We start from the raw sequence: 72,089 nt of genomic DNA on the forward strand, positions 1-72,089 counted from the left end.
AAAATATGTGACATGATATGGCCATCATCATCTTGCTTCTTTGATCTCCATCTCCAAAGTACTGTCATGATCTATATCGTCACCGGCATGACACCATGATCTCCATCATCTTGATCTATATCAATGTGTCGTCACGTGGTCGTCTCGCCAACTATTGCTCTTGCAACTATTGCTATCGCATAGCGATAAAGTAAAGCAATTATTTGGCGCTTGCATCTTATGCAATAAAGAGACAACCATAAGGCTTTTGCCAGTTGCCGATAACTTCAACAAAACATGATCATCTCATACAACAACTTATATCTCATCACGTTTTGACCATATCACATCACAACATGCCCTGCAAAAACAAGTTAGACGTCCTCTACTATGTTGTTGCATGTTTTACGTGGCTGCTACGGGCTTAAGTAAGAACCAATCTCACCTACGCATCAAAACCACAACGATAGTTTGTCAAATAGACTCCGTTTTAACCTTCGCAAGGACCGGGCGTAGCCACACTCGGTTCAACTAAAGTTGGAGAGACAGTCACCCGCTAGCCACCTTTGTGCAAAGCACGTCGGGAGAACCGGTCTCGCGTAAGCGTACGCGTAATGTCGGTCCGGGCCGCTTCATCCAACAATACCGCCGAACCAAAGTATGACATGCTGGTAGGCAGTATGACTTATATCGCCCACAACTCACTTGTGTTCTACTCGTGCAAATAACATCAAACCATAAAACCTGGCTCTGATACCACTGTTGGGTAACTGTTGGGTAACGTAGTAATTTCAAAATTTTCCTACGCACACGCAAGATCATGGTGATGCATAGCAACGAGAGGGAGTGTTGTCTACGTACCCACGCAGACCGACTGCGGAAGCGTTGACACAACGTAGAGGAAGTAGTCGTACGTCTTCCCGATCCGACCGATCCAAGCACCGTTACTCCGGCACCTCCGAGTTCTTAGCACACGTACAGCTCGATGACGATCCCCGGGCTCCGATCCAGCAAAGCTTCGGGGAGGAGTTCCGTCAGCACCACGGCGTGGTGACGATCTTGATGTTCTACCGTCGCAGGGCTTCGCCTAAGCACCGCTATGATATGACCGAGGTGGAATATGGTGGAAGGGGGCACCGCACACGGCTAAGGAACGATCACGAGGATCAACTTGTGTGTCTATGGGGTGCCCCTTGCCCATATATAAAGGATGGAGGAGGAGGAGGCCGGCCAAGGGCGGCCAGGATGTGGAGTCCTACTAGGACTCCAAGTCCTAGTAGGAGTCCACCAAGAGGGGAGGAAGGGAGAAGGAAGTGGAGGAGTAGGAAAGGTGGCCGGCCCCCTTTTCCCTAGTCCAATTCGGACTAGAGGGGAGGGGGGCGCAGCAGCCTTTTTCCTCTTCCCACTAAAGCCCATCAAGGCCCATTACTTCTCCCGTAACTACCCGGTACTCCGAAAAATACCCGAATCACTACCCGAATCACTCGGAACCTTTCCGATGTCCGAATATAGTCGTCCAATATATCGATCTTTACGTCTCGACCATTTCGAGACTCCTCGTCATGTCCCCGATCTCATCCGGGACTCTGAACTCCTTCGGTACATCAAAACTCATAATATAACTGTCATCGAAATCTTAAGCGTGCGGACCCTACGGTTCGAGAACAATGTAGACATGACTGAGACACGTCTCCAGTCAATAACCAATAGCGGGACCTGGATGCCCATATTGGCTCCTACATATTCTACGAAGATCTTTATCGGTCAGACCGCATAACAACATACGTTGTTCCCTTTGTCATCGGTATGTTACTTACCCGAGATTCGATCGTCGGTATCCAATACCTAGTTCAATCTTGTTACCAGCAAGTCTCTTTACTCGTTCCATAATACATCATCCCGCAACTAACTCATTAGTTGCAATGCTTGCAAGGCTTAAGTGATGTGCATTACCGAGAGGGCCCAGAGATACCTCTCCGACAATCGGAGTGACAAATCCTAATCTCGAAATACGCCAACCCAACATGTACCTTTGGAGACACCTGTAGAGCACCTTTATAATCACCCAGTTACGTTGTGACGTTTGGTAGCACACAAAGTGTTCCTCCGGCAAACGGGAGTTGCATAATCTCATAGTCATAGGAACATGTATAAGTCATGAAGAAAGCAATAGCAACATACTAAACGATCGGGTGCTAAGCTAATGGAATGGGTCATGTCAATCAGATCATTCACCTAATGATGTGATCCCGTTAATCAAATAACAACTCTTTGTCCATGGTTAGGAAACATAACCATCTTTGATTAACGAGCTAGTCAAGTAGAGGCATACTAGTGACACTCTGTTTGTCTATGTATTCACACATGTATTATGTTTCTGGTTAATACAATTCTAGCATGAATAATAAACATTTATCATGAAATAAGGAAATAAATAATAACTTTATTATTGCCTCTAGGGCATATTTCCTTCACGCCGGGACCCTTTCCAAAGATTACGTAGTGTAAATCATTGACCATAACAAGTACGTGATCACCGGTACGCATGGCGGGCTTCTTCCGGTGATCTGCCTCGCCTTTGAAATGCTTGCCTTTCTTTCGACATTGATGGTTGGTCGGAAGAAATCGACGATGGCCCAGCTACACATTCTTCCTGCATTTTTCCAGGTATATACTTTTAGTGTCATCTAAACAGTGCGTGCATGCGTGGTATCCTTTGTTTGTCTGTCCTGAAAGGTTACTGAGAGCGGGCCAATCGTTGATGGTCATGAACAGCAACGCCTTAAGGTTAAATTCCTCCTGTCTGTGCTCATCCCACATACGTACACTGTTTCCATTCCACAGTTGTAAAAGTTCTTCAACTAATGGCCTTAGGTACACATCAATGTCGTTGCCGGGTTGCTTAGGGCCTTGGATGAGAACTGGCATCATAATGAACTTCCGCTTCATGCACATCCAAGGAGGAAGGTTATACATACATAGAGTCACGAGCCAGGTGCTATGATTGCTGCTCTGCTCCCCGAAAGGATTAATGCCATCCGTGCTTAAAGCAAATCATACATTCCTTGGGTCCTTTGCAAACTCATCCCAGTACTTTCTCTCGATTTTTCTCCACTGCGACCCGTCAGCGGGTGCTCTCAACTTCCCATCTTTCTTTCGGTTCTCACTGTGCCATCGCATCAACTTGGCATGCTCTTCGTTTCTGAACAGACGTTTCAACCGTGGTATTATAGGAGCATACCACATCACCTTCGCAGGAACCCTCTCCCTGGGGGGGCTCGCCGTCAACATCACCAGGGTCATCTCGTCTGATCTTATACCGCAATGCACCGCATACCGGGCATGCGTTCAGATCCTTGTATGCACCGCGGTAGAGGATGCAGTCATTAGGGCATGCATGTATCTTCTCCACCTCCAATCCTAGAGGGCATATGACCTTCTTTGCTGCGTATGTACTATCGGGCAATTCGTTATCCTTTGAAAGCTTCTTCTTCAATATTTCCAGTAGCTTCTCAAATCCTTTGTCAGCCACAGCATTCTCTACCTTCCACTGCAGCAATTCCAGTACGGTACCGAGCTTTGTGTTGCCATCTTCGCAATTGGGGTATAACCCTTTTTTGTGATCCTCTAACATGCGATCGAACTTCAGCTTCTCCTTTTGACTTTCGCATTGCGTCCTTGCATCGACAATGACCCGGCGGAGATCATCATCATCGGGCACATCGTCTGGTTCCTCTTGGTTTTCAGCAGCTTCACCCGTTGCAGCATTATTGGGCACATCGCCTGGTTCCTCTTGATCTTCACCAGCTCCCCCCGTTGCAGCATCACCGTATTCAGGGGGCACATAGTTGTCATCATACTCTTCTTCTTCGCCGTCTTCCATCATAACCCCTATTTCTCCGTGCCTCGTCCAAACATTATAGTGTGGCATCAAACCCTTGTAAAGCAGGTGGGAATGAAGGATTTTCCGGTTAGAGTAAGACCTTGTATTCCCACATTCAGTGCATGGACAACACATAAAACCATTCTGCTTGTTTGCCTCAGCCGCATCGAGAAACTCATGCACGCCCTTAATGTACTCGCAGGTGTGTCTGTCACCGTACATCCATTGCCGGTTCATCTGCGTGCATTATATATAATTAAGTGTCCAAATTAATAGAAATTCATCATCACATTAAAACCAAAATGTGTACATAGTTCTCATCTAACAACATATAGCTCTCCAGAGCATCGAACTAATTAAATCATACATTGAAACTATGTAAAACATTTCAATGCGAAAACAAATGCGATCATAATCGCAACCAAGGTAACAATTGATCCAACGGCATAATGATACCAAGCCTCGGTATGAATGGCATATTTTCTAATCTTTCTAATCTTCAAGCGCATTGCATCCATCTTGATCTTGTGATCATCGACGACATCCGCAACATGCAACTCCAATATCATCTTCTCCTCCTCAATTTTTTTATTTTTTCCTTCAACAAATTGTTTTCTTCTTCAACTAAATTTAACCTCTCGACAATAGGGTCGGTTGGCATTTTTGATTCACATACATCCTACATAAATAAAATCTATGTCACGTTGGTCGGCATAATTTTCATAAACAATAAATGAACCAATAGTTATAAAGATAATATATATACCACATCCGAATCATAGACAGGACGAGGGCCGACGGGGGCGGATACCAAAACCATCGCACTATATAAGATGCAATAATAAAAGTAAGAAAATAATACAAGTATCTATGTAAACATACAAGTAAGAATATTTTTCCTTTCAGAAAGAAGATAAGAACAAGAGGCTCACCACGGTGGTGCCGGCGATGAGCTCGGCGCGGGTGATCGACGGCGGTGAAGACGGGGACGGGGTGTGACGGACCGCTAAACCTAGACAAATATTATGGAAAATGGAGTTTGGAGGTCGACCTTGGAGAGGGGAAAGCTTAAGTAGTGTGGCTCGGGCATTCCATCGAACACCTTGTGTGCATAGGAGGTGAGCTAGAGCACCACCAAGCCCTCTCCCCCTCGGCCAGAGAAAAACAGAGTACTGGGGTGCTCTACTCGCGAGCGAGGGGTATATATAGGCACCTCATTGGTCTCGGTTGGTGACATGAACCGGGACTAAAGGGGAGCCTTTGGTCCCAGTTCAAGCCACCAACCGGGACCAATGATGGTGGGCCAGGAGCGAGGCCCATTGGTCCTGGTTCATCCCACCAACCGGGACCAAAAGGTCCAGATGAACCGGGACCAATGGCCCACGTGTCCCGACCGGCCTCCTGGGCTCACGAACCGGGACCAATGCCCCCATTGGTCCCGGTTCTGGACTGAACCCGGACTAATGGGCTGACCCAGCCTGGACCAAAGCCCTGTTTTCTACTAGTGAGGGCTGGTGTGTGGGCGTTTGCCATCTCGCCCACACACCCGCCTCCTCTCCCACACCCAAGCTGCCAGTTGCCATGCGTTTTGCAGTGTACATGGCAACTGCCCTAGTATGATTGCAAGCAGATGGCAACTCTCTCTTTTTTTACCCGAACATGTCAGTTGCCATATGTTAGTGTACATGGCAACTGCCCTAGTATATTTTGCAGTGTACATGGCAACTGCCCTAGTATGATTGCAAGCAGATGGCAACTCTCTTTTTTTTACCCGAATATGTCAGTTGCCATATGTTTTGCATGGTACATGGCAAACTGCCCTAGCGTGCACGTAAGCAGATGGCAACTCTTTCTTTTTAAATGACAACTGCCCTAGCGTGCTTGTGAGCACATGGCAACTCTCTTTTACCCGAGCATGGCAACTGCAGTAGACCAGACCACACATGGCAACATCTGTAGTTGTCCAAAAAATGGCAATCTGGAACTTTGATCTGAGATGGCAACTGCAGTTGAGCAAACATGACAACTGTAGTTGTCCGACATGGCAACCGTAGTTCAGCCACATGGCAACTGCACTTAAACGAACATGGACGAGGGTCCAGCCCATGGCAACTGCGGGGCGCGCGTGTCACGTGGGGCGTGCGGGACCACGAGGTACGAGGCCTGATGTACCACGCGTGTGGGCGTTATTTATTTCACCCACACGCACGCGTGCAAGAGGGACCGGGAAGGAAAAAAGAGGCGTGTGGAGTTTAGAGGAATTTCATAGGAATTCTAGATGATAGGATTCTTATAGGATTTTTTTCCTTTAGAGCCCTTTGGTTCATAGGAATGGATTCCTATTCCTACATAGGATTGGTTCCTATCCTCCACATTTCATAGGAAAATAAAAAAGAGTCTAGACTCAATGGAAAAATTCTTTTGGTGTCAACCAAATGACATCTTGTTTCCTATTCCTACTCATAGGATTTGAGATACATGTCATCTCATTTCCTACAAGATTCCTATTCCTATGATAATCCTATCCTATGAACCAAAAGAGGCCTAATTGTTTTGCCCACACACAGACGTGTGGGCTAGTCCTCTTAAGCATCACACAGAACGTGTGGGCAGATTCCTTAACGCCCACACGTGTAACAGTTATCAGCGTCCTTTAGATATTAGCATCCACAAAATATATATTTTAACTAGGGATTAGTACGCGTAGTCAGTGAGGAGTGAATTACCAATTCACAACAGTTATCGCAACAACTAGGCAGCGTTACAAAACAAGTAACTTTTTCTTCGAATATAGGAGCAGAGCTCCAAGTTTAATTTCTCAATAAAACTGAAACAAACATGGAGTTCCCAAAGTTCCAGCGGGCACAACAATACTAGTACTAGCTACTTTTGAAAACAAACAACCATACAGTAGCCTCACTAAGAAAATATAGAAACCAGAAATTAACTTGACTGTGGATCTAGTTGCATCAATCTTAAAAGCATAATTAATCACATTCCGCATAATTAATCACATTCCGAACATATCTAACCATACTAGTACAATGTAAGAAATAGGTGATTTAGGGTCTGCTCTTCACTACAGACCATACACATCTTACTTCCTACCCAACCTTTCTTAATAGACTGTCCTTAGTTGAAATGCTATATCAAAGAACCAGCCACATAAAAACTCTGATTTTTTGAAGGCACTTCAACAAGCCACTGTTTTTTTTATAGACGTCTTACCTGGGCTAATTTCAGGGTTAAATACTTAGCCAGATCTGTTGAGAATCCATCTAAACCTATCCTCCTCCTTCGACAGACCCACACTGTCACGCATCATCATTCCATATCCAAATATCCTTCCAAAACCTAGTTTTGAGACAATACCCCACTATTCTTCTACAAACCTATAACAACATCTCACACTTTCAGGTCTCCATGAAGGAAATGGGATTGAGCAGCCTTAAACTGAACTTGTGCTGGATTAGCCAGCCTAACATATATTCCAAGAATTAAACTCTGCAGCAGTTCCTTCTCATTTTCTAACTTCCATGTCCATTTTACTTAACAAAACAACATTCTTAACCTCAAGATCCACTACTACAAACCCACTTGATCCAAAGGCTAGCCAGTTGACTCCAGTTGACTAAGTGGTGTTTCTGTCTCCCTTGATCAGCATGCCATAATAATCTCTTCCTAAAAATATGTATTCTCTTACAAGGCCCTTTAGGCAACTCGAACATTGACATCACATAAAAAGACCCATTGCTCATGTGATTCCTCAATAAGATCAATTTTTCCCCATAAGAAAGAATTTCACTTGAAACAACTAAGCTTTTTTTATTAAAAAAAAGTAACTGATTGAACTAGAAAGATATATAATCTAGAGCTCCTGTAAAACTGACAATATCAGAGAACCAAAATTCCATTCTACCTGATCACACGGCTAAGCACATAGTTATCGAATCAACCGAGCATTACAACAAACACCACTAGGATGTAACCTGATTACATCACCTCAGGCACATCGCCTCAGGAACAGAGGACCCCTGAAAGGCTCAGAAGAAGCAGTTGCAGTCGAAGGTGCAGAGAGCGGCGCCGCCGGCGTAGGCCTTGCCGAATGCAAGCTCATCGGCGGAGTATATGGTGAGCCCGTCATTCGTGCGCCGCCGCGGCCGCTTCTCCTTCCAGCGACTGTGGAACCATGCTTCCAACCACATTACAGAACCATGGGGTTTGTCCACAAACATGTACGTAGTACCTAAAAGGGGATTCTTATTTCAGAGTTTGGGTTTGCCAATGAAGCTAACGTAACACTATGAAACACTCTTGATGGTAATAATATTGATATACCAGATCATAAGTATTTTATAGGGCTCAGTTGGCGTATCAGGACCAGATCAACCCAACTCCAGTCAGTATATAAATGTAAGCAAGTTTTTGATGCTCCGGCAAATGACGAGTGAGCTACCAATTCTCGACGCTTATCACAGAAACTAGGCAGCGTCGTGAAACAAGTAGCCTTGTTTCGGACAATAGGAGTAGAGCTCCCAATTTCCTTTCTTGTTTCGGACAATAGGAGTAGAGCTCCCAATTCCCTTTCCCAATGAAAATGAAACACGGAGATCTGTCAAGTTCTGAAAGTACCAGCGACCACAACAACCTTATACATAACAAAAGCAACTGCTATAGCTACTTTGGGAACGAAAACAGCCATACAGTAACCCTCACGACAAATACAGAAACCAATATTCTGAACTATGTATGGTTTCCAAACAAGACCATCAGCCGGTAATGTGAAGATATAAACTGCAAAAGAAGTTAGAAATATACTTTTTACATATTTATTGATGTATTTAGGCATGGTGAATGTAATCTGTTCACATCAGAATGGTATATTTATTTCTTGTACCAAATCTTATTGTATCATCATATTTTTCCAAAACTGTTCTAATTGGCGTACTTATATCTATTAGGACATCAATTTCCAGAGATAACACTAAAAACCATTTTTAGAATATATTTTCATTATCTGTGTGTATTCTTATTTTAAAAAATGAAGGGTAAAGGAGTAAGATGAGGTACCTAACATTGAAGATGACACTTATGCACACCTAGTGCCATCTGTACATTTTTCTGAAGGCATTGACGCATTAGATTGTGTAGCGCTGGGAGCAGATGTAAACAACAAATGGCTATCAATAACATCGAATACACAAACATGTGGTTGCTAGCGAGAATAGTGTCTGCATGCTTTATATTTCAGTTTACTCTCCATGTATTCTCCCTCAACCCCTCTTCCAACATCCACTTTCCTCATGAGCTAATCCTTTATCTCAACCTAGAAACATAGTGAGACAAGCAGAAATGAACCAATAGGGCTGGGATGCATAGGGACATCTTCTACATCATGCTCCCTTGCGAGCACATCGTCGGGCATTTGGAAAACCCAATGGTCTTGCCCAACTCCAATCCAAGACACTGTGATTGCATATGTCTAGCTTAGGGAGGCACGATCATCGCAGCAGTGCTTGCCCATGACCAGGTTAAGTGGTGGAACATTTGTTGTCGGTGCTTCTCCTTCGCTGTTGACACATGCTGTCACAGATGCTCCCTCCCTTCGTGGCTGTATGGCACTTGTTCAGCAGTAGGATAATGTAATTTTGTCTTTTGGGATGTGTTATGGCAGGGTTCAAAACAAGTGGCAAAACACTGGAGGCACCTTTAATTTGCACATTCATAAACACTGGTCCGGAAAGGATTGGGTTTCTCCACAAACATGCAGTATTAAAGTGGACATTACTGTTTCATTCAGGCATTTAGATAATGTCTAGCTATGAAACACTCTTAATGGCAAAATATTGGTATACAGAGCATATGTATTTTAGCTAGGACTCAGGAGGCGTAGGCAGTGAGGTGTGAGTTACTAACTCACAACAGTTATCACAACTAGGCAACGTTACAAAACAAGTGCTCCCAGCTGCCATACAACTAGGAGTAGTTGTTTTGTTCGACTATAGGAGCAGAGCTCCCAGTTTAATTTCTCAATGGAACTGAAGCATGGGAGTCCGAAAGTAACAGCGGCCACAATAATACTAGCTACTTTTGGAAACAATCATACAGTAACCTCACTACGAAATTATAGAAACCAGAAATGAACCTCGATATTCTGCAGCTTCAGATGGTTTCCAAACAAGACCATCAGCTGTCAATGCGAAGATATAAGCCGCAACTTGCAGCAGCCGCTTTGCCCCTTGGCGCTGCCTGTCGCGCAAACCTGCTCTCCAAAGTCCAACCCAGCATGATAACCAGTGAGCCATCTGCACAATTGGATCAGAAAGAAAGATACTTCTAAAACAAGCGTTCCTGTTTTTCCACAAGGACCAAAGCAGGGCTATGATCCCTACCTGCCACTAAGTTACACATCTTACCATTAAAACACGCTACCCACCTACGGAGTTAAAGAACTGTGGGTCTAGTTGCATCTTTCTTCAGAGCATAATTAATCACATTCCAAACATATCTAGCCATACTAGTATACGATATAAGAAAAAGGTGATCTAGGGTCTCCTCTTCGCTACAGACCATACACATCACTGTCCTAGTTGAAATGCTATATCAAAGAACCAGCAAAATAAAAACTCTGGTTTTCAAAAGCACTTCAACAAGCCACAGTTTTTTATATGGACATCTTAGCTTGGCTAATTTCAGGGGCAAATACTTAGCCAGATCTGCTGAGCATCCATCTACACCTATCCTCCTCCTTCGACAGACCCACACTATCACACATCATCCCATATCCAAATATCCTTCCAAAACCTAGTTTTGAGACAACACCCGACTATTTTTCTACAAACCTATAACAACGTCTCCCACTTCCAGGTTTCCATGAAGGAAATGAGATTGAGCAGCCTTAAACTGAACTTGTGCTAGATTGGCCTGCCTAACATATTATTTCCAAGAATTAAACTCTGCAACAGTTCCTTCTCATTTTCTAACTTCCATGTCCATTTACTTAACAAAAAACAACATTCTTAACCTCAAGATCCACTACTCCAAACTCACTTGATCCAAAGGCAGTTGACCAAGTGGTGTTTCTATCTCCCCTGATCATCACCCCACAATAATCTCTTCCTAAAAATATATATTTTCTTACAAGGCCCTTTAGGCAACTCGAATATATATTAAAAATCCACATTGCTCATGCAATACCTCAACAAGATCAAATTTCCCCCATAAGAAAGAATTTTACTCGAATCAGGTAGGCTTTTTGAAAAAGAAATGTTGAAACAAGTAACATTTCATCCGATCACACGTCAGATCGGATGAACCAAAATTCATCCGATAAGAAATATACCTCAACAAGAGGTCTATTTGCTCTTGCAAAACTGACAATATCAGAGAACCAAAATTCCATTTCATCCGATCACACGTCTAATAAGCACATAGTTATCGAATCAACCGAGGATTACAACAAACACCACTGCGGACTTATGCCGATTACATCACCTCAGGCAGGGAGGACCCCTGAAAGGCTCAGAAGCAGCAGTCACAGTCGAAGGGGCAGAGAGCCGTGCCGCCGGCGTCGGCCTTGCCGAACCCGAGCTCGTCGGCGGAGTATATGGTGAGGCCGTCGTTGGTGCGCCGCCGCGGCCGCTTCTCCTCGACCTCATCATCGTGGCCGGGCTCCCAGCCTTTGCCCCCAGTCTCCTTCTTGCTCTTCTTCTTGCCAGCCCCCTCGGCCTTGCCCTTCTTGGGCTTCTTGTCCCCCTCGGACTCCTCCTCCTCCTCCTCCTGCAGCTTGCGCTTCTTGGTGGCCTCGAAGATCTCGTCGATCTCGTTGCTCTCCTTCTGCTTCTTCGTCTTCTTGGCAGAGACCTCCTTGCCCACCTTCTGCTCCTTCGGCTTCTTGGCAGAGACCTCCTTCTGCTTCTTCGGCTTCGGCTTCTTGGCCGCCCCCGCCACCGCCGTCTCTCGCTCCTCGACGGGTTTCTGGGGTTTGGGCTTCTTGGCGTCGATAGAGGGGTTGGGGGCGGAGAGCTTCTTCTTCTTTTGGGACTTGGTGGCCATTGGAGGATGTGGCGTGGGGGATTCGATGCCTCTGCCGCCGCAGAGGAGGAGATTGAAGGCCGGAGCCGATGAGGTTCTTGGGGTGGCGGCGGCACGGGGAGAAGGGTTTGCGCAAACGGCGAGCGGATACAGGAGACCAGGGGAAGAAGAAGGTGGGTCGAGCAAGACCTCAGGCTTTGCGTCGTTCACACATCGCCTTAGTAAGGCCCGTCTAGCACTAAAAAAAATAGTAAGGCCCGTCTAGCACTAAAAAAAATAGTAAGGCCCGTCTGGATTAATGACCCCTAAAAAAGGAAGCCAGAATAATTTTTTTTGAGTGCTCTTTCTTAAAAAAAAAAGCAACAGGCCCGTGCCTCTTCTTTCTTCTCCCAAAAGGGCTGGAAACTACTCCCTCCGTCTCATAATGTAAAACGTTTTTCAACACTACACTATTAAATATCACGGAACCTTAAAAACACATTCATAGATAAAATTACATCAAAAAATTTGAAGGTGCGCCGTGAGCATAGCTCAAAATGCCCCATGTTTCCTCCCCAAAAGAAAGGCAGAAGTGTCCGTGTCTTGCAACCAATTCAAATTCAAAATGGACTAATACATATTCACAAACTTGAAAAAAAGTTTGGTATATATCAAAAAGAATATCCAAAGAGTGTTAAGATGACGTGAGAAGGGATGTGGCTTGTCCAAAGAGACGGGGTCTTTTTTGCATATGGGGGTGGCTGAGACCTTTTTGCAAACATGCCACACACCATCATCACCGTTCATGCAGGAACTAAGGGTCTGTTTGGTTCCAATAAGTCAAACCAGTGACTTATAAGTTACGTCTGTTTGGTTGTCACCTGACCACACCTTCTCACCTTGTTTTTTTATGTAAAGATGGTGGGACCCACACAAAAGAGGGTGACTTATAAGTTTTAAGTTGGGGTGAAGCAACTTATGACTTATAAGTTGGGGTGACTTATAAGTTGGGTCTGTTTGGCAAAATAAGTCACTTTTTTCACTTTTCGACTTATAAGTTGGTGACTTATTTGGAACCAAACAGGCCCTAAGGCCGGTTTCACATTCAATTCTGTGTTAAATTCGGCAAAGATTCATAAGAACCCTTCGTAAAGAAATATAAGAGCGTTTAGATCTCTACTTTAGTGATCTAAACACTCTTATATTTCTTTATAGAGGGAGTACGAAACTACTAGTACAATTCACATGAAACATCTAAAATATTTGAAATTTCATGTCAGGTGGCCATACAGTAAACAGCTAGAGAAGGAAGTTCCCAGGAAAGCCAAATCAGCCCCCCTATATCACTCCAGAGACTTTGAGACATGACAAGCAGATAGTTCCCCATTATTCATACAGGATGAGAGACATCATTATCATTTCAGAAGTTACAGCACATCTGACCAACGGATAGTTCTCAGATAAATCATATCACACAACACATATGTACAGTTGACACAATGAGTTTGTATTTACAATTTGCGGACCGTTGCGTGTGATCATGATGCCACCATTCACTGGCACTTGGCACCTCACAATGCCTTCATGATAAATTTGGTGGAGACGACAGCTCCTTTGGCTGCCATTTTCAGGACTGCACGACTCCTGTACAGCCTGCATCCAACCGCAAAATAACAATGAGAATGACTCTGTTTTCACTTGTAAGTAAGTTGTAACGCCGACATACAAATTTCGCAAGATGAGAACTTTACCCTGCTATTGTGATCCCCCAAGTTGCCAGTATGTAGATCACCTTTCCAGCCTCCCAGAAACTTATCCATTTCTTCCGGTCTGTCATGCTGCTCAATGCCGTTGCAACAGCTGCTTAAAAATTAGAAGTTAGAATCTATATCAAATCAAACAAAAATACAAGTCAAATGTGCACTAATGTATAATTAAGCTTATGTCAGAGAAACATTTGCTCCACTCTGAAATAAAGAATGCCAGAGAACAAGGGCAGAATAAACTATCATCCAACCTCAATCAAAGTAACGAATACTTCAAATAATGGCTAACCAGTCCAAGTCTCTAAGATAGGACCACATGTGATAGTTGGTCATCTCTATGATGCGCTGACCGGAGAGATCCTCCGGAAATTTAGAAGATAATACATGCAACAACTGTAGTATAATAGCAAATTGCATACACCCGTCTTCATGGCATAGCAGTGAGTTGTTAATTTCCACAATGTTGCAAGTTACATGTGGAAAAAATGGACCACTGAGAGTTGAACGCACTGGGTCTCCATTGTGAACTTGAGAAACTACAAACAGCCTATCTTAGAAATTCTGGCTTATTTTTCTGTCAGCATGCATTTCTCCATTGTGGTGAACTTTCTCATGATAGCGCTAATTAGATAGACCTAATTAACCAACCCATGTGTTTGTATCGCTGTTTTAAAGCAATGATTTCAGAAACAAAAGTACAAAACAACATTTAGAAAATCATAAATTTTAACTTTAAGGGCAAAAGCATGGAGGATAGTCATACCCTTTTGCAGCTCTTTCGATGATAATGACTGGACAAAAAACAACAAACAGTTAGATGATGAAGCAGTGCTGAAGACGATGTATCAACTCTTGAAAATAAAAATACCTTGGACTTTGGATCTTCAAGAATGCACCTAGCAACAAAGGTAGCAATAGCATCGACGATGTCATCTTCATTAACCATCACATAATTTTCGTCATCAATTCCACTAATTTCCTCCAGATTGCCCCCAGCAGTATCACAGGAAACCAAGAGCCATGACCCAGTCTTCCCCTCATCTTTTGTGTAAGGAATATCTCCAATATCCACCTCTGGTTTGATTCGAACAGAAAACAGAAAGATGTTAAATTCATAATAATTGCAGAATATAAAAGAAAGAAGTAATAAACAGTTGCTATAATGCTATGAAAGCATAGTTCAGCAACAATCTTCAGAAGGTTTTAGCAAGGATGAACCTGTCACACCGCCAATAGATAGTTTGGTATGTTGATGCAGCGGCTCATCTCGTACTTTCTCAAGATGAGCAAGGAAGCCAGCATTGTTGACTGATGCTACAAGACGATTATGCAACTGCACCACAAAATCACATCGCCAAAAGATGTCAGTCGGCATGAAGAATAACCGTTTAATTATAAGCTGAATAACGTGTATTGCAGCATAATGAATCCATGAATATACTATTAATCGTGAGTTCATATCATGGAGATGATATTAAGTGATTAGCTCTTATCACACTGTTTATTTATTCTATCCCAACATCATCTATTCATCTTTAATAACATGGAGCAGAATGCTTAGAAGTAACTTCACTGCATGGATAAGGCTCAAAGCCGCCCACAACTACGATGTTGTATCTCATTGTGATGCTGAATCATGCGGGATCACAGACTTATATGTGCTGTTTCTAACAATGAAACTAAGGTGCTACTACCTCCGTTCCAAAATGTTTGAAGCTCTAGGTTTGTCCTAAGTCAAACTTATATAAGAGTTTGATCAACTTTAGAGAAAATTTCGCTAATATATACGACATCAAATATGTAGTATGAAAATATATGTTATGATGAATCTAGTGAAGCTAACTTCTCATTGTAATCAGATAAACAAGTGTCTGTAAGAATTAATCATGCACCATGGTGGCGAAAATAGTTAAGAACAATCTTCGAGGACGTGAAAGAGGAGGCGCGAGGGGCTCACGTCGGGAGGGCACTCCTGGGAAACAAAGGGCGCGCCCTGAAGCTCGCGGAGGAGGGCGAGGTCGTCCGCGAGGCGGGCGCGGAGGACGGCGTTCTCCGCCCGCAGCCGCGCGGCCTCCTCCCCGTCGGCGGCCAGCGCCGTGGCGCCGTCGTGGTCCGGGGCGTGGCCGGAGCGGTGCTCGTAGGCGTAGCGCGCGACCTCGGCGATCTCGACGAGGGTGTGGGCGACCTTGGGGATCTGGTGCGCCATCACCGCCCCGGTCGATCGATCGATCGATCGGTGGCTCGGCTGGTGGTGGCCTGGTCTCCCCGGCGCTGGCGCGACGGTGAGGGGGGAGGCGCAGTCGGCGGGACGGCGGCGACGCAAACCCTATCCACGCACGCGACCTCGGAAGTGGACGGCGTGCTCGATTGGGGGTTTGGTTGGTGCCGTGCTCCGAACCAGGAGTAGAACGAAATTGAGGGATTGAAGTCACGTTCATGTGGGCCCCACTGATAATCACCCGATAAACTCGTTGACTCCGTCGTGGGCTCGTGGCTCCCTTCGACTAGCCACAATGGCCCATGTTACTATTCTACTCCTTCCGTTTTTTAAAGAGTGTACTTTCAATATTGTTGAAAAATTAAACTATCTTAAAATTTGACCAAGCTGGTGTAAAAATACATTAATGTTTGTGAAACCAAATAGGTATATGATGAAAATATATTTTATCCCGAGTCTAATCCTACTAATTTAATGGCATAAATGTTGGTGTATTGTTATATAAATTCGGTCAAATATAAATATGTTTGACTTTCCAACAAAGTCGGAAGTACACTTTTTCAAAGGACAGAGGGAGTATGTTACTACCTCTATAATGGGAAGTAACATATATGTGGTAACATGCAACACTTCATTTATTAGACTATAGACTCGTATTGCCTTGATATGTGTGATGTTACTCATACTAGTAGTAACTAGCTATGTTACCACATGTCTTTCTTTCTTTATTTATTACTTGCCACATCATCTATTTTATCTAGATGTGTGTGATGTTACTACCTATGGTATTTCCATTGTAGGTAGTCTTCGGAGCATCTCCAATAGGCAATAGTAGACTTCCAAAACCTACTCCCTCCATCCTTTAAAGAATGTACCTCCAACTTTGTTGAAGAGTCAAACTATCACAAAGTTTGATCGAGTTTGTGGAAAAATATATCAATGTTTGTGAAACCAAATAGGTATATGATCAAAATATATTTTATTATAAATCGAATGCTAATAATTTGATGGCATGAAGGTTTGTGTATTGTGGTATAAATACGGTCAAACATAAAATTGTTTGAATTTCCAACAAAGTTGAAAGTGTACTCTTCAAAGGATGGAGGGAGTATGTACAAACTTAATTTCTTTTGTGTGTGTGTGGGGGGGGGGGGGGGGGGGGGGGGGAGGTCTCGTAGTAAACGGCTCAAATCGACTTAAATTTTTCTTTGCATGGGAATGAAAAAAATGATTTTTTTTGTCACCTAGAACAATATTTAGGTCCTCTTTAACACACTATCAAAAATCCAAAAACGGTGGCATCAAGCTTAATCACCGTCATGTGAACGCGTCATCTGATTCTGGCCCCCGGCCACCCCAAGCCCCAACGCCTCATCCCAATCCTTCGACGTCGTCCGACGTAACCGTTGTGAACCCTGCCGAGCCGCCACACTGCCGCCCCATCCCGTCACTTCCAACCGCTCCTGAGTTGTCACCGCCTCCGCGTCGCCCCAAGGGCAGACATTGAAGAATTCGACAATGTATACCACATGGGGGCGAGGAGGATAATGTTGAGAATAGGTGAGATGTAAGTGATATTTAATATGTTGATCGACCTATGCTATACCAATGATATTTGGACACTCATAAGTTCCTTTCCATGTGTCCTCTCTCTTTTCGTAGCATGCTTCTTCCTTTGGAGTCCAGAGTCTATCACATATCTTCAATAATACTTCATCCATCCTAAAGAGCACAAATTAAAGGAAAACAAGATTGACCGAGAAGGATTGGGATGCATAGGGAAACACGATCTAAGTGTTCGATACCATCTCTGGTTTCCTGCACGCAGTTGCTCTACACATCGCCACTTATCAACATAAGTTTAATACAGTTAGTTGTCCTGGTAACAAAAGAATCAGGGCGGCCGAGTCTCACATGCTCCACTCACCAGTGTTTTGCATCTCAAGATTTATGGGGATCATGTGACACACTAGGACATAGAACCATGTGGGAAGCGATGATTGGCTACGAAGTATGTCAAACAACTGCGTGGCAAGGATGATCACATCCTTGCCAAGAGATTCACACGGCGCTCATAGAAACTAGAGTCCATGAGAGTTTTGCCGCCGAGTAGTTCTCCTAGATAATAAAGTGTTGGTGCTCCTGCTTAGGTTCCTGACCCCCATGAGGATGTGCAGAGAACGTCTTGATACAGCTAGCAACACTCGACTTAACAGTTGCGATGATTGTCGGTGAAACCATTTGGACATGACCAACTTTCCTGTGTTGACTTAAGATTCAGATGGGATTATTATAGATTGACTAGATAATTGTTTGTGTGTTGCAGATGGAGGCACCTATATTTTGTAAGCAATCACCGTGATTATCAGTAATTTTAATGTTATAATGCAATTCCATACCAGCATTGACAATTGAATCGGTACTTATTGACATACGGAAGAAAATACAGTTCATGAATATGTAGGCTCGGTTGGTTCCACTTAGTACACATGAATATGTAGTAATATGAATTGTCCAATTAATTATTCTTGCTACGAAGAAAGAAATTTCCATACAAAAGAAGAAGATAAAAATAAGTCCTGACAGAACATACTGTCATCGTTGAATCTACATTCGCATTCAGTTCAAACTGAAGGAAAAAGCTTAAGAATTCGTAGAAGTTCACGCAGGAAAAGCAGAGGAATCAAACAAAGATGCTATTGTCATTCGCCTGCTGCATGAACATCTCGATGATTTGGAAAATTTGAAAAACTAGAATTGTCAAAAATGGAAGGGCAATGCATTTCATCACAAATCAAACAGGCCTGGAATCAATCAGAAATCTGTGTAATCTAAAAAGAAGTCCCCTTGTTCGCGCACGTCGTCACTCTGATTTCCCCCCATTGCTGCTGCTCTTCTTGGCCTTGGCCTTGGCGGCGTAGGCAGCGCCGTGGAAGTTGAGGAAGAGCGTGAGCAGGGAGGCGTTGAAGGCCCAGCCGGCCAACCCCTCGCAGCCGCTGCCGGCGAAGTGGAACCAGAGCATGACCACGGAGGCCGCGAAGCTGAAGATGAACTGCGGGATCTGCAGCTCGGTGACGGCGCGCTCCAGCGCGGCGGCCAGCGGAGGCCAAGGGTGCAGCAGAGGTAGTAGGCGTACATGACGACATGCACGGCGGCGTTGGCGACGAGCGCGACGGGCATGAGCGACTGGCGCGTGGCGAGCCAGAGGTAGCACATGTGAAATTAGAAACAATTGTTGCATGTTTAAAAACTTAATTTTATTTTAAAATCTATAAAAATATCAACCATAATGCCGAATATCCAAAATAACAAGAATTCTGTTTTGAGTTTTGAAAATATACGAAACGGATAATCTAGCATTATGGTTGTGAACATTTTGAAATGTTGTAACCATTTGACCATGTAAAATCTTGGTTTTGAGAATCGTCAGCAATACCATAGGGATGAATTCCGAAAACCATAACAAAGAGGCATTTGGTTGATGAACATTATCATGTATTAACAATTTTCAGAATATTTCTCCGATGAACATATGCTCCTACTTTCTTAAAAAAATAGTCTAGCTTAGTGTGCACCAATAATGATGGATCTGCGATGAGGAAGTACATATAGTCCTTCATCAAACGTACCATATCCCCCACTACTGCAACCTTTTGAACTTTTTAGGTAGCAACCTTCTGAAATTAACTTCCTGCAAAAAAAAAACCCTTCTGGAATTAACAATACTAAGATCCACACTTTTTGTATTCCTCCTATATTTTCATCATATATGAAATCTGTTCATTATGCATACATCTCAAGTACTAACTTTTAGGCTAGATTTAATCTTTAATGCATCCTCGACGCCATGTGCTCCAAATCCACCTTCACTTCTTCTCATCCTATCGCGTGAACCTTATATATAAGTGTGCAAATGGGAAGAGAAAGTAGTACAAGGAGCCATAGGAAAGCATACTGACCAAGATGGAGGGAGCTAAAATAATGATGTCCATATATACTTTTTGTTGAGTCTTGAGCTTTCATTGCCATTTGGATTAGTTTAGAGTAGTGGAACTACTAAGGAGACCCAATATGCCGTATATAAAGGTGTGCATATGTAAGAATATGAGCCTGGGAGGCATCTGGAATGGAAAACAGAAAGAGGGGAGGAACAAACGTGCAAGTGCAGGCCAACTAGTAGCAGGACTGTCTCATTAGTCATCCAAGATGATCAAGTATCGAACAATGGCATCATTCGTTTGGGCTTTTGAAGCAGCTTTCTATAGAGAGAAGCACGAAGTCTTCATGAACAAGGTGTTTTGGCTTGTTGCCAAACCATAGTCGGAGTAGTTATACAGGTCGTAGCACCACTTGGAGGAATTTCAAAATCTTCTTCGTTGGCAACATCCACATTGCTCTTTTGACTTCTTTAATATTATAGAAACAACAGCACTTCCGGATCTCATAAGATTAAGCCCCAGAGATGCATACAAAACTCCAGAATATTGAAGTCCATGAGGTGTTTCTAGTCGTGCAGAGGCTGAGGGTGTTCATCCTCCTTTTTAAAAAGCAAGATATTTCCGACCTACTAGTGGCTTAGTGGTGGGAGCTAATTGTTTCTTCATTCCTTAAAATAGGCTTTCGCCCCGTTTTATATATAAATTAACATCCAAATAGATTCTACATCCGAACGATACAAGGTAATGAGGAAGCCCTCAAACAACGGCGACATCAAGATAATTGAAACACGCAAGACGCACGCGACTACGCTACCACAACAAAGAGCAGGAGGAACCGAACACAACTCCACACTATGCCCTATAACACCTAAGCTCCACGACAACGCCCCCGGAAAGGAGAACGACGCTAAGCGTCACCGCTGCCGAGTCCACACGGACAAAGGTTTTCACTGGAACCCAGACACAAAGAGAGGCAGCACGACGACATCTTCAAGAAGATAACGGCGCCCGCAAGCGTCGACGTCGGCGGCGGCGGCGACAAAGCGCAAAGCTTTCGCTCAACACCTCCTCGGGCCACCACGAGGTACTCCAAGACAAGCGCGACGAGGTTAGAACTCTAGATCCGGACCGGGGCAATGCCATAGCCAAATATCATGCCCGAGCCACCCACTGCTCCACCTCTCGCCGCCCACACGACCAAGAGGGAAGGCCATCACCGTCGCCATGGGACCCGTTGGGGAGCCACCCATGCGGACCACCAACCGGGGCCGGCGTCCCGGCATCCATGTCAGATACACTACAAACCGCCCACATTACGGTGCAACCACCATGGTAGGAGGAGTAAAAGGTGTCTCCTTTCACTCCTAGCCCGGCATCACCCACAGAGTCTAGGTCAACGCCTCCATAATAGAAAGCATCCACGCCCAACATGTGGATTAAACATGGCTCCTTCCCTAGGATTAAACACGGTGTTTGTATTTAACTGAAGCACATATTCATGCATATTAAGTGGGACGACATATGTTCACATTAAGTGAAACTAATTGACCCTCCAACATCTCTTTAGCTAGTGCAGAACACGCGCAGTACAATGCGTGCATTTGGTCACATGGATGAGTCGAATGCAGAATATATACATGCCTCTCAGGATCAAAGTGATGCCTTCATTTAATCAATGACGACGCCAACATATCTTTTCTCCATGTATTGAGCGGACTTCTCCCTCTACACACCAAGTATTTAGATATTCACACATCTTGGATTGATAGATTTTGAGTTAATTTCATTCTTTTATAGATGTTGGATGGTAGTCTGGATTCAATAAGCTAGATGGAGTCCGCACACATGCACCTATTGGTTCATAACTTTAGGTTGGAATCAACCAAATCATTGAGGTAGATCATTCAGTTAGGGTGTGATGACGGATCGAAGTGAAATTGGACTCATATAGTTGTTATGTATGCGCACCTACGAGTGATGGAGTTGGCTAGAGGGATGATACACATGTTCCTCGTTGAGCCTAAAAAAGTAAAGTATCTAGACTTCCCGTTAAGAGTGGGCTGCTGTCTAATATCGAGTGAACATCCGTGTGGACAATATTCTTGGATTTCCTCACGGAATTTTTTTATTCTATGCTATGTTAGCCCAAATAAGCTCAAGTCCATGCGGCTAGACTAGGAAGTTTTTCTTTTCCGTTTTGAATAATTGGCAGCAGGGTCGGATGTGACCCATGCATGCACGTAGATCGTGAAGGCCCGCCTAGAGCGCACTCCCGTTTCCTTTTCTGTTACTCCTCCTGGTTGTTGGGCTCTAGCTATGGACGTGATCGCGGGGCAGCGCCATCTACGCGGATCATGGCGGCTAGACCGGGAGGGTAGCGTAGCTTACTTGGTAATCGAATAAAAGGAATGAAAAAAAAACGGAAAAGGCTGCGACAGTTAGGCAGCACAAACTCGTCTCTCTCGCGTTCGTCTACCTCGTTCCATCTCTCTCTCTCTCGCTGGTCCGGCAGCGACATGCTACGCACAACCATTTCGTGGCATGATTTTTCTCTAACATTATCGATATTGGGCTCTATCAAACTTTCTTGCGAGATTTGTGGCGATGGCAAGGATAAATGATTGATTTACCTATTTAAAGCAATTTACACGAGGGACTTTCTTTGAGAACATATAATTTCCTGCTATGGAGCCGAGTGTTTAAATCGGGACCAGTAGTGAACTGTTGTAGTCTTTACCGGAGTGAGCTTCTATTTTTATACATAGTGAACTACCGAAGTTTGAGGGTGAACTTCTATTTTCAGTTTTTGTTCAGCGAACTAACATAGTTTAAGCGTTGTGGACCTCTTTTTATATTGGCTACTAATGAAGTTCGAAGAATGAAATTTTATGATGCATATACCCGGCGGTGGGTAGGTTCAGCTCGATCAACTGGGATAGGAGTTTTTTCTCTATCAGCGAGAACTCTTGACGCTTGAATCCTCGAATCCTTTGTTCCCATGACCTGTCATTGTTTGATTTGAACAGGAGAGATGATATCATCCAAAACCCTTTTAAGCCTGAATGTAATCATCTTAGATACTCCCTAAAAATTTTTATACTAAATCAACAACAGTTGTTTTGGGATGGGGGGAGTATTACTTTAGAAAGAATGTTACACAGACTGATATGCCTACATTGGGTGATTTGCTCGGGTTTTCAACTTTAGGAATAAGAACTATAATTGTGTCATTTCACCCATCCGGGATTACCATATTGTTTATTGCATCAGAAGTTCAGAACTATAATTGTGTCACTGAGCGAGGACAATCTTTTTCTCTTCTTGTAAATATCTGTAAATTGTGGTATTTTCAGGTACGTTAGCACTTTCTAGTTGATTAAAATGACACAGTTTGGGGCCTAAAAAAATCAAACATTTTTGTATAACATTGCAAGCTTCGAGCACTTATGAGTGAGTTTTCCATAAAACCATTCCTATATTGGTTCTTGTGGTAAAAAGTCTTGAGTTCTATCTTCACTCACGCAGAATACTATTCCTATGATGGTTCTTGTGGCAAAAAAAATCTTCAGTCATATCTTCACTCGCCCAAAACCTGGTATCGCAAAGTTAAACCTTTTTTTTTTGCGGTTGATCGCAAAGCTAAAGCTAACATGAGCAGTGTCCAACTAATTGCTCTGAAGAAAGAAAGAAACGTTCCATAAAAAGAAAGACAAAAAATAGTCTCGAATGGTATCGTGGAATCTACCTTTCATTCAGACTGCATCAAAAGGTGCAGAACTCACACAAGTTCACATTAGAAAGCAGAGGAATCTATCAAGATGTTATTGTCATTTGCCTGCTGCAATTCTCATGTGAAGATAACCACATGAATGGCCTAGTTATTTGGAAAAAATGAACCAGAATTGGTATAGCCAAACAAAGATAAAAAAACCGCAATCACCGAATCTACGTCGCATTCAGACTGAAGCAAAAGCTGAAGAACTCGCAGAAGTTCACATCAGAAAAGCAGAGAATCAATCAAGAAGTTATTTTCATTCGCCTGCTGCATGAACATGTTGATGATTTGGAAACTTTGAACGAGAATTCTCAAAAATAGAAGGCCATTGCATTTCACACATCAAACAAGCCTGGAATCCACTACAAACTATATATAAATGTATATAGACACATTTTAGAGCATAGATTCACTCATTTTACTCCGTATGTAGTCTATAATGGAATCTTTAAAAAGATTTATATTTAGAAACATATGTAGTATATCACATCAGAAACAAGCCTGGAAGCAGGCAATTAGCGAACGGATAATCCTCTTGCACGGGGCTTAGCCAACACAACAAACGTCCATGTTTATCCTAATCCGACGATGTATGACTAGTCTGATGGATGCATCCTATCACTAGTCGGATGCCTAACGGTGTCCGATTATTTGTGAACCACATGGAAGTAAGCAATGCTCACTCAGGTCTCCGACTTATGCCCATGTAGCTCACACTTAACATTCATTATTGATTAGTACGTTTTGTAAAGAGGGAAGGGAAGACATTGAAGAATTCGACAATGTATACCACATGGGGGCGAGGAGGATAATGTTGAGAATAGGTGAGATGTAAGTGATATTTAATATGTTGATCGACCTATGCTATACCAATGATATTTGGACACTCCTTATAAGTTCCTTTCCACGAGACGAGTCCTCTCTCTTCTCATAGCATGCTTCTATGCTTCTTCCTTTGGGAGTCCAAAGTCCTTATCACATGTCTTTAGTAATACTTCATTCATCCTAGAGAGCACAAATGGAAACACAAGACTAACCAAGAAGGATTGGGATGCATAGGGAAGCATGATATAAGTGTTAGATACCACCTCTGGTTTCCTACACGCGGTTGCTCTACACATTCCTATTTATCAACATAAGTTTAACATGGTTAGTTGTCTTGGTAACAAAAGATATCAGGGCGGCCGAGTCTCACACGCTCCACTCCCCAGTGTTTTGCATCTCAAGAGTTATGGGGATCATGTGACACACTATGGCATACAACCATGTGGGAATTGCTGACTGTCTACAAAGTATGTCAAACAACCGTGGAGCAGATGATCACATCCTGGCCAAGAGATTCTCGCGACGCTCATAGTAGGAACTAGAGTCCGTGAGAGTCTTGTCGTTCTTTTAGATAATAAAGTGTTGGTGCTCCTGCTTAGGTTCCTGACCACCACACGAGGATGTGCAGAGAGAACGTCTCGACACAACTAACAACACTCAACTTAACTATTGCGATGACTGCCGGCGAAACAATTTGGACATGACCAACTTTCCTTTATTAACTTAAGATTCAGATGAGATTATTATAGGTTGTCGCCACCGCCGCCGCCGCCACAGATCTGGCCCTGCGCCATGCCTCCACGCCGGCAAGGAGTGCTCGCGCTAGCTGCACCCACAGCCCCCCACCCCAGCGACTTGCGCCGACCGTGCGAGAGAAATTCCCAGAGATCCTGCGGCTGATCTCCCCAGTGCCGCAGGCGGTGCTCATGGCGTCGGGAGCTGCGGGGTGGGCGGAGCGCGCGACCAGGATCCGAGACTCTACCTTCGAGTGGATCCGGTGCGTGCAGGAGTGGAAGGTGGCGGACCGGGCGGTGGCGGAGGCAACCTTGTCGGAGATGAGATCTGCGGCCGTGAAGATCGCCGAGGTCTAACGGAGAAGGGTGGATGTGGAACAAAGGAAACTAGCACGAAGGATCTTCGAGGAGGCCACGTTGGAAGAAAGGGCGAGGATGCCCCCGTTCCCATCCTCCCCGCCGTCCGAATTCGTGGTGTGGGCGAGGGCGGAGGCAAAATCGACGGAACCGCGGCGAGCCCTCCGATGGGAGTGCATCCTCGGCGTCATTCCGTCAATCAACTGAAGCTTGCTACGGGTGGGGTGGATCTCCTACCTCACCATAGATCGCTGGAACCGCCGTGGTTTGGAGACCGCGGCGTGGTTCCACCTGGAAATCGATCTCGTGTTGACAAAGGGATTTGTATCCCAGAAGAGAAGGTTAGTCATCCGATTCCCGAATCAATGTTGTTATTAGACCCAGTAGGGAATGAATTGAGCTTGTGCTTGGAAAACCGTAAATCACCATTGACGGAGGGATCCAATTTGGTAGAGATTGGGGATTTTTCCCCAAAACAGAGAGAGGCTACCATTGGGCGGGATAATGCGGGCCCCATCATCACCTCTCTCCCGCTGATCCGCTGCAAAAAAGTGAAAACGCCTTTACCTATTACGTCTCCTCCACAAGGCAGCGCGGATGAATCTATATCTAGGGTTTTTGGGCAGCTCTGGGTCATTCCCTCCCCCCGCCGTCGCCAGCCTCACCCTCTGCCTGGCAAAACCAAATCAGCCTCCACTTTGGGATGGCTCAGAAAAGACCTAGCCTGATCGGGATGTTTTTCTCCCTCTGATCTTTTTCCAATCAAACACCTTCGCCTGTTTGATCCACCACCGACGCAACTCAAGATCATCCGGGAAGGGATTGGAGTATGATCCAAATCCTTTGCTCAGGTTGTCATGGCGGACAAGAATGCGCCGCCGATGGGACAGAAGCAGCGTGGTCCGGTCCCTCCGAAAAACCCTGGACGTCGTCAACCTCCAGGAGGTGCGCGTGCAGCTGCGCTGCCTGGTAAAGGTACGCCCCCCCCCCTACTCAGACCACTACCACTGCGCCTCCGGCTCCGATCCCACCTGCCCCTTTGGTGCAAGTTCTTGACAAGCGTTACAAGGATATGGTGTGCTTCACTTGCGGAGGCCCTGGCCACTACGTTGGCAACTGCATACAGAAGAAATCATGCTTCATCTGTGGATTGGAAGGCCACAATGTCAACAACTGTGCAGCCTGGGCACAGCCCCACCCAGTTGCCACCTTCTTTGGGAGTTCTGCGCTGGGACTGGGGTTTTATCACATCGACGCCCCTGTGGGAAGAGAAGCAAGCTGGCTGAATTTTAGGAACTGTGGAGAAGTCTGGGTTATGAAAGGAGAGATCAACAAGTCAGACCTGATGAAAAACCTTTCTGGTATCTTCTGCAAAAACAAACAATGGACGTGGCAAATCAGGCCACTGTCAGATAAGAAGTTCCTGCTTAGATTCCCCCCTGGAAAGATGTTGATGAGTTGATTGAGTTCCCTGCTTTTGATCTACCCATTGATGGTGTCTCTGTGTCTGTGGAAAAATGGACTGGCTCAATCGACCCATTCAGTGAACTTACTGAAGCCTGGGTGATTGTTGAGGGGCTGTCCTCTAAATGGTGTACATGGAAAGTGCTATCCCAAATAGCCTCATGCTTTGGAATTCTTGTAGATGTCGACTGGAATGGCCTGGTGAAGAGCTTCTATGAGAAAGTGAGGATCAAAATTGCCTGCAGAGACCCAACAAAAATCCCCTTTGAAAGAATTATGGAGATGAGGAAAAAACTTTATATCCTATCCTTTACTGTGGAGGGCTTTGACTAGGTGGGTGCTGATGACCCCAATGATGATGATGGCCCCACTGATATAACAATAGATGAGGACAACAAGACAACAGAGGAGGAGAAACTGGATAAAGACTTGCTGGATGATGGAGAGGAACCCATTGATGCTCTAGACCTTGCCAACAGAGCCCCCACAAAAACTCCAACTGGGAAGAAAACAGTTAATGATGGTGCCTCATTTCATCCCCATGATCTACTGGAGGCATGCTTCTCTCCTGTGAGAGTCAACAGGAAACCTGACCAAGATGATATGGGCCCAAGCAGATCCTCAATACCTTTTGCTGAGGCAATCAAATCTCTCAGCACCCCACTCAACAGACCTGATGAAAACACCATGGTTACTACATCACCAAGTGGGATTGCTGCTACCACTTCCCCTGTGTCTGCCCAAAAGATGTATTGCTCTGGTCTGCTGAAAGAACTGGAAGATTCTTCTTCTGACACTGACAGTGAATCTGCTGAACCCGAGGAGGAAATGATTACTGTTGAGACACACATAGCTAGTGGCCTGAAGATGATGGAGCTCATGGATAAAACTAAAGGGAAGGCTACACCAAAAACCAAGTGGGGACCAGTGATTGCTCCAAGGCTGAGTTCCAGAGTCCACAACAGGCAAAACATCATGGAAAAAGCTGCAGCCTAAAAAATGAAGAAAAACCTGGAGATCCCACCTACCTTTAAAAGTAAGTCTTTTACTGATGCTGCTATTTCTAATTTAGAGGCTTATGCTTCTACAGTTAATCTCAAAATTGGTGATGATGAGAGAGACAAGAACCAAATCATTAACCAAATTATTAGAGATGAATCTAAAAAATGTCTTGTGTTTGCTTCCCAAAATCCTGAAGTTTCCTTGCCTGATAGTTTAGATATTGGACCAGACATTGATAATGGAGTTTGTACTCCAGAAAAAGACATTCCCAACACTCACACATCAGGGGGCACTGCTGATGATGTGGGTGGAAGTGGGAATAATGTGAGAGGAGGACTTTTTAGTCTGACACACCCTTTCAAAATTCCATGATTGGTATCTTTTGGAATATTAGAGGTTTGGGCCAAAAAGGGAAACTACAGTGCCTGTCTGACTTGGTTGGTAAATATAAACCTGATTTTTTAGGATTTCAAGAAATCAAGAGAGAAACTTTATCTGACTCCTTCCTTAATGCCTTAGCTGGTTCTAGTGTGTACGACTGGCACATTCTACCTGATGTAGGCTCTGCTGGGGGTATCCTTGTGGGTACCAAACCCAATCTTTTTGAGGTACTTAGTGTTAGCTGTAAAAAATACTGCATTATCATTACCCTGAAAAATAAGACTGATGGGTTTTGTTGGCATCTGATTGTGGTTTATGGCACAGCTTATGCTGTAGACAAGATTGATTTTATTGCTGAATTGCATGAGAATATGGATGATTTATGTTATCCTGTTTTACTGGGAGGTGACTTTAATCTGATTAGAGAAGCTAAGGATAAATCCTCAGGCAATATAAATGCTTCCTGGACATTATTGTTCAATGACTGGATAAATAAATGGGGTCTTATGGAGTATAGATTAGCTAACAGGGTATATACTTGGAGCAACAACCAAGACAACCCTATCTTTGCCACTATTGACAGGGTTTTCTCTGCCACTAGTTGGGATAGTCACTTCCCTCCCACTACCTTGTGTGCCCTTCCTAGGGTGGGGAGTGACCATGCCCCAATACTTCTTGATTCTGGAATGGGTAGCAGTAACCCTACTAAACCTTTTAGATTTGAGAAATGGTGGTTAGACCAACCAGATTTTAGACCCTTAGTGGAGAAAATTTGGGCCACACCATCACCTTGTGCAACTGCTATTGGGACTTGACAATTTAAAACCAAACTATTTAGGAAAAGTGTTAAAGGATGGAGCATTAATCTGGAAGCAGCCATGAAGAAGAAAAAGAAAGAGCTCCTTCTGGAGTTTGATATCCTAGATATCTTTGCTGAACAAAACAGGACTAATGCTGGGGATGTCCTCAGAATGAAACAAATTAAAGAGGAACTTGAGGGGATCTGGAAGAAGGAAGAGACTGCCATGTGGCAGAGATCTAGAGATAGAAAGATCAAAGAAGGAGACAGAAACACAGCTTACTTCCATGTTGTTGCTAACCAACGCAGAAGGAAGAATCAATTGACTATCCTGGAGGGTCCTAATGGGCCTGTATACTCCACTAAGGACATGCTGGAGGTGGCCACTAACTTTTATAAAAACCTCTTTGGGTTTGAGCCTAAACCTAATATACATTTAGATGACCAGTTTTGGTCTGAGGAAGAAATGGTGACAGAAGCAGAAAATACTTCCCTGGAAAGACCTTTTTCAGAAGAAGAAATTAAATAGGCCATTATGGGATCATATGCTAATGGAGCCCCTGGTCCTAATGGTTTGTCTTTTCTTTTTTGTCAACAATTCTGGGAGGTGATTAAGGGTGACTTTATGGCTCTGGTTAGAGATTTTGAAAATGGGACTCTGGATATCCAGAGACTAAACTATTCTATTGTTACTTTGATCCCTAAAGAGCCAGATGCCAAGAACATGAGGAAATTCAGACCCATCTGTTTGAGCAACTGTTCTGTTAAGATATTCAGTAAAGCTATGACAAACAGAGTTGGCCCTGTTGGTCATAGGCTCCTATCCCCATGTCAATCTGCCTTTGTGAGAGGCAGGTTCATTTTAGAAAGTGTAGTTACTGCTCATGAGGCCATCCATGAGGTCCATAAATCAAAAGAATCTGGGATTGTTCTCAAAATAGATTATGAAAAAGCCTATGATAGAGTGAACTGGGATTTCCTAGTAGAAATGCTTACATTTAGGGGATTTGGGGCTAAGTGGATTAGATGGAACTTATCCATTTTGCAACAGAGCTCTTTCTGTGTTAAGATCAATGATACCCTTGGTCCATACTTTGTGGGTGGAAAAGGTTTAAAACAAGGGGATCCAAGTTCCCCCATGCTTTTTAATTTGGTGGCTGATGTGTTTTATTGCATGTTAGCTAAAGCTGTTAATAATAATATCATATCTGGGATTGTTCCCCATATCATCCCTCAAGGACTCATATGCCTGCAATATGCTGATGATACAATTCTCTTTCTTAACCCTAAACCTGAATATGTTAGGAACTTGAAATGGCTACTTGCCTGCTTTGAAAACCTTTCTGGGTTAAAAATCAATTATGACAAATGTGAAGTAGTACCTATCAATATGAATGAGGATGATGCTAAACTCCTGTCTCAGATTTTCTGTTGTAAATTGGGGGATTTCCCTCTAAAATATCTTGGAGTTCCTCTTCACTACCTCAAATTGAGAAGAGAAGACATCCAATACATCATAGATAAGATCATCAAAAGGATATGTGGATGGAAGGGGAGACTACTTAGCTATGAAGCAAAACTAGTCCTCCTCAAGGCATGCATTGCTAGTATCCCCATGTACCTCATGTCAGTTATTAAGTTCCCCAAGTGGGCGATCAAGGCCATCACTTCTCAGATGGATCACTTTTTCTGGGGGAATGTGGGGGATGAACATAAGTACCATCTTGCTAATTGGGGGTTGATCTCCTAGAAAAAAGACTTTGGTGGTCTGGGGGTACCTAACCTGAGAGAATTCAACATGGCCTTACTAGCCTCTTGGGCTAAAAGGTATTTTATGGACAGTAACAAAAACTGGGTGAAGCTGATCGACCACAAATATAAAATAACTAAGCCAAATATACTGTGGTCTAGGCAGGGTGTGGGCTCTTCCTTCTGGAAAGGTGTCACCTGGGCCTTGGAGGGGGTTAGGCCCTTCTATAAATGGAAACTAGGGAATGGTAATAAAATAAGCTTTTGGGATGACGTTTGGGTGGGGGATTCTTCCCTCAAAACCCAATTCTGGGACGTGTATGAAATCTGCCAACAGCAATGCTGCGCAGTTTCTGAGGTATGGGATGGTTCTACTCTCAAACTTACCTTCAACAGATGTGTGGAGGCTGGGTTTTTGGATAGATGGCATGAATTGATCCGAATCATCTCTGACATGCCAATAACTGACGAGACGGACCAACCCATTTGGAGATTGGAATCGTCGGGGTCTATTCAGTTAAGTCGTTTTATAACATGATTAATTGGGGGGGAGTGTCTACCCCCATTTGGAGAAAATTTTGGAAGATTGTTGTACCTCACAGATATTTAGTCTTTCTCTGGCTAGCTTTTCATAACAAAATTCTTACCAGGGATAACCTGAATAAGAGGAGAGAGGTGGAAAATCTAAAATGCTTATTTTGTAATGAGGATGAAACTGTCTGTCACCTGTTCTTTGAATGTGTGGTTGCTAAACAAGTTTGGAGTGATATATCTGACTCTTTTGAGTTTAGTATTCCAAATGACATGAATGAATTATCTTCCTTCTGGAATCTAAATAACAAAAAGTCTGTTACTAATATTGCTTGTGTTGCTACCATTTGGAGCATTTGGACGATGCGTAATGACATGTGCTTTCAGGGCGTACAGTGGACAAGCACGCGTGCAATCTTGGCAAGGATCAGCTCGTCGCTGCAACAATGGAAGGTGCTATGTGTGGGCGACCAATCGGTGCTGCTGAGAAGATGCATCCAACTCCTAGATCGGCGAGGAGGCGAGCTGCTCAGGATTGCATGGGAGTCGGCCTGAGAGCTTGCAATTGAAAGATCGAAGAGGAGATGCTGAAGATTCGCCCAGAGTGAAAAAGAGATAAAAATAGCAGAGTGAAAAAGAGCTGGCAAATGTATCCGTCAGTTCCCCTGTCGTGGTAGATGTATGACCGTCTATGCGCTTCCTCAGAACGCTGAATTTGTCTTTTGATTCCGGTGTCTCTGGTCCTGCCATTCAGGCAGGTCCCGAATGCTTGTAACGGTCTGCTGTGACTCGCTTTGCTTCGTTTATATAAAATAGAGCGGGGGAAATCCCTTTCGATAAAAAAAAATTATTATAGGTTGTCTAGATAATTGTATGTGCATTGCATTTGCACACGGGGGCATCTATATTTTGTAAGCAATCAGCGTGATTACCGGTAATTTTAATAATGTTATAATGTAATTCCATACCAGCATTGACAATTGAATCGGTACTTATTGACATAGGAAAGAAAATACAGTCCATGAATATGTAGACTCGGTTGGTTCAACTTAGTACACATGAATATATAATATCATTGTCCAATTAATTAATCTTGGTCCGAAGAAAGAAAATTCCATACAAAGGAAGAATATATAAAAATAGTCCTGACAGAAGCGACTGTCGTCGCTGAATCTACATTTGCATTCAGACTGAAGCAAAGATTAAGAACTCGCAAAAGAAAAGCAGGGGAATCAATCAAAGCTGCTATATTGTGATTGGCCTTGTGCATGAACGTCTTGGTTGATGATTTAGAAAATTTGAGAAACTAGAATTGTCAAAAATGGAAGGCCAATGCATTTCATCACAAATCAAACAGGCCTGTGGAATCAATCATAAATCTGTGTAATCTAAAAAGAAGTCCCCTTGTTCGTCACTCTGATTTCCCCCCATTGCCATTGTTGATGTTTGTCTTGTTGGCCTTGGCGGCGTAGGCGGCGCCGTGGAAGTCGAGGAAGAGCGCGAGCAGGGAGGCGTTGAAGACGGCGTTGAAGGCCCACCCTGCCATCCCCTCGCACCCGCCGCCGGCGAAGTGGAACCAGAGCATGACGACGGAGGCGGCGAAGCTGAAGAGGAACTGCAGGATCTGCAGCTCGGTGACGGCGCGCTTCCATCGCGGCGGCCAGCGGAGGCCGAGGGTGCAGCAGAGGTAGTAGGCGTACATGACGACGTGGACGGCGGCGTTGGTGACGAGCGCGACGGGCATGAGCGACTGGCGCGTGGCGAGCCAGAGGTAGCACATGGCGATGACGAGGGCGTGGTGGTAGACGTGGAGCAGGGTGAGCGGGCGGCGGGCGAGGAGGATGAGCAGCGTGTCGCCGAGCTCGTACATCTTGGAGAGGTAGAAGACGTGCGCCCAGAAGAAGACCGGGCCCGACGGCTCCGTGGCGCCGCCCGGCGGGAAGCAGAAGGCCCAGCGCGGCGAGGGCGCCGTGGCCGCGGCGGAGAGCACGCAGCCGGCGGCCATCGCGGCGGAGAGGGCGAGGAGGACGCAGTTGTGCAGCGCGGAGACGGCGCGGAGGGCGCGCGGCGGGAGGGGCGGGAGGGGCAGGATGCGGCGGTGGAGGAGGAGCACCGTGGCGAGGTAGGCGCAGATGACGGCGGCGGGGAATGACGGCGACGCCGCGAGCGTGGTGCCCGGGCGCCAGTGAAAGGAGGCGACGGCGGGGTGCTCGACCAGGAGCCACCGGACGTGTCGCAGCAGCGCGGCCGCCATCGGGCTAGCTCGCTCCCTCCAAGCGACGGCGCCGGCGAATTGACCTTCCGCTTGTGGTGGTCTGGGTTGACACGTAGGGCAAAATGATAAGAAATTCCCACCAACCGCAGGGCCTAAAATGGGCTTCGCCGCGCGTTGCATATAGTAGATCCGCAGACGTCAACAAGATGAGCCGCCTTGACTAGTACAGTACTATCTTCTTCTTTTTTTCAATTTTGCTAAAGCATATCTAGATGTGCCATAAGTTTTGCGCATCTAAGAGCATCTCTGGCCGCGTCCCCAACAGGCCCTCCTCAGACGTTTTTGCCGCGCCGGCGCCGAGAAAACGGCCCAGTCGTGCCCCAGAAGCCCATTATTTGCCGGCTCGGGCCGAAACTGGTGCCGGCAGACTCAGGCCGAACCCGGCGCCCTGGGGCGCCTGGAGCGTCGGCACAAGCGAAAAGGGCGCGTTGGTCCGCCCTGTCGGCGACTCGAGCTCCTCTTCCCGCTGTTTCTTCCCGCTTTTCCCCCACTTCCCTCCCATTCTCTCCATTCCTCCCGCTTCTCCCTCCCGCTCGCCTCCCAGCCGCCCGACATGCCACCGAAGAAGTACGTCGGCCCCGCGCTGTGGCAATTGCGACCGCCTCCGTCGCCCAGCCGAAGCAAAGAAAGCCGAGGGCGCCGCCGTCCAAGCCACCGGGCATGACGAACGCCGAGTGGAGGGCGGAAGTTCAGCGACGGGAGGCTGTCACCGCCGGGAATAGGGCGATCGCCAAGAAGGCCCGTGACAACGCGGCGCGGGCGGCTGCGGCTTCGGCGGACCAAGCCGAGGCCGAGGCGACTCGCGCGGGGATGATGAATCCGCCCGGCAGCCACGCCCAGTACGTGACATGGGGCCAGCAAGGCGTCGGTTCTCCATCGCCAGAGCCATGGGGATGCGCGCCCTCGTCGGGCTACGCCGACGGGGACGCGCACGATGGGTTCAACCCCAATGTCACCTTCCCCCATAGACACCCAACCCAGCGCACGCCCTCGCCCGCCTTCGCCGGCGTGCAGTACCCTCCATACAACTACTCACCGCCCGCCTACGCGTCCTCCCCGACGCCCCCTCTCTGTCGTGGCGCGCTGCCCTTCTCGCACCTCGGCGACACCGACGAGACCGAGGCCGACATGGACGACATCATCGCGACAGGCAAGGCCGCGACCGTTGCGTCTCCCGAATTCGTCATCCCGGACGACACGGTGGATCTCAGCGGCGGCATGGACGGTGAGCTCGGCTACGTCTACGGCGAGGAGGGGCAGGAGGAGCAGGAGGAGGACGAAGAGGAGGAGGAGCCGGCGACTGTTCCGGAAAGGGGGCGCAAGAAGAAGAAGAAGCGGGCGGCCAGGTCCGGCGAGCCGCGCATCAAGTGGGCGTTCAAGGAGGAGGAATGCCTCACCGAAGCATGGAAAGTCGTCTGCCTCGACCCGACCACCGGCACGAACCAGAGCATCGAGACGTACTGGGAGCGCATCAAGGCCGAGTTCGACGAGCGCAAGCTCGTCGACCCCTACTTCAAAGGCGTCTACATGCAGCGCGGGGCAAAGGTGATGGCGAACCATTGGGGGCGTATCCAGGGGCGTGCAACAAATGGCATGTGATCGTCGAGGAGGTCGCGGCTCACCCGGAGAGCGGCGCCAGCGTTGAGGATCAGGTATGGCACGCCGGTCTCCCGCCTCTCTTCGCCGTGTGCGCCCGCCAACTGTTTGTTCTTTCGCGCAGTTGTTGCGCATGTTCGCCTTGAATGGCACGCCGAATTCAAGTACCTGCATGTCTACAAGCGCATTGACATGTGCGAGAAGTGGGCAGAAGTCCGGCGCACCCTCGACAAGGCCAAGGAGACCTACAAGCCGGACGCGCCAACTCCGGGCGCGTCAGAAGGGCGGCCGGACGGCAACAAATGTGCCAAGAAGGGGAAACACGCCGACACGGCCACCGCTCGTGTGCAGGAGTCCACCGAGCACTGCCTCGCCGACGCGCAGGCCCGGGCCGCCCTTCATGAAGAGAAGACCGAGGTGCGGTGGTCGGCGTTGATGTCGAGCAGCGCCGTCAAGCTCGACCTGCTCCGGACCAACGTCGCCGCGAAGAAGAGAAACACCGACCTGGCTTTCCTACTGGGCGGGGCGGACATGCTCCACAGCAACGACAAGGCGGTCAAGGCGTGATACTGTTGGAAATATGCCCTAGAGGCAATAATAAATTAGTTATTATTATATTTCCTTGTTCATGATAATCGTTTATTATCCATCTAGAATTGTATTGATAGGAAACTCAGATACATGTGTGGATACATAGACAACACCATGTCCCTAGTAAGCCTCTAGTTGACTAGCTTGTTGATCAATAGATGGTTACGGTTTCCTGACCATGGACATTGGATGTCATTGATAACGGGATCACATCATTAGGAGAATGATGTGATGGACAAAGACCCAATCCTAAGCCTAGCACAAGATCATGTAGTTCGTATGCTAAAGCTTTTCTAATGTCAAGTATCATTTCCTTAGACCATGAGATTGTGCAACTCCCGGATACCGTAGGAGTGCTTTGGGTGTGCCAAACGTCACAACGTAACTGGGTGGCTATAAAGGTAAACTACAGGTATCTCCGAAAGTGTCTGTTGGGTTGGCACGAATCGAGACTGGGATTTGTCACTCCGTGTAAACGGAGAGGTATCTCTGGGCCCACTCGGTAGGACATCATCATAATGTGCACAATGTGATCAAGGAGTTGATCACGGGATGATGTGTTACGAAACGAGTAAAGAGACTTGCCGGTAATGAGATTGAACAAGGTATCGGGATACCGACGATCGAATTTCGGGCAAGTATCGTACCGCTAGACAAAGAGAATTATATACGGGATTGATTAAGTCCTTGACATCGTGGTTCATCCGATGAGATCATCGTGGAACATGTGAGAGCCAACATGGGTATCCAGATCCCGCTGTTGGTTATTAACCGGAGAGTCATCTCGGTCATGTCTGCATGTCTCCCGAACCCGTAGGGTCTACACACTTAAGGTTCGGTGACGCTAGGGTTATAGAGATATTAGTATGCGGTAACCCGAAAGTTGTTCGGAGTCCCGGATGAGATCCGGACGTCACGAGGAGTTCCGGAATGGTCCGGAGGTAAAGATTTATATATGGGAAGTCTTGTTTTGGTCGCCGGAAAAGTTTCGCGCATTATCGGTATTGTACCGGGAGTGCCGAAAGGGGTCCGGGGGTCCACCAAGGGGGTCCACCTGCCCCGGGGGCCACATGGGCTGTAGGGGTGTGCGCCTTGGCCTATATGGGCCAAGGGCACCAGCCCCAAGAGGCCCATGCACCAAGAGATAAGGGAAAGGAAGAGTCCTAAAAGGGGAAGGCACCTCCTAGGTGCCTTGGGGAGGATGGACTCCTCCCTGGCCGCACCCTTCCTTGGAGGAAGGGCCAAGGCTGCGCCCCCCTTCTCCCTTGGACCTATATATAGTGGGGGGAAGGGAGGGCAGCCACACCTAAGCCCTGGCGCCTCCCTCTCCCTCCCATGACACATCTCCCTCCTCCCGCAGCGCTTGGTGAAGCCCTGTTGGAATCCCGCTACTTCCACCACCACGCCGTCGTGCTGCTGGATCTCCATCAACTTCTCCTCCCCCCTTGCTGGATCAAGAAGGAGGAGACGTCGCTGCTCCGTACGTGTGTTGAACGCGGAGGTGCCGTCCGTTCGGCGCTAGGATCATTGGTGATTTGGATCACGACGAGTACGACTCCATCAACCCCGTTCTCTTGAACGCTTCCGCGCGCGATCTACAAGGGTATGTAGATCCACTCCTCCCTCGTTGCTAGATGACTCCATAGATAGATCTTGGTGACACGTAGGAAAATTTTGAATTTATGCTACGTTCCCCGACAGTGGCATCATGAGCTAGGTTTATGCGTACTTTCTATGCACGAGTAGAACACAAAGTAGTTGTGGGCGTTGATTTTGTTCAATATGCTTACCGTTACTAGTCCAATCTTGATTCGGTGGCATTGTGGGATGAAGCGGCCCGGACCGACCTTACACGTACTCTTACGTGAGACTGGTTCCACCGACTGACATGCACTAGTTGCATAAGGTGGCTAGCGGGTGTCTGTCTCTCCCACTTTAGTCGGATCGGATTCGATGAAAAGGGTCCTTATGAAGGGTAAATAGCAATTGGCATATCACGTTGTGGTTTTTGCGTAGGTAAGAAACGTTCTTGCTAGAAACCCATAGCAGCCACGTAAAACATGCAAACAACAATTAGAGGACGTCTAACTTATTTTTGCAGGGTGTGCTATGTGATGTGATATGGCCAAAAGGATGTGATGAATGATATATGTGATGTATGAGATTGATCATGTTCTTGTAATAGGAATCACGACTTGCATGTCGATGAGTATGACAACCGGCAGGAGCCATAGGAGTTATCTTAATTTATTTATGACCTGCGTGTCAACATAAACGTCATGTAATTACTTTACTTTATTGCTAACCGTTAGCTGTAGTAGTAGAAGTAATAGTTGACGAGACAACTTCATGAAGACACGATGATAGAGATCATGATGATGGAGATCATGGTGTCATGCCGGTGACGATGATGATCATGGAGCCCCGAAGATGGAGATCAAGAGGAGCAAAGTGATGATGGCCATATCATGTCACTATTTGATTGCATGTGATGTTTATCATGTTTATGCATCTTGTTTACTTAGAACGACGGTAGTAAATAAGATGATCCCTCATAATAATTTCAAGAAAGTGTTCCCCCTAACTGTGCACCGTTGCGACAGTTCGTTGTTTCGAAGCACCACGTGATGATCGGGTGTTAGATTCTAACGTTCATATACAACGGGTGTAAGACAGATTTACACACGCGGAACACTTAGGTTGACTTGACGAGCCTACCATGTACAGACATGGCCTCGGAACACAAGAGACCGAAAGGTCGAGCATGAGTCGTATGGTAGATACGATCAACATGAAGATGTTCACCGATGATGACTAGTCCGTCTCACGTGATGATCGGACACGGCCTAGTTGACTCGGATCATGTAATCACTTAGATGACTAGAGGGATGTCTATCTGAGTGGGAGTTCACAAGATGAACTTAATTATCCTGAACATAGTCAAAAGGTCTTCGCAAATTATGTCGTAGCTCGCGCTTCAGTTCTACTGTTTAGATATGTTCCTAGAGAAAATTTAGTTGAAAGTTGATAGTAGTAATTATGCAGACTAGGTCCGTAAACTGAGGTTTGTCCTCATTGCTTCATAGAAGGCTTATGTCCTTAATGCACCGCTCAGTGTGCTGAACCTCGAACGTCGTCTGTGGATGTTGCGAACATCTGACATACACGTTTTGATGACTACATGATAGTTCAGTGCGTAATGCTAAATGGTTTAGAATTGAGGCACCAAAGACATTTTTGAAACATCGCAGAACATATGAGATGTTCCAAGGACTGAAATTGGGATTTCAGGCTCATGCCCACGTCAAGAGGTATAAGACCTCCGACGATTTTCTTAGCCTGCAAACTAAGGGAGAAAAGCTCAATTGTTGAGCTTGTGCTCAGATTGTCTGAGTACAACAATCATTTGAATTGAGTGGGAGTTGATCTTCCAGATGAGATAGTGATGTTTCTCCGAAGTCATTACCACCAAGCTGCTTGAGCTTCGTGATGAACTATAATATATCAGGGACATATATGATGATCCTTGAGATATTCGCGATGTTTGACACCACAAAAGTAGAAATCAAGAAGGAGCATCAATTGTTGATGGTTGGTGAAACCACTAGTTTCAAGAAGGGCAAGGGCAAGAAGGGATACTTCATGAAACGGCAAATCAGCTGCTGCTCTAGTGAAGAAACCCAAGGTTGAACCCAAACCCGAGACTAAGTGCTTCTGTAATAAGGGGAACAACCACTGGAGCAGAATTACCCTAGATACTTGGTAGATGAGAAGGCTGGCAAGGTCGATAGAAGTATATTGGATATACATTGTGTTAATATGTACTTTACTAGTACTCCTAGTAGCACCAGGGTATTAGATACCGGTTCGGTTGCTAAGTGTTAGTAACTCGAAATAAAAGCTACGGAATAAACGGAGACTAGCTAAAGGTGAGATGACGATATGTGTTGGAAGTATTTCCAAGGTTGATCAAATATCGTACGCTCCCTCTACCATCGAGATTGGTGTTTGCGTTGAGCATAGACATGATTGGATTATGTCTATCGCAATACGGTTATTAATTTAAAGAGAATAATGGTTACTCTGTTTATTTGAATAATACCTTCAATGGTCTTACACCTGAAATGAATGGTTTATTGAATCTCGATCGTAGTGGTACACATGTTCATGCCAAAAGATAGTAATGATAGTACCACCTACTTGTGGCACTGCCACGTAAGTCATATCGGTATAAAACGCATGAAGAAGCTCCATGTTGATGGATCTTTGGGCTCACTTTTTGAAAGGTTTGAGACATGCGAACCATGTCTATTGGTGTATATGCATGAAGAAACTCCATGCAAATGGACCGTTTGGACTCACTTGATTTTGAATCACTTGAGACATGCAAATCATACCACATGGGCAAGGTGACTGAAAGCCTCGTTTTCAGTAAAATGGAACTAGAAAGCAACTTGTTGGAAGTAATACATTTTGATGTGTGCAATCCAATGAGTGCTGAGGCATGTAGTGGATATCGTTATGTTCTTACTTCACAGATGATTTGAGTAGATGTTGAGTATATTTACTTGATGAATCACGAGTCTGAATTATTGAAAGGTTCAAGTAATTTCAGGGTGAAGTTGAAAGATCATCGTGACAGGAGGATAAAATATCTATGATATGATCATAGAGATGAATATCTGAATTACGAGTTTGGCACAGAATTAAGACATTGTGGAAATTGTTTCACAACTAATACAGCCTGGAACACCATAGTGTGATGGTGTGTCCGAACATCATAACTGCACCCTATTGGATATGATGCATACCATGATCGAATTACCACGATAGTTTATGGGTTAGGCATTAGAGACAACCGCATTCACTTTAAAAGGGGCACCACGTAATTCCGATGAGATGACACCGTATGAACTATGGTTTAGAGAAACCTAAGCTGTCATTTCTTAGAAGTTTGGGGCTGCGACGCTTATGTGAAAAAGTTTCAGGCTGATAAGCTCGAACCCAAAGCGGATAAATGCATCTTCATAGGACACCCAAAATAGTTGGGTATACCTCCTGTCTCAGATCCGAAAGCAATAAGGGATTGTTTCTAGAATTGGGTCCTTTCTCGAGGAAAAGTTTCTCTCGAAAGAATTGAGTGGGAGGATGGTGGAGACTTGATGAGGTTATTGAACCGTCTCTTCAACTAGTGTGTGGCAGGGCACGGGAGTTGTTCCTGTGGCACCTACACCAATTGAAGTGGAAGCTTATGATGGTGATCATGAAACTTCAGATCAAGTCACTACCAAACCTCGTGGGATGACAAGGATGCGTACTACTTCAGAATGGTACGTAATCCTGTCTTGGAAGTCATGTTGCTAGACAACAATGAACCTACGAGCTATGGAGAAGCGATGGTGGGCCCGGATTCCGATAAATGGCTCGAGGCCATAAAATCCGAGATAGGATCCATGTATGAAAACAAAGTGTAGACTTTGGAAGAACTACTTGATGGTCGTAAGGCTGTTAGGTACATATGAATTTTAAAAGGAAGACGGACAATGATGGTAAGTATCACCATTAAGAAAGCTCGACTTGTCGTTAAGATGTTTTCCGACAAGTTCAAGGAGTTGACTACGATGAGACTTTCTCACTCGTAGCAATGCTAAGAGTCTGTTGGAATTATATTAGCGATTACTGCATTATTTATGAAATCTTGCAGATAGGATGTCAAAACATTATTTCATCGACGATTTTCTTGAGGAAAGGTTGTATGTGATACAACCGGAAGGTTTTGTTAATCCTGAAAGATGCTAATAAGTATGCAAAGCTCCAGCAATCCTTCTAAGGACTGGAGTAAGCATCTCGGAGTTGGAATGTACGCTTTGATGAGATGATCAAAGATTTTGGGTTTATACAAAGTTTATGAGAAACTTGTATTTCCAAAGAAGTGAGTGGGAGCACTATAGAATTTCTGATGAGTATATGTTGTTGACATATTATGGATCAGAAATGATGTAGAATTTCTGGAAAGCATACAGGGTTATTTGGAAAGTGTTTTTCAATGGAAAGCCTGGATTAAGCTACTTGAACATTGAGCATCAAGATCTATAAGGATAGATCAAAACGCTTAATGGTACTTTCAATTGAGCACATACCTTGACATGATCTTGAAGGGGTTCAAGATGGATCAGTCAAAGAAGGAGTAGTTGCCTGAGTTGTAAGGTATGAAGTTAAAACTTAAAGCTCGACCACGGCAGAAGAAAGAGAAAGGACGAATGTCGTCCCCTATGCTTTTGTCATAGGCTCTATACGGTATGCCATGCTGAGTACCGCACCTGATGTGTGCCTTGCCACATATCTGGCAAGAGGGTACAAAGGTAATCTAGGAGTAGATCACCAGATAGCGGTCTAAATTATCCTTAGAGGAATAAGGATATGTTTCTCGGTTATGGAGGTGATAAAGAGTTCGACGTAAAGAGTTACGTCGATGCAAGCTTAACACCTATCCGGATAACTCTGAGTAGAGATACCGGATACGTATAATGGAGCAACAATTTAGAATAGCTTCAAGTAGAACAGTTATTTGAAATGGCTCCAAATATAGCGTAGTAGCTGCATCTACAAGATGACATAGAGATTTGCGAAGTACATACGGATCTGAAAGATTCAGACCCGTTGACTATAACATCTCTCACAAGCATAACATGTTCAAACCCAGAACTCATCGAGTGTTAATCACATGGTAATGTGAACTAGATTATTGACTCTAGTAAACTCTTTGGGTGTTAGTCACATGGGGATGTGACCTTGAGTGTTAATCACATATCGATGTGAACTGGATTATTGACTCTAGTGCAAGTGGGAGACTGTTGGAAATATGCCCTAGAGGCAATAATAAATTAGTTATTATTATATTTCCTTGTTCATGATAATCGTTTATTATCCATGCTAGAATTGTATTGATAGGAAACTCAGATACATGTGTGGATACATAGACAACGCCATGTCCCTAGCAAGCCTCTAGTTGACTAGCTCATTGATCAATAGATGGTTACGGTTTCCTGACCATGGACATTGGATGTCATTGATAACGGGATCACATCATTAGGAGAATGATGTGATGGACAAAGACCCAATCCTAAGCCTAGCACAAGATCATGTAGTTCGTATGCTAAAGCTTTTCTAATGTCAAGTATTATTTCCTTAGACCATGAGATTGTGCAACTCCCGGATACCGTAGGAGTGCTTTGGGTGTGCCAAACGTCACAACGTAACTGGGTGGCTATAAAGGTACACTACAGGTATCTCCGAAAGTGTATGTTGGGTTGGCACGAATCGAGACTGGGATTTGTCACTCCGTGTAAACGGAGAGGTATCTCTGGGCCCACTCGGTAGGACATCATCATAATGTGCACAATGTGATCAAGGAGTTGATCACGGGATGATGTGTTACGAAACGAGTAAAGAGACTTGCCGGTAACGAGATTGAACAAGGTATCAGGATACCGACGATCGAATCTCGGGCAAGTATCGTACCGCTAGACAAAGGAAATTACATACGGGATTGATTAAGTCCTTGACATCGTGGTTCATCCGATGAGATCATCGTGGAACATGTGGGAGCCAACATGGGTATCCAGATCCCGCTGTTGGTTATTAACCGGAGAGTCATCTCGGTCATGTCTGCATGTCTCCCGAACCCGTAGGGTCTACACACTTAAGGTTCGGTGACGCTAGGGTTATAGAGATATTAGTATGCGGTAACCCGAAAGTTGTTCGGAGTCCCGGATGAGATCCCGGACGTCACGAGGAGTTCCGGAATGGTTCGGAGGTAAAGATTTATATATGGGAAGTCTTGTTTTGGTCGCCGGAAAAGTTTCGCGCATTATCGGTATTGTACCGGGAGTGTCGAAAGGGGTCCGGGGGTCCACCAAGGGGGTCCACCTGCCCCGGGGGGCCACATGGGCTGTAGGGGTGTGCGCCTTGGCCTATATGGACCAAGGGCACCAGCCCCAAGAGGCCCATGCGCCAAGAGATAAGGGAAAGGAAGAGTCCTAAAAGGGGAAGGCACCTCCTAGGTGCCTTGGGGAGGATGGACTCCTCCCTGGCTGCACCCTTCCTTGGAGGAAGGGCCAAGGCTGCGCCCCCCTTCTCCCTTGGCCCTATATATAGTGGGGGGAAGGGAGGGCAGCCACACCTAAGCCCTGGCGCCTCCCTCTCCCTCCCATGACACATCTCCCTCCTCCCGCAGCGCTTGGTGAAGCCCTGTTGGAATCCCGCTACTTCCACCACCACGCCGTCGTGCTGCTGGATCTCCATCAACTTCTCCTCCCCCCTTGCTGGATCAAGAAGGAGGAGACGTCGCTGCTCCGTACGTGTGTTGAACGCGGAGGTGCCGTCCGTTCGGCGCTAGGATCATCGGTGATTTGGATCACGACGAGTACGACTCCATCAACCCGTTCTCTTGAACGCTTCCGCGCGCGATCTACAAGGGTATGTAGATCCACTCCTCCCTCGTTGCTAGATGACTCCATAGATAGATCTTGGTGACACATAGGAAAATTTTGAATTTATGCTACGTTCCCCGACAGATACTTGGCGGAGCGTGGCCTCATCCTGAACCAGCTTCCCTCAACGACGACGCCCACTCCGACGCCCACACCGACGACGCCGCAAAGCCCGAGGAATGATGCCGTCGAGACTCCCCGCAGCACAGAAGCCACGCCGACGCCGCCAAGCACGGAGACCCCACCAAGCCCGCGCACGCCGACTCCGCCGACGCTGGAGGCCGACCTTGCCGTCTGATGCGCACGCGCGTCCTTTTTGTTTTTTTGTACGCCGGACTTTTCATTCGATCGCCGAACTTGTGGTCGCTTGATCGCCGGATTTGTTGCGTCTATTTTGAGCGGGAATGACTACGTTTGAATTTGCCACGTCTGGGGGCGGCGCCTGGGGGACGTGGCTGGGAGGTAGGTCGCCCCAGGGGCCAATCTAGAGCCGGTTTGCCCCTAAGCCGCTCTTTTTCGGCGCCCTGGGGGTTCAACGGCTGGAGATGCTCTAAGGCCTATATCATTGGCCTTACGCGGAGATTCATGTGGGGTTTTTTTCCTGTTCATTTTCTTTTTAGGCTTGATGAAGTCATTTAGATGTGCAATTCACATCTAATTGTGCCCTAGACACACCCTTTTTCATATGAAATATATTTCTTCCCCAAAAAAATCCATTTCTTTTTTATTTCTGTTATTTGCAGTATTTTTACTATTGGTTATTTGCAGTATTTTTTACTATTGGTAAACTTTCCTTTTTATTTATGGTATCGGAGTGCTCAACAACAAGATCCATAAGACACCGAAACTTGATGGAAGCAGTTGTTTTAATCCCGAGCTCATGTGAGCTCAGGTGAACAGTAAAATAAAAAAAATAAAAAAAATTCAAATAATTCGTTTTTTGTGAAACATTGACAAAATGTTCGTTAGCTTGTAAAATATCATCACCATACGACATTCATGGAAATTATGGGAAAAAACAAAACCGATGCTTCAAAATGTTATTTTCAAAAGCATTTTGGAGCATTGATTTTTTTGCCACATTTTTCACGAATGTCATTTCACGATGAATTTTTGCAAGCTATGGAAAATTTTGTCAATGTCTCAGAAAAAAATTCAGAATTTTTTTCTTTTTTGTGTGATTTTACTATTCACTCGAGCTTACATGAGCTCGGGATTAGAACAACACTTTCAAAACTTAATGAGCTTCTCCCCGAACCAAGTTAGATATGAGCCTTAATTTTACGAGATCCAGAAGTGTCGCTGTCTCTATAATATTAGAGAAGTCGAAAGAGCAATGTGGACGTTGCCAAGGAAGAAGATCTTGAAATTCCTTCAAGTGGTGCTGCGACCTGTATAACTGAAGGCCGCTCCGGCTATGGTTTGGCAACAAGCCGAAACACCTTGTTTGGGAGGACTTCGTGCTTTTTTCTATGGAAGAGCTGCTTCAAAAGCCCAAGCGAATAAGGCCATTGTTCGATATTTGATCATCGTGGATGACTCATGAGACGGTCCTGCTACTAGTTGCCCTGCACTTGCCCGTTTGTTCCTCCCTTCTTTCTATTTTTCATTCCAGATGCCTCCCAAGCTCATATTCTTATATCTGCGCACCTTTATATACGACATATTGGGTCTCCTTAGTAGTTCCATTACTCTAAACTAATCCAAATGGCAATGCAAGCTCAAGACTTGACAAAAAGTATATATGAATATCATTGTTTTAGCTCCCTCCATCTTGGTCAGTATGCTTTCCTATCGCTCCTTGTACTACTTTCTCTACCCATTTGCACACTTATATATAAGGTTCACGCGGTAGGATGAGAAGAAGCGAAGGCGGGTTTGGTGCACATGGCGTACGTCGATGATGCACTAAAGATTAAATCTAGCCTAAAAGTTAGTACATTAGATGTATGCATAATGAACAGATTTTATCCATGATGAAAATATGGGAGGAATACAAAAGGTGTGGATCTTAGTATAGTTAATTTCAGAAGGTTGCTACCTAAAAAAGTCAGATTATATGTTCATCATTATTAGTGCACACTAAGCTAGACTATTTTTTAAGAAAGTGGGAGCATATCTTCATCGGAGAAAAATTGTAAAAATTGTTAACATGATAATGGTCATCAACCAAATGCCTCTTTATTATGGTTTTCGGAATTCATCCCTATGGTATTGCTGACGATTCTCAAATCCAAGATCTTACATGGTCAAATGGTTACAATATTCCAAAATGTTCACAACCTAATGCTACATATCCGTTTCATATATTTTCAAAACTCAAAACAGAATTCTTGCTATTTTGGATATTCAGCATTACAGGACATATTTTATATATTTTAAAATAAAGTTAAGTTTTTAACCATGCAACAAATGTTTCTAATTTCACATGTTCTAAAAATGATACATTGTATTTGTATTTGGAATAAAAAACATACGGAAGAGCCAAAATTTATTTTTGGCATCCAATTTCTAAATATGCATTTTTTCGGGTTAAAATATTCAAATTCGAAAGTAAAAGGTTGGAAAATTATAATTTATGCATTTTTAATACCATAGTCCTAACTTTAAAGTATCAGTAGTAGAGTGATTGATAAATCTTAACATTAATATAAAATGTTATTTTCCCTCCAAAAGTATATTAAGTGCCACATGTTTTTGTGTGCTTGAATGACATTACGTATTAGTCTGACTGTGGGGTCCATATGTACATATGTATTGTAAGTTTGCAACTCATATAAAAAGTAGAAAATACATTTCATGTACCTCAAATAAAAACACATAGGACATATGTTGCTCTCTAACAGCTCGTACTCACCATCTAAAAAAGGGGGAAAAAAACAGCTCGTACTCATACAACCATGGCATCGCTTCATTTACGAGAAGTAGAAGAATGACTAAAAACCAGCACTTGTACTCGTACAACCATGGCATCGCTTCATTTACGAGAAGAACTAGAACAATGGTTGAAAACTCACTCTGTGCATTTTAAAACTGAACCAAAAACAAACTGAACCAAATCAACTTTATGGTTTTTATATGGTTTCTGGTTCCGGTATGGTATGAACTTTCCATACCGTTTTGAATTTCGGTTTTTATGGTATATACCGAAAAACCATAGTTCACTCGCCATATCAAGAACTCATACTTTTTTCGAGCAAATAGCAGGAGCACTTTTTTATATATTAAAAACAAATATAATATCTACAAAGTTGACATGCCTGGAATAAATAGGAACATGTCGGAACCACATACTTCACTCCCCATGTTAACAACTCATGGATGCTGTGAACTCATCAGCTGTAGTTTGGCAACACGCCAATAAACTTTGTTCCTTAGGGCTTCATCCTTTTTTCTGCGGAAGCTACTTCAGAAGCCCAAACGAATGAGGCCTCTGCCCAACATTTCACCGTTTGGATGACCAATGAGATAGTGCAGCTACTGGTTGGTGCTTGCTCGTTCATTCATCTTCTCTTTCTATTCATTCCAGATGCCTCCCAAGCTCATATTCTTATATATCGCACCTTTATGTACAACATATTCGGTCTTCGTAGTAGTTCCATTACTCTAAACTAATCCAAACGAAAGTGAAAGCTCAACACTAAACAAGAAGTATGTATGAAGGAGCAAGTCTGCTATCCTAGCGCTCCTTGAATTGCTTTCTCTACCCATTTGCACACTTATAAGAAAGAAGTGAAGACGTATTTGGTGCACATGGCGACGATCATGCATTGAATCTAGACTAAAAGTTAGTACTTTGTTAGAGATGTATGCAAGATGAGCGGATTTTATATACAGTGAAAATATGGGAGGAATACAAAAGGTGTGGATCTTAGTACAGTTAATTCCAGAAAGTTGCAATAGTAGGGCATATGGGGTCCAAAGCACTAACTGTACTTCTTCGTTGCAGATCCATAATCATTATGGCACACTAAATGAGATTATTTCTTAAGAAAGTAGGATTATATGTTCATCAGATAAACTTTGTTAAAACTGTCATATGGTCATTAACCAAATGTGCTTTGTTATGGTTTTCAGAATTCATCCCAATGGTATCGCAGAAATCCTTCCGTTTTTGATAATTCCAGTTAAAATTTTCCGAATCATCAAGCTGTTCATGCAGCAGGCGAATGACAATAACATCTTGATTCATTCATTCCTCTGCTTTTTCTAACGTGAACTTCTGCGAGTTCTTCAGCTTTGGCTTCAGTCCAAATGCGACGTAGATTCAGCAATAACAATCGCTCTTGTCAGGACTATTTTTATCTCTTTTTTTGTGGAATTTTCTTTCTTTGGAGCAAGATTAATTGGACAATGCATAGTAGTACATGAACATAACTCAAACATTAGTAAAGTGGCACCTCTGATGTTAGGTTTAGCCTTGCCATAGCAGATTTTGGGCGACCGCAGTGAGAAATGAAGAATTTCGACCACAAGAACCAACACAGGAGTATTTTGGAGACGAGTTCTCCCTAGTAGCTACACCACATTGTTCAGAATTTCAAAGCATGAACACTAAGAATTTTAATCTTAATTAGATAATTGCCCGTGTGTTGCTACGAGAACGAACAATTTTCAACACAACAAGAGTACTAAAGTGAGACACTTATTTTAGGACGGGGGAGTATTATACTATAGTTTTGAGGAAGAAGTGAAGAGCATAACTGTTCACCACCTGTCGGGATATATCCCACGGTATAACCCGGCCGGAAATATGACTCGGCCGGACTTGACGACTCACTAGAGATTCGACTTAAACTTGGCGACTCACTGGAGACCCGCGCGAACCTCGGCGGCTCATTAGTAACCCGGCGGGAGAGTCAGACGATTGACAAGACCCGACGGCCCAGAAGGCGGCTCGTGGGGAGGCCGGCTTATGTTATGGTGGGCCGGCTTAGGATGAAGGAAAAAAATTAACGCCCACACGTTTGACATCTTGCACATCGCCCACACACCTCCATTATCACTCATTTTGCCACGCGTGAACAGATGACATCAGTAGAAATCTTTTTGATTTTTGGTTTAAAAATGTTTTATCTCCTAATTAAAAAATCGAATTAAAAATCTGTTTTCACCATTAAATCCGTCTCGACGAGATCTTCAAAACTAGATCGCATGTTGATATGTTTCGACGATATTTTTGTCCAAAAGTTGCCATGATGTTTACACTGCAGTTGCCATAGTGCTTAAACTAAAGCTGCCATGTGGCAATTTTAGTTTGTAGAGCATGACAATTTTAGTATTTTGATGATGGCAATTCCGGTACTTTGAGCATTAAAATTATTTTTTGTATGATCCATGGCAATTTTCAGTGCATGTATCATGGCAAATTTAGTTTATGGTTCATGGCAAGTCTAGTTTCTTAATTTCCCATTTTATAATATGTTAAAATTTACTTTTAAATGTAGAAAAAAATAGCTGAAACAAATCATGGCAACTTCAGTGTAAACACCATGATAATTCATGTGCAATAGACATAGCAACTTTTAACCCAAAAAAATTCGTTGAGATATATTGATATGCGATCTAGTTTCGAAGATCTCGCCGCGAGGGATTTAATGGTGAAAACGGATCTTCAATCGGATTTTTCATTTAAGAGATAAAACATTTTAAAAACTGAAAATCCAAAAATATTCCCACATGCATGCATGCGGCAACGTGGCGCAGTCTGTGTGTTATAGGGCGTGTGGGCGGGTTTCTCTCGCACCACACGTGTGAGCGTTAGCGTTGTCCTGAGATGAAAGGCATAAGGAATATTTTTCTACAAAGAAAGCAAGACTAGGACTCTAATTTTAATAGAGTAATCCTAATCCTAGTAGGACTAGTCATGTAACCCGCCCCTTCAACTTATATAAATAGGGGCGGGGCACCCCAAGAGGGACAAGTTGGACAAGTATAGATAGACAGACAAGTCAAGAGCTCTCGAAATAGAGCACCCCTGTATCGTGATCATCATCATCAATATCAATGAAGCAGGATGTTGGCTTTTACCTTCACCGTGAGGGGCCGAACCTGGGTAAAAAACCTCGCGTCTCTCCTCCCACTCAACCCCTCTCGAGCTACCACATAGATGCGTTGGCCTCACGACTAAGTTCTTTTCACGAGGACATATGCCATGACAATTCTACGACACCACCCAATTAAATCAAAGAAAGTAGCCCAATTAATCTTAGACTTTTGTTGAATATTGGATCTTGGATGGCTAGATGCGTACTATTTCTTAAGTTGCATTCACAAAAGACCCTCCGACTGAACCAAATCCATGATATACAGCTCACAAACACATAAGATCAAAAGATTTTTTTAACACAAGTGTTAATTAACTGCAGTTCATAGTTACAGCAATGCTATGGCGTACAATGGTACAAGTGTGCTTTTTAATGAGCCCAGCCTCAGCACATATTCAAGCATGTAAATGATCTTGAAAATACTCCTTCTATATGAATGGTTGGAAGCACATACAATGGAGCAAGAATTATTGTATTCCTAAGGATAGCTTCAGTTCAATCGAGTCATCAAACATCATCCTTCTTATTTGATACTACATCACAATAAGAAACATTTGAACTCATTTGCTGCACAATATGTAAAAGACTTCTAGAAAGCCAAACATAGTGGAAGAAAAATAGAACTGTGGCAATCTGCAGGTACTTAAGCCATAAACTAACAGTTTGTCTAATTCACATCTAGATATTTTTTAATGATGTCATATCTAACCTCCTAAAAATAACTATGCAGCAACAAGAAATAAAAAAAAGCTGGGACAAAAAAAATAGACCACAAACATAGTGCTTATCAGGTTAGATGTGACATAACTATGTCACATCTAGATGTGTCCTAAACAGACCCATAAACTAATTGCTTCATGATTTAATTAAGCAACATGGGGTAGAATTACACGCACCGGCAGAGCTTCATGAGGGCAAAAGCGTGTCGTGGCCCGCCCAGCATCTGGGGTAAAAATGTATTATATATTATACACAACTACACATACGAGTAGCCCAGCCCACGACTGTCCCGCTTGTGCTTGCATTGCATGTAGCCTCGCCCCGTCCTATGCAGCCTCTGTTGCATGCCTCCCTCGATTCCTATCCAGCAGAGCAGCAGAACGACGCTAGGGCATGGACCACGCGTACAGCCGCACGAAGGGCGAGAGAGTGGTGGCCGTGGCGCGGAGCCGTGGACGTTGAGCCGGCGATTGCACCGTCGCTGCACCGAGCGGTGAGGAGGCCCGAGGGAGAACCGTGCAGCGGAGGCTCGAGCTAATCAACGCAGTACCAATTTGGCTTCCAAGAGAAAAGGAGATGATACAATTAGAGATAAAGTTAAGAAGGATTTTTCAGCTGCAGCTCTTCATCCATTGTTTTAGTTGATTGATTTTTTGTGCGTTTTCTTTTAGCTTGGCCCGCCCAGGTTTTCCTTTCTAGCTCCCCCACTGATTACACGTATAGTACCTTGTGGAGATGTACAAGAAACGACGAACGTGACAATGTGAATTAGACGATGGACGGCCAATTGTTCATCGACGCCAAGCAGCTCTGTACTCCTTATGCCACGGTTCTAGAGACTGGAGAAAACACGTCAGCGGGTGCGTGGCCTCCATGCAGCTCCGGTAACGGTGTGCTTACTGGCAGGAGACTATAGAAGGTCCTTTAGAAGGTTACCATTGCCTTTGACAACCGCGCAGTCGTGTTGCAGCAATCGACGGCTCCACGAACCCATGTACAACCTCCCAGCCTCAGCTTGCATTTTCAGTGATTGTTCATCACTTTCCTACCCAATATCTCCTTCTCAACCATGCTTGATAATTGTTACACAGTTGACTTGATACGTGGATGTGTAGACGAACCTGGAGGCCGAGCTTTGCTCGGAAACTCAATGGACACTCGCAGTTGCCGCACACCCGCACCCGACCTCAAGAACCTGCAGAACAAAAACAGGGGAAAATGCCCTTTCAAAAAAAAAACAGGGGAAAATGAGGTAGGGGGCAGATGAACTGGAGAGGATTGGGCCGCGATTGGATTGGCGCCATGTTGGCCTGACGATAAGAGCCCAGCGGCGGCGAGGAGTTCAGGCCCACACCCACCTCGACGTCGAGGGCGAAGCAGCTCCGGGCGGCTGCTACGGGCAAGTGGCAGGCTGTGGACGGAACCGAGCGGCATCTGTGGTGGTGGATTTGGAGGCTGATTCCCCTGCAGCGCACAAGATTGAGGCCCTGTTCGGGACGTGGGTTCACAAAACAAAGGATTTGAAAAATGCATAGGTATGGGATGGAGTGCCAAGTGGAAACCTACAGGCTTCCAAAAAGAGGAATGTGAACCTATGGGGTGTTCTGAACGAAGGAAACAAGTTTTGGAATCTGCACACTTCTCTAGGAAATAGAACTAGCCATTATGTGACTTGTCACTGCATTCTTGCCGTTGATTTCTCTAGCTGTTGCTTTCTCTAGCCGTTGCTTCTTCTTTCTCTTGCTATATAAGCCCATACAATGCACTGCTAGCAACTTGCTTGTCATTTCTTCTCCTCCTCCCCTGTAAGAACTTCTCTAGGAACACATAGTCCATTCTTTCTCTTGCTATATAACCTCAAAATCCATTCATTCCTAAAGCTGAATGGATCCAAACTACAGCCGACGGTCAAGAAACGAAGATGATTTTGTACATTTCATACTCCCTACATTACAAGGTAGCTCATCCCAATCATCTCAGAGGAGAGCAATACATACATCCATCCTGAATGGAGCTACTTATGTGCATGAAGCTCTTACTGGCCATGAGGTTCTATGTGAATGGAGGTTCCATATGGAGAGATCAATCTTTCAAGCTTTAGCACAAAAACTGCGTGAAAATCACCTTCTCCGGGATGCAAGGTACATCTCTGTGCAAGAGCAAGTAGCCATATTTTTATATGCAGTATCAAAGAATGCAACCAACAGAACATTGCAAGACAGATTCCAGCATGGCGCTGATTCAATTAGTACTTATTTCCACGCCGTGCTCAACGCGATTACACGACTCACATGCAACTACATACAACCTTCTGTACACCAGCATCCCATATTAAGGCAACAGAAGTTTTCATACTTTAAGGTAATTGTTTTTCAAGTCCTATCATGGTGAATTGGTATTGATTAAATCTAGCTTATATTTATATATCTAACTATTTAATTAAATCCGTAGAACTGTATTGGAGCTATTGATGGTACTCACTTTCCCATGACTATTCCGCCTGGGCAACAAGATCCATACAGAAATAGAAAACAAGGTCTTTCACAAAACGTAATGGTTGCATGTGACTTTGACATGAAGTTTGTGCATGTACATGCTAGATGGGAGGGATCTGCATCAGATGCAAGGGTTTTGCAAGATGCACTAGAACATGGATTCAATGTACCGCCTGGAAAATTTTATCTTGTAGATGTGGGTTATGCAAATACACCCCAATTCATTGCTCCATACTGAGGAACTAGATATCATTTACAAGAACAAGGAAGAGTTGAGCAAAGGCCACAATGCTACAAGGAGTTATTTAACCTTCGACGTGCTCAACTACGAAATTATTGGCATACTGAAAGGAAGGTATTATTGGCATACTGAAAGCAAGGTATCCCATACTAAAGGAAGCTACAATGTTTGATATTGACACACAAGTTGATACAGTTGTAGCTTGTTGTGTTTTGCACAATTTCATAAGACTACACAATGGAGATATGACATTGCCTGACAGAGCTACAATGGATATTAATGAAAGCAATATGCATGATGTACCAGATGGAGATGCCCAATACAAAAAAGATGTGATGATATTTAACAACTTGAGACAAGCTGGAAATGAGATGCGAGATGCAATGGCAATGCAAATGTGGGCAGATTACATTGCCAGAAGATAAGCATATGTATTGTGTAATTTTCTCATATGTTATGTAATTATTTGGTTGTACTGTACTCCACTTAATATGATTATTTTTGTCAAACACTGCAGAAAGACATTGCTTTAAGAGCCATTTAACATTGCATTAATAGTCGAATAAGTTTGACACTTCCATAATCATGTGCCCAGTAATGCACATGCACAGCCTACTACAAGTTAACTATGACAAGGATCATAACCATGTGTCCAGAAATGCACATGAACAAAATATATCACATCCTATTACAAGTTAACTACGCCAAGGATCATAATCATGTGCCTATAAATGCACATGAACAAAATATATCATTGTTTTAAAGGTAGCACTCACCTAGTACGAAGTATTAGTTCCATCTGATTAGGTATTCCGAATTTTTTCAGTCAACCAACCCAACCGTAATTCATTACTTGAAAATGATAGAAATACCTCCCTGTTCTCCTTGTTGGCAGTAAAGATGTCCGCTGCTTTTAGCATATCTGCCATCGAAAGACCCTCCAACCTTTCCAGTGCTTTGATGCATTTCTTGATGCTGAACGGGTCCCTTAATTTCCTCTCCTCAATGGCTGCATACCTATCTATTTCTTCCCTTCTCAGTTTCAGGTATCTCTCATGAAAATCGTCAATACTGGTCGTCTTTTGCTTTCTCGCTCTCTTGGTGCTAGTAACCTCAGGAGCTGAGCTAGCTGGTCGAGGATTGCGATGTACAACTTGTGGAATTTCATGCAAAGTTTGTCCAACGCGCTGTGAGGAAATTGGTACTGTTTCAACTTGGGATGGAGCATGTAATGTCAAGTCATTTCCTTGAGTCGGGTTTGCCTCCACTTGACTGAATGTATTATTGCTAGAAAACCAGTTTGTGTTTTCACTATCCTCTTCAATGTCAAATTGCATGGATGAATCACCAGGAGCATGTATGGTTGGTGTAGGTGTGTGTAGATGCGCCTCTAGCCCTTGCTGTTGTGGTGAATGTGATGTTGGTAACTGTGAGAGCTGAGTTGCTTTGTTCGCATAATAATCCATGCCATGGCAACTCCTTCCCTGAGCATAGCGTCCTAGATGAATTAAGTAAAAGAAAAGGAACATTTATAAGAATCAGCAAAACAAAATTTGGGCCAATTAAGCCAACGATTTAAAGCTCACCATCATATAGAGCAAAAAGATCTTCATAATATGGAAATGACTTTCCTCGCCAGAAGAGTGCATCCTTGTTTTTACGTGCCTCTAGTGCAGCCCAAACATTATCGGGCGCCACCACCATCTTTCTGTCACGATCCCAGCCAAAACCACTTTCAGATATTAAGTCTTTTACAGCTTTGAAATCTCTCTTTAGATCCTGCTCATTTTGCTTCACTTGAACTACCATGAAGGATACATCAAATCTTTGATTGAATTTAGCAACAATATTTGTCCAGGCCTCTTTACACCATGCATTTTGTGTGCGGTATTTGGGAACATCATGATCTCTTAACAGTTCAATGAGATATGCCTTCATCTGATGATTCCACTTGGCTCTACTAGAATTCTTAGACATACCTAGCAACATGAAAAGTGCATATTAGGGCTCCAGAAAGTAGATATCGTGAGGATAGTTACTTCTCTGAATATAATAACAATCAAGTGTAATCTTGTTTGTGGTATTGAAGGCAGGTAATATATTAGGTCTATTCCTTAAATCCTAAAAATACCATGACTCTGTTTTATCTCTTTACTACAAGCACACAGCCAAGCCTTTTTTATTCAGAGCAACACCACAGAACTACTAAGCTTCAGGATAGGTTCTTAACTATATTTTTTCAAGATAAGCACATATAGAAAAAAACTAAATCAGAAAATGGATATCCTGTAGTAGTATATGCTACCAGGAAGTTTAGCTATGCAGGAAGTCATCTAGCAGGCTAGCAGCACTTCCTCCTAGTATATATCATAGACGAACAAGTAGAAGTAGATCTTTCCCTGTGTAACAACTTCAGCACAAAAAAATGTCTATTCATTTACGCATCTAAACATTCTCAATCTGTGTGACCTATTTTCGTTTTAAGCCTATAGATCTGAAGTAGAAATAATTTCTAGGAGAAGAAATCAATAAGTACTCGTAATTTTTAGGAGAAGAAATCAAAAAGGGTTGGATGGTTACCTCCTAGGGAGATTTCTTGACTTCCCCCAAATTTCTGGTCGTCAAGCCCTTGTGTGGATGGAGGGGGGAGATGTGGAGGCGAAGGAGGGTGGATTCGCTAGCCTACAGTGCTCCGTTGGTGCTCCATGTTGATTCCGCGCCAAAATAATCTAGGGTTCGTCCTTCTCCATGGGGGATTTGGGGGGAGCGGCGGGAGTGCTAGAGATAGGAGACAGCAGTACGAGATAGAAAGGAGGGGCGGCGACTCTGTTTCCTGTGCGTTTCCATTAGGTCTGGGTAGATGTTCTGTTTCCCGTGAAAATCGCTGGAAAGTTGCCTTTCCTAAGGAAAGTGTAGCGCTCTTTCCTTTGTCCCGAACGCCTCCAAAGGAAAATATCCATAGGAAAGGAAAGGTGTACGATTCCTGTGATAAATCCTTCGTCCCGAACATGGCCTGAAAGAGAAGGGGCTGGGAGACGACAGATCGGGAGTGGTAGGGCCAAGGGAACCGATTGACAGTGGACTCACGTTCAGGGGTTTTTTCCAGCGGAAAATCAACGTGGGGGAGAACGCGATCGGGTGCGCGAAGGGATTAACCATTCGGGCCACATTTTTTTAGGGGTAAATAGCCTTTTATTGATTAAATTCCACATAGTGTCGGATGCAAGCTGGGTCATGTGGCTGGCCAAGCCACACATGACGCCCCTGAGCTAAGGTAAGAGCAAACTTAGCTAGTTTATGAGCTTCAAAATTAACTACTCGACTTTCAAAAATAAAGCTACAATTAAAAGCAGCCGATCTGGCCTGAATTTCGCTGATGACGGCTCCATATGCACCCTGACTGCCCTTCAAGATATCATTGACCACCTGTTTTGAATCTGATGATATAACCAGATTATGAACTTGGAGATCTTGTGCCAATGAGATAGCTTCCCGGCAGGCTATAGCCTCCATGGTTGCGGGATCATACATCCCGTCTATTACCAAAGCCGCACTTCCAAGGTATATACCAGTGCTGTCCTGGCAAACAGCGGCCGCGGATCCCTTTCTCTGCGCCCGGATCCCTGCATCTACGTGTATCTTCATAAAACCCGCCGGTGGTGCAGCCGGCCTTCTAGCAGGTGTAGCCCCGCTTCTTGCCATCTGAATCTGGGTCGTGGCTGCTTTGTCCCTTACCAATTCCAAGCCCCTGATAAAGCGAGTGATAATTTCCTTTATTGCATGTGGGGTTTGAAAGATCGCTTCATGGATAGCTTTCCGCCTAGCAGTCCATATGGCCCAGAGCGTCACCGCCATCAACACAAACTTGTCATGCGGTATCTTCTCCATTAGTGCAAACAGCCAATTCTTTGCCCCTGGTTCAGACGCGGTTGCCACCTCGAGGCCCAGTTCTTCCTCCATAAGTGCCCAAGTGCATCGGGCAATGGTGCGCTCTAAAAGCGAGTGTTTCCATGAATCCGGCGCCCCACACAACCCACATGAGCTTGTGTCCGACATATGTCTGTGTGCTCGAACATCTTCTATCGGCAAAGATTGTTTAGATAATCTCCATAGGAACATGCGGATTTTTGCAGGCACTTGAGTCTTCCATAATGCTTTCCACGATCCCTCTTCAGCATTGAGGCTCGATGATCCCGCACGTCCCTCCAGCCAGGCCTCTCTTCGTTGTCTCGTAGAGACTAGCATACGATATGCAGATTTTACGGAAAAGATGCCATTCCTCTCATGTGCCCAGCTCCAAAAATCTGGAATATTCATTGTGCATATAGGAATATTAGCTATGATCTTTGCATCAAAAGGCAAGAAAACAGTCTGGAGCATATGTTTGTCCCACGTGGCCGTGGTAGTGTCAATCAACTCTGAAACTAGTGTTGGAGGGTTCGGGTGTATACACCCATATGGTCTCATCATCTCTTCTCTTGGGATCCAGTTATCCTCCCATATGTGTATAGTCTGGCCGTCTCCAACTCTCCTTATAAGGCCTTGCTTTAAGATATCCCTTCCCTCGATGATGGCTCTCCACACTTGGCTTGGGTGACCCCCTAGCGTGGCTTGTAATATTGATGAGTTTGGGAAGTAAATTCCTTTAAGCACACGTGCAGCCAGAGAGTCCGGATTTTGAAGCAGCCGCCACGCCTGACGAGCTAGCATAGCCAAGTTAAAAAGCTCAAAATCTTTGAAACTTAAGCCACCCATTCCTTTTGGTTGTGTTATAGCTTTCCAAGAGACCCAGTGTGGTTTATGATGTCCGTCTTTGCTCCCCCACCAGAATTTCCGAATCAACATGTTTAGGTGCTCACATAAGCCCCTAGGAAGTTTGAAGCATGACGTTGAAAAGACTGGCACTGCTTGGGCAACCGATTTCACCAATACTTCCTTACCCGCCGAAGACATTGTCCTCTCAATCCAACCCTGTATCTTACTCCACAAACAATCTTTGAGGTATTTAAAAGCACCATTTTTGGAGGTTCCAATGTCTGATGGCATGCCCAAATATTTTTCATTCAGTGTTTCATTTGGTATATTCAACAGGTCCTTTACCTCATTTCTAGTGCTCTCTGGCACTCCCTTGCTGAAGAACACCGAAGACTTGGCTGTATTGACACGTTGCCCTGTGGCTAGGCAATAAGTTTACAAAACCTGGTTGACCTCAGTAGCTCCCCCACTATTTGCCTTGATAAACAGCAGGCTGTCATCTGCAAACAAGAGGTGGTTTACTTGCGGCACTGACGGTGCCACTTGTAAACCCCCCCCCCCCAAGTTTGGTGACTCACTTCTGGATTTTAACAGGCACGAAAGGCCCTCTGCTGCTAACAAGAACAAGTATGGAGATATTGGGTCCCCCTGTCGGATTCCTCATGAAGGGTTGAACTCTTGAAGCTTCCTTCCATTAAACATAACTGAGAATTTTACAGAGCTTACCATACCCATGACGATGTTCACCCATGTTTCTGTGAAGCCCAACTTAAGCATTATGGCCCTCAGATATGCCCATTCAACTCTGTCGTAAGCTTTCATCATATCAAGCTTTAAAGCACAGGTTTGATGTTTCTTTGCCTTATTGCGCTTCATGAAGTGTAGGCACTCGTACGCAGTTATGATATTGTCAGTGATAAATCTACCTGGCACAAAGGCTGACTGTTCCTGGGATACGATGTCAGGCAAGATAACCTTTAATCTGTTCGATATAACCTTTGAGGCAATTTTATAGAGCACATTACACAGGCTAATCGGGCGGAACTGTGATAACAGTGTTGGATTTTTTACCTTGGGAATTAGAACTAGAACTGTCTCGTTGATGCATTCAGCAGATTCTGTCCCCTCCACTGTTCTCAATACCACCTTGGTCACGTCTGCGCCACACACGTCCCAATGGCGTTGGAAGAAATGCGCCAGAAACCCGTCAGGCCCCGGGGCCTTGATAGGGAACATCTGGAAAAGGGCCTTTTTCACTTCATCCTCGCTATATGGGGCATTGAGCATGTCATTCATTTCAGGTGTAACTTTAACTGGTACCGTGTCAATTACCCGGTCCATGTTCTGCACCCCCTCAGACGTGTATAAGTTTTTGTAGAACTCTGTAGTCATCTCCTCCATCTCTACTACATTTTCTGTCAATTGACCATCTGGTTTCTGCAACATTTTTATTTTATTTTTCCTCCTTCTGCGGCTTGCTCTCAAATGGAAAAAGTATGTGTTTTTATCTCCGTGAACGAGCCAATCCAATCGCGCCCGCTGCCGCCAGAGGATCTCCTCGCGATGATAGAGTTCAATCAGTCTGTCACATACCTTGATTTCCTCTCGACTTGGGCCAGAGCGCCCATTGGCAGAGCGCAGCACCTGAAGTGCGTTGTTTAAATAATGAATCTCTGACCGCACTGATCCAAAGTGTTCTCTGTCCCATCTGGTAAGGTCGCCTGCCAGCTCGCCTAGTTTTCCGTGCAGCGAATCCACTGTGTCGCCCGCCTGTTCTACCCATCTGCTGCTTACCACAGTAAACAGATTCTCATCCCTCTCCCACATAGTCTCATATTTAAAAGATCTGGCCCCACTGCTGCATGCATGCACGTCACGTAGCTGGAGGAGGATAGGCATGTGGTCTGACCCGGCTGCTGTTTTGTGCTCAAGCTTGGTGGCCGGGAAGTTGAGGAGCCATTCATTGTTTGCAACACATCTATCCAGCCTAACCCTTATATAAGTACCTTCTGCTACTCTTTTCTCAAAGGTCCAATTCAAGCCTGTGTAACCAATATCAGAAAGGCCGCATGTATCCAATGCATCTCTGAATGCATCCATCTGGGCTTGACTCCTATTGCCTATTCCATCATGTTCATGACCATGCAGTACCTCATTAAAATCTCCCACCATGGCCCATGGCCTACTGTGAGAACCTGCAATACCACGGAGCATATCCCAAGTTTTGTATCTCTCCGGTACCTTAGCCTCCCCATAGACAAAAGTAACCCTTACTGGAGTTTCAACAAGCTCATCAATCAAAGTGTCAATGTGGTATTTCGAATAGCCAACAACTTCCACCTTTATTTCATCATTCCAAAAAATACCTAGTCCACCACTCCTACCAGAGCTACTAACTGCATAACTTTTATTGAAACCGAGTGTGTCTACTAAGTTTTCTACTCTCGTACCCTCTATTTGAGTTTCTAAGATACAAAGTATAGAGGGGGCAAACCGCCTCGTTAGTTCACGAAGCTCTTTGACTGTCGCGGGGTCGCCAGCCCCACGGCAGTTCCAGGATAAGATACTCATTGCGCTAGGCGCGACCCACTGAGGGGCCCCGCCAAAAGCGCGTCATTGATTTTTGAAACTGTGCTCTTAACCAGAGCATTGTCACGGGTTGCTGGGCTCGGCTTGTTCCTCTTGGGTTCCTGCTTCGGTGGTGGGCTCTGTGGGGTCTCAGGTGGCGGTAGCAAGGGTGGCATCACCCCTGAGGTCGAGGATGATGGGACGGTCCCCGAACCTTTCGGCTCAGCAGTAGTCACACCCCTCTTTATGTTCCTGTCTGCTTCCTCCATTGTAACGTCAAAGGCCCTGTTATCTCGCCCCTCGTGCTCCTCTTGCTCTGAAGGGTCGTGTTGTGAAGAACCACGTCCACGGCCCCTTCCTGATCTGCCTCTTCCGCGGCCTCCCCTTTCTCCTGAGCCTTCACCCGGGCCTCTGCCTGGTCCTCTGAACCAGGTTGCTCGGAGATCTTTGAACACAAGAGCTTTTGGGGGGTGCACCCCATCTCCACATTCCTTGAAAGTATGTCCAAGATTTCCAAAGACTGCGCACCAATCTGGCAGCCTTTCATATCTCACACGGAAGATGACCCTCTCCACGGTGTCCTTCTGCGTATAACCAATGACACTGCGTTTTTGAGGGGCTTTGTGACATCTAGCTTGATCCTGACGCGGATGAAATTTCCTTCAAAATCTTGGGATTTTGGTTCAGCATAGATAAAATCACCAACTGTAGCCGACAACGCCTTGACCTTAGGGAAAAAACTGTTTGGTAGGTCATGGATCTGAAGCCATATATCTATCTTGTTTAGCTCGATCAACGAGGGCTTCGTGAATCCATCATACGGAGCCATGATCACGGCTTTCCCTTTGTACTGCCATGGACCTTCCTCCATCACCCGTTCCCAGTCTCCAAGACACGAAAACTGCATTGTATAGAGATTGTCCTCAAGCGGCCTGATCTTCACCTCCCAGGCCAAGTCCCAAGCCACACGCATGTTCCTATAGAACCAATACTGACTATAGGGTTTATCTGTGTGAACCCTAGCCAGCGCCATCCACCGGGTTGCCTCCCATGGCAGTTCATCCTCTTCGATGACAACATCCTGCAGATCATCCTCTTTCAGCCCCAATTCCGCCATCAGTTCTTCCAGATAGGAAGTTGCCATCGATCCCGTTGGAGTCGTCGCCATTGATTCGTCTTACCCATGGGTTTCTGTCCGCGGGCGGTATAGACCCTAGCAAAACCCCACCCGCGTCGCGCCCCGAGACCCTTGCGAGCCTTGGCCGCTGGCACGGCGAGGGGGAGCAGGGGAGATGCGTTCTCTACGGGGGGAGGGAAACGCCGCCACCGAGAGGATAGGTAAAACCCTAACAAGAGGGGAAATTTTTTCCTGTGCCTGCATTCGGGCCACATAAGAGGGGGGAGGGAACATTACATATTTTTAAGGGGGATGATAGGCGCCGGCAGTCCGGCCAAACAGTTGGGCCAGACTAGCCCCAGCCGCACGATACGCGGGTCCTAGACCACATGATTCCACCCCTCGCCCCACCCCCACCCCCACCTCGCGTCTCCTTCCTGCAACAGTTCCCCACCCTCCTGCTTCCCCGTCCCCCTCCCATGGCCTCCCCCTTGAAGCTCTTTGGCCGCCGCTCGCCGGCTCGTTAGTGTCGCTCGCCGGGCCGCTCGCCGGCTCACCATGGAGCCGCTCGCAGATTTGATGGTTGCAGCAAAAATCAATTGGTAAATTTGGTCCCAGCTCCGCTTCGCGGTTCCAGCAAAATCAAAAGGTCGTTGTAGCAAAATCAGTTGATGGTTCCAGCAAAAAAAAGATGCAGCAGAAAAACAAAAAACACGCTTCGCCTCATGAAGAAATTGGTTCCAGCAAAAAAACACTGGGCTCCAGCAAATTAAATCAGCGGTTGAAGCTTTTTTCAGCATTGAAACCTTTTTCCTGCGGTGGAAACTTTTTTCTTGTGGCACTTGAAGCTTTTCCTCAAGCCGAATGCAGCTTTTCCACAGCCGGTTGAAGCTTTTTCTCCCCAGGATGGAAGCTTATTCTTCCATGCCGGCTTGAAACTAGTTCCAGCAAGAAGCAAAACTCAGCGCGTCATGAAAAAAGGATGTACCAATTGACCATGCTGATAGTAGCAAAACTCGAAATGGTGGTAGCAAAAAGTAGTACACTGGTTCCATCAAAACGAAAAGACATGGATGTAGCAAAATTTGTCTCCTGTTCCAGCAAAACAAAAACATGGTTGTAGCAAAAAACTCAACCGGAAAAAACATCGCATTTGCACATTCCAAGCAAAGAAACACTCGCCGATTCCAACAAAAATCAACGCCGGTCGTAGCAAAAATTGAAAGCCGGATGCAAAAAAGATCGCAGAAACGCTCAAAAATAGCTTCTGGTCCAGCTTGGGGCTTCGCCGGTAGTAGCAAAAATCGACAATGGTTGCAGCAAGAAAAACATAGTCACGATCCTCGGTATCTCCGGTAGTAGCTTTCCGTCGTCGTCCATGGCTTCCGTCGTCTATGGTTGAAACTTTTTTCGCCGTCGGTTGAAGCTTTTCTCATAGCCGGTTGCAGCTTTCGGGTTTGCGCAAATGCCTCACCTCCAAAAATCAGTCTTCTGGTCGAGATCTTTTTCCGGAACGATTGTAGCTTTCTTATGAACGATTGCGCTTTCTTATGAACGATTGTAGCTTTTCAATTTGCGGTGTCTCGGTTGAAGCTTTTTATGCCACGGGTTGAAGCTTTCGAGTCGAATAGTGGAAGCTTTCCTATGAACGGTTCCAGCATCACCCTGCTGTCACACGCCATGGCTGGTCATGCGCCATTGACGGGCACCAGCGCCGCACGTGGCCCTCTTGCAGTTCGCCCGCCTCGCGACTTCTCCATCCTCGTCGTCTTCTTCGCCCCCACCGTGGCTCGCCGTAGCAGCAAAAAGCGCCATGGCTAGTTGTGCGCGCAGCGCCAGAGATGAAGGGAAAGGAGCGGTTGCTCTAGCTATGTCGTGGGGGAGAAGAAGATAATGAAAAAAAAGGATTCGGAGGAAGAGTGCTCCCGTGGCCTGTGGGACGTATGATCGAGAGCGATCGCAGGGCGCGCGCGCATCCGGCGCAACGGTTCGGCCGACGCTCCGGAGGTAAACGTTTCCCTATTTTCAAGGTAAGTAGAGAAATCCGTCCCGTGTGTAACTGTTCCGTGATTGCGCTCATGCGATTGACCAGGCGATCTTGAGGGTGAACGCCTGCTAGGGTTCCTCCTCCGCCGTGATCGATCTCACCTAGAGTTAGGTCGCGCCGAGTCCCTGTTCCAGTCCACGCAGCCTCCTTTCGCTGGTGACGGTGTCGCTCCTCTAGGGCTACCCTATCGTCTTGGCGATCCGCAAACCCATCCACCAAAAGCCTCTCGCGTGTTGCTAGGGCACGTGACCGTAAAACACACGATCTAGTTTCTTCTGTTCGTGGAGTCAGGAAGGATGGAGAGGGTGGAGGGTCTGATGAAGAATTTGAAGCTGTCGGAAGCGGAGCGGGGCTGGAATTAGCAAAACAAAGGAAGTAGAACCGCAAGCACTGGGGAAGGTCCTGTCAGATAAGCCTGTATATGTGGATGGGATGATCAAGTCGCTGGCTAAAGTTTGGTGTCCGCTGAAAGGGTTGAAGTGTAAGGAGATGGGGGACAATAAATTTATGTTCACTTTTCTGCAGGCGGCAGGGAAGAGAAAGGCCCTTGAGGATGGCCCCTGGATGGTTGGGAAAGAACTGATTGTCATGGAAGATTTTGACCCGATCAAAACCTTGGATGACTATGAATTCAAGTCATTCCTATTTGGGTGAGAGTGACAAGACTTCTGCTTGGTTGGTTGAACGAGGAATGTGGGGAAATCATAGAAGAACAGTTGGGAGAAGTGTTGGAGGTGGATGCGGGGGAAGGAAGTACGCAGACAGGAAATTACCTATGAGTTAAAATTAGACTGGACATCTCACAACCCCTACTAAGAGGGATTACAGTTGACCTATCAGAAGAGAAGGGGCAGGGAAGTTCAGTGGATATGGTGGTGGACAATACAAATACAAGGGAGAAGAAAGAGGAGAAAGAAGAGATATTATGTCCATTGATATATGAGTATTTGCCCGATTTCTACTACACTTGTGGTATCATTGGTCACATTGACAAATCATGCTCAATAAAACTGGCGAAGGGAGAAGTGCAGCAGTATGGCAAGTGGATGAAGGCAGTAATTCCAAAGAAGAACACTAAATATGAAAGGCCTATGTGGAGTGGGTCGAGGAGTAGTGGAAGTGGAGGACGCAATGCAGGTTATATGGATTCTCAAATAGGAACAGGGGTGGGGGCAGTGATAGTGATTCTTGGAAGAAAACTGGAGATGAAAATAAATTATTGTCAAGTTTACAGAGTAAGGAAATGGAAGGAGGGGACACTACCCATGAAGTTGCCAGCCCTCTAAAGTTGAACCCACCACCCTCGAGAACTGGAGGACAAAAAAACTGGACTTTGATGACGGGAAGACCAAGGAAGGGAAGGAAGGAGTGGTGTGCTATCAGGCTTCAGATGAGCTAACCAAATATAGTCCTAACTCAAATTCACACAAGGTAGGGCAGAGAGAGGGGGTGGGAAACCCCACGGAACATGGACCGAAAATGATTGGAGGTGTAAATCACGTGAATAAGGGAGCATGAGTGCGAGAAAAGCAGGCAGGAGTAGAGGAGGAGAATAAGAGCAGGAAGACAGAGGGAAGGAAGCATTTTCATAGAAAGGAGCGAAGTGCGAACATAAATGATGAGAGGCTGGGGTGGTAGTGGGAACCAAGAGGGATACAGTAGGTATGGACGAGGACGTGGAGAAGAGTGAGCAAGCAAAAAAATTGAAGGGAGTGCAGAACACACAACACAATGAAGCGGGGCTGTCGGAATAGCTCCGCAAGAACCAATCAAGCTTGTGGCTTGGAACTGTCGGGGTTTGGGAAATGGCCCGACGGTTCAAGGTCTTCTGAATATCCAGAAGAGGGAGGATCCCGATGTGCTTTTTTTTGTCAGAAACGAAGATGGATGATAGGAGGATGGAATGGTTTCGATGGAAGCTAGGGCTAACAAACATGGTGGTGAAGAAGTGTGAGGGGCAGAGTGGAGGGTTAGCACTGTTCTGGAGGAATGGAATTAATCTGAAGGCCGGTCTGAAATCAAGATACCATATAGATGCAGAAATTACGGGAGAAGATGGATTCTGTTGGCGCTTTACAGGGATCTATGGAGAGCCAAAGCAAGAGAAAGGGAGGCCACATGGAAGTTACTGAGAACAATAAAACATCACAGTGAAAAACCTTGGATGTGTCCTGGGGACTTTAATGAGATTATGTTTGACTAGGAGAAGGAAGGGGGGGGGGGGGCTCGATCCCAGGGAAGTATGGACAAATTCAAAGAAGCTTTGGAGGGGTGTGGTCTGCATGACCTAGGGTTTGTAGGCGATCCTTACACTTGGCGGAACCATAGTCAAACAGAGGAGAACTACATTAGGGAAAGACTTGATAGGGTGGTGGCGACGCAGGGCTGGTGTGAACACTTTCTGGGGTACAAAGTTACGCATGGTGACCCCAGACACTCTGATCACTGACCCTTAATCATTGAGCTAGAAGCAGGAGGTAGTGGTGGTGGTGGCCATAGTGGAAAGAGAGGTTTTAGGTTTGAAGCTAAATGGCTGGAATAAGAGGCGTGTGGGGGTATAGTGGAAAATGCTTGGAAGAAAAGCAGCGAGGTGCATGGAGGAGGGGTGACTGACAATATAAAAGAAGTGGCAAACGAGTTGGCAGACTGGAGTAAAAACATTCTTGGCGATCTGGAGAAGCGCATTGCGCGAACAAAAAAAGAGCTCAAAATATGGAGAAGAAAACCTATTTCAGAGGAGCAGGTGATGAAGGAAAGCATGCTGCGCTATAAACTCCAAAAACTGGAGCTTCAGAGAGATACATATTGGCGTCAACTCATATGCACTGGCTGAAGGAAGGTGATAAGAATACAAAGTTTTTTCAAGCATATGCCTCAGAGAGGAAGAGAAGAAACAAAATTAAGAAGCTTAGGAAGGAGGGAGGGGAAGTAGTGGAAGGGGAGGCAGAGATGGCGGCGGTGGTGACGAAGTATTATCGTAATCTGTTTGCTTCATGTGCAGGGAATCGTATTCATGAGCTACTGGAGAAAGTCCCTCACTGGGTCACAGCGGAGATGAACAACCAACTCCTACGGCCATTTACTCCAGAGGAAATCCAGGAGGCACTTAACAGCATTGGTGATCTCAAGGCCGCCAGCCCGGATGGTATGCCAGCTGTATTTTATAAAAGATACTGGGGTATGATCGGCGAGAAAGTTACTGAAGAAGTATTGAAGGTGCTGAATGGGGCCCAAATGCCTCCCGAATGGAATTACACGACTGTTGTCCTCATCCCCAAGGTGAACAACCCGGAGACAATGAAGGAGCTGCAGCCTATAAGTCTTTGTAATGTATTGTATAGACTCATCTCGAAAGTCCTAGCAAACAGGCTGAAATGCATCCTACCAGATATCATTGCCCCAAACCAGAGCACTTTTGTTCCGGGAAGGCTCATCATGGACAACATTCTGTTAGCTTTTGAGGTGAACCACTTTATGCAGAGGAAGAAAAGTGGGGCAGAAGGAGTGGCAGCGTTAAAGTTGGATATGAGTAAGGCCTATGATCGAGTAGAGTGGGGGTTCTTAGAAGCAATGATGGGAAGAATGGGCTTTGCGGAGAGGTGGACACAACTGATCATGAAATGCTGCAGAATGGTTAAGTACAAATTTATGGTTAACGGTTCACTAACCGAGGAGGTAGTCCCACAAAGAGGCCTAAGACAAGGGGATCCAATATCCCCCTATCTATTCTTGATTTGTGCAGAGGCTTTCTCTAGTTTACTTAACCATGCTGAGAGTAATGGCACGTTGGAAGGCATACGAATATGTGGTGGTGTACCGAGCTTTAATCACCTATTGTTTGCTGATGATTCGTTGATTCTCTTAAAAGTTACAATTGAGAGTCCACAACATCCGCAGCATATACTAAACCTATATGAGGATTGCTCGGGTCAGACCATTAACATAGACAAGCCGTCTATCAAATCCAGTAAGAACACGAAGGCACCAGCGAAGCAGGAGATGATGAACACTCTTGGGATAAGACGGGAGGGGTGAGCTGACAGATACTTGGGCCTCCCGGTGCATGTCGGGAAGTCGAAAACACGCACCTTTGCATATATAAAAGATAAAATTTGGCGTCTGATCCAGGGATGGAAGGAGCGGGTTCTGTCAAAGACGGGAAAGGAAATACTTGTGAAAGCATGTGCCCTGGCAATTCCCACCTTTGCTATGAGCTGTTTCGATCTGACAAAGGGGTTTTGTGAGCAGCTGAACACAATGATCAACATGTTCTGGTGGGCGCAACAACAAAATGAAGCAAAGATTCATTGGTTGGGCTAGGATAAGTTGACTCATGCTAAACAAGAGGGAGGTCTGGGGTATAAAGATTTACATCTTTTTAATTTATCTATGCTCGCTAAGCAGGGATGACGATTGCTAACTGACCCCGATACTCTGTGTGTGAAGGTGCTGAAAGCACGATACTACCCAGATATTGATGTGCTCAAGGCTGAACCCAAACCGGGAATTTCATATGCCTGGAGAAGCATCCTTCGCGGCGTTGCCGTGCTTAAGAAAGGACTGATCAAAAGGATCGGCAATGGTATGGACACTAACATATGGTTGTATCCTTGGTTGCCGAGGGATGACTGTACTAGGCCCATTACACCGAGAGGGCAGACAGTTATTCAGAACGTTTCTGATCTGATCAACCCGATTATGGGAGCCTGGGACGAGGAGTTAGTGAGAGAGGTCTTATGGCCTATTGATGCAAAAGTGGTGCTGACAATACCTCTGCGTGATGGTTTTGAAGACCAATGGGCATGGAATTATGAAGCAAGGGGCCAGTTTTCTGTCTGGTCCGCGTACCATATGAAGTGTAGGGAGATGCAGAACCAAGCTAGGAAACAGAGTGGGGAAGGGACTGACCAATTAAACAAATTTAACTGGATGACAATCTGGAAGAGTGACTGCCCTGGTAAAGTAAAACAATTCCTATGGAGGTTGGCACATAATAGTCTCCCACATCGCTGGAGCATCGAACGAAGAGGTATGGAAATTGACACGCTCTGCCCAATGTGTGGGTGACTGAATGAGGATGGAGCTCATTTGTTTCTCAAGTGTAAGTTTGCCAAATCATTGTGGCGAGAGATGCAGTTGAATGAGGAAAGAGAACACTTGTTGGCTTGTGATGGTCCGAAAGAGATGATCTCTAACATCCTAAAGCTCCCTGAAGAAAAGAAACTGAAATGCGTAATGATGCTGCGGGCATGGTGGATGCTAGAAATGAGAACGCTGGTGAGCCTTCACGGAATCCTAGCTATGTGGCAAGAGGGTGAATGTTTTGGTTGAAGATTGGCTAAGGCACGGACTGAATGTCCAACCTGGGAGCCAGGACAAAATTGAATGCAGTGTACGCTTGGGTCAGGAAGTTCTTCAGATAAATGTGGATGGAAACATGAGGGAGAACCCTTCCCAAGGCGGTTGGGGCTTTATAATCAGAGATGCTAAGGGCCAGCCAGTGGGAGCCGGAGCGGGTCACATACAGCACATCAGCGATCCTCTCCAAGCAGAGGCGACAGCATGTCTACAGGGTCTATATGCAGCTGAGAGTTGGGGTATGACAAGAGTGCAAGTGCAGACAGATTCACTGAACTTGGTCCAGGCTCTCAACACCAGCGACCTTGACCTCGCAGCAAATGGAGTGTTGTTCAAAGAAATCAGATGCTTTGCTAGCTTAAACTTTAACCAAGTGGTATTTTCGTTTTGCCCCAGGACGTGTAATAAAGTAGCAGATGTGTTAGCGTCGCTTGGTGCAGAATCGGATCTTATAGCCCCAGTCATGTGGCCGGATCAAGCACCTGAGTTTATGCACGGTCTTGTAGCCAGCGACTCTGCTGAGCTGTATGGTTAATGGAAACTTTGATTTCCGTCTCAAAAAAGGTAAGTAGAGAAATCTGAACATAAAAACTCTCTCGCTATAAGTTTTAAGATATGTCAATGGCAAATTTATTGGTGTGTAGATGAGAAATCCGCTCAATACATAGAGAAAGCATGTGTTGGCCCTTGTCAACGATTGGATGCTATACTTTTAAGGGTACCATACTTTAATCCTAAAGCATTTTTCTCCCAAATACTGAATCCTAGGAGACACCTACATTTTAAGGCCTCACAATCTATTGAAGTCTTCAATACACTATGCTCCCTAATTTTTACACAAATGATAAGTATCACACGTGTGGCACGAAGCAATTCGTACCTAATGTTTTTTACAACTAAAGTTCTCATCTGAAAAGAAAAAATAAATCTAAAAAAACTGAAACTTGCCGTCTGAAAAGAAAGTTGCTATGCTTGACAACTAAAGTTGTGATCCTTGCGTCACTAAATTTGCCATCCAAAACGTTCGGAGTTGCCATGTGTTCGTGTCACGTGTGTGGCACTTATCAAGGTCTAATTTTTAAGGCCTCAATTCTCAATGAATCGAGATCTTCAATTTGGATTTGGACCACCCTATTTTTATCGGGTCAACAATTTCTCAAGAAGCTCGGATTAATTTCTTTTAATTCATTATGTTACCTAATTTTGAAGCTCTACCATTCATTTGAGGTATTCAACTTCGAATTTGGTTCGTGATTTTTTAGATCAATCGACAACAACCGGCAAAAGTATATCAATCCTGCACACCATAATAACGTGCTTCAGTCCTTGTAGTCGTCGCTAGGTAGTCTACGAATATGGATGTACTCCCTCCATCCCATTATATAAGAGTGTTTTTGACACTAGTTTCAAAAACGCTCTTATATTATTGGACGGAGGGAGTATCTTTTATTATTTCTAGTGTTCATTGCACTATCATGATTGAAAATGAATAGACTGAAACTTTCCTGAAAAAAACCCACCAATATAGTATTTACAGCCACTGCCGCGGAAAATTTCTACACATAAGTATGGGTTGATTAACGGATAACACCGAATCACACTACGGGAAGCAAACCATAACGTCGCATTATAAATAAAAGGAAAACACACTCCATTGTCTCCCTCACTCACCAAACCAAATATTTTCCCAGTTCCAAAATATAAGGTGTATTAGTTTTTTCAGAAGTCAAATTTCTTTATCTTTGACCAAGTTAAGAGCCAAAAATATCGACATCCACAACATTAAGAAATAAAATACGAAAATTTATTTCATCATGAATCTAATGTACTGATTTTTATTATGTATACTGATATATTTCTCTAAAAATTTGGTCAAATTTAAAGGGGTTTGACTTTTAAAAAACTAATGCACCTTATATTTGGAAACACAGAGATTAAAAACTTTGAAAATCCAACAACACCAATGGTGCAGTAAAGCGTGTCCAACCCTTCTTGTCCACATGACCAAATGCTCACACCGTACTACATGGCTTCTGCACAAGCTAAAAAAATGTTGAGGACTCTCCTTTTTTTTTTGCCTGAGCACGTGTTGTCCCGCTTGATACGCTAGAATATGTAGTCAATTAAATACAAACTAGATACTTTGACTGTGCGTTGCAAAAGGATATAAATATTCTATATGTTAGCCCGTAATTTTTCTGTCCATATTAATGTGATCGTATAAGCAAATGTACCAAATCCTGCCTGTGGTTTACCTATCTAAATACATTTTAAGATTTTATTTGATAATCACTTATCTGGTAAGAACTTATTAGCTTGAAAAAACATAATTTTATTTGATAAGTCAATAGAAAGTGAGACAATTAGGACGGA

The 72,089-nt window shown here is 44.9% G+C and overlaps 3 protein-coding genes and 1 pseudogene across 3 annotated transcripts; all 4 read right to left on the minus strand.

The window, feature by feature from the left end:
• Positions 1-11,244: 11,244 nt before the first annotated feature.
• Positions 11,245-12,091, minus strand: LOC125553433 (uncharacterized protein C6G9.01c). The gene has a single exon (XM_048717217.1). It carries the CDS (start codon positions 11,915-11,917, stop codon positions 11,384-11,386), a length of 534 nt encoding a protein of 177 aa, XP_048573174.1. The 5' UTR covers positions 11,918-12,091; the 3' UTR covers positions 11,245-11,383.
• A 1,149-nt stretch (positions 12,092-13,240) lies between these two features.
• Positions 13,241-16,047, minus strand: LOC125550331. The gene is made up of 6 exons (XM_048713302.1): positions 15,599-16,047; positions 14,860-14,974; positions 14,510-14,715; positions 14,405-14,432; positions 13,627-13,735; positions 13,241-13,528 (listed from the first exon to the last, which is right to left on the minus strand). Exons 1-6 carry the CDS (start codon positions 15,845-15,847, stop codon positions 13,447-13,449), a joined length of 789 nt encoding a protein of 262 aa, XP_048569259.1. The 5' UTR covers positions 15,848-16,047; the 3' UTR covers positions 13,241-13,446.
• Positions 16,048-18,570: 2,523 nt separating this feature from the next.
• LOC125550332 lies at positions 18,571-21,192 on the minus strand (annotated as a pseudogene).
• Positions 21,193-32,467: 11,275 nt separating this feature from the next.
• On the minus strand, positions 32,468-33,785 carry LOC125550333 (elongation of fatty acids protein 3-like). Its single transcript, XM_048713304.1, has one exon. It carries the CDS (start codon positions 33,666-33,668, stop codon positions 32,826-32,828), a length of 843 nt encoding a protein of 280 aa, XP_048569261.1. The 5' UTR covers positions 33,669-33,785; the 3' UTR covers positions 32,468-32,825.
• Positions 33,786-72,089: the final 38,304 nt, after the last annotated feature.

The sequence above is a fragment of the Triticum urartu genome, chromosome 4 (genome assembly GCF_003073215.2).
Source record: "Triticum urartu cultivar G1812 chromosome 4, Tu2.1, whole genome shotgun sequence".
Lineage (NCBI taxonomy): Eukaryota > Viridiplantae > Streptophyta > Magnoliopsida > Poales > Poaceae > Triticum > Triticum urartu.

Bases quoted from the DNA above. Each gene is read 5' to 3' on its own strand.
- LOC125553433 (XM_048717217.1), bottom strand. From the start codon at position 11,917: ATGGCCACCAAGTCCCAAAAGAAGAAGAAGCTCTCCGCCCCCAACCCC.
- LOC125550331 (XM_048713302.1), bottom strand. From the start codon at position 15,847: ATGGCGCACCAGATCCCCAAGGTCGCCCACACCCTCGTCGAGATCGCC. The intron at 14,716-14,859 runs GTTCATCCTTGC...GAATCAAACCAG, and splicing joins ATCTATTGGCGGTGTGACAG to AGGTGGATATTGGAGATATT. The intron at 14,433-14,509 runs GTATTTTTATTT...TTTTTTGTCCAG, and splicing joins TTGAAGATCCAAAGTCCAAG to TCATTATCATCGAAAGAGCT.
- LOC125550333 (XM_048713304.1), bottom strand. From the start codon at position 33,668: ATGGCGGCCGCGCTGCTGCGACACGTCCGGTGGCTCCTGGTCGAGCAC.